Source organism: Ictalurus punctatus, chromosome 3 (genome assembly GCF_001660625.3).
Source record: "Ictalurus punctatus breed USDA103 chromosome 3, Coco_2.0, whole genome shotgun sequence".
NCBI classification, from domain to species: Eukaryota; Metazoa; Chordata; class Actinopteri; order Siluriformes; family Ictaluridae; genus Ictalurus; species Ictalurus punctatus.
This window is the reverse complement of record NC_030418.2, coordinates 27,677,922-27,735,380: the sequence shown is the minus strand read 5'-3', so window position 1 is coordinate 27,735,380 and position 57,459 is coordinate 27,677,922. Positions and strand designations below refer to the sequence as shown.

Genomic DNA, 57,459 nt, shown 5'->3' with positions numbered 1-57,459 from the left:
AAAATGTGGGAAAAGTGAAGCGCTGTGAATACTTTCCGGATGCACTGTACTGTACACATGTTTATTGTGTATATTGTGGTTGGTATACTTGTAATTTACACGGCAGAGCTGCAGAGAATACACCCAAGATTTTCAGCACCTGTACACTTGTGGTTATGGTGAAGTGACAATAAAGTGATTTGATTTGATTTGAATTGCGCCCTGGGCCAAGATCATGCAAACGGTCTGGTGGCCTCTTGTTAATGGTAACAGACTTATCACATTATTTGACAATGTGTCTGTAGCCTTTCAGGATTTCCCTGCAAGAAGGACCTGATGACTCCATATCCAGGATGTTGTACTCCATGTCTCATTCTAGAGTTACATTAAAAACATGCACACACCTATGAGATGTTCAAATGCTTACTTTTGGCCGTATAGTGTATATACACTGTATGTGCCAACACACACAAATGTGTGATTCATAAGCTCACACTACAATTTGATAAACCTTACAAGATTATTTGAACAAGGTTAAACAAGTAAGGTTAAACAAAGGTCAAAGTTTTAACCTGATTATTCCAAACCAGGGATAAGCATTTCCATAAAAGACTCCTCATTATACAAATCAAATACCTCATTGCACTCATCACTGTGAGACTTGAGATCTGCAAACGGGAATTCATCTCCACACACAACACATTTCTGAGGTGGTCCAATCAACTCGTCTCTGTTAGGAAGGCTTGTCTGGGAGAAAATATCAAATAATAATACATGTTTTCTATGAAAGTTAAAACATTCCCTGTTTGACAGTATGGAACCTATTGATTCAACGTCTAAGTTTCGTTGAAGTGGACGAATAAAAATTGACACATGACCAATTTGATTTTGAGGATCTTTCAAATACTTTACATGATATTCCTGTTGATGGGCTGATACTATAGTAAAAAAAAAAAGAGAGAGAGAAAGTAATAATTAGGCATTGCAATGTTACAGGTATTAGAGGTTGACTGATTAATCAGTTTGGTTGATAACTGTTTGCTGGATCTATCGGTTATTGGCCATAATCCCTACCAATAGTTTTTCCCAGTTACATCCGTTGTGGGAGCAGCTGAGAAGGGCCAACTGTCATTATACTGATGCCTTGTGCATATCCAGCAGTGCCATCAGCTCAGACCTGGCAGAAACCAGTGGGACGGTAGTACACCCGTCTACTGTCTGAAGAAGTCTGGTCAGAAGTGGCCTTCATGGAAGACTTGTGGCCAAAAAGCCATAACTCCGATGTGGAAACAGGGCCAAATGACTCAACTATGCATGAAAACACAGGAACTTGTGTGCAGAAAAATGGTAGCAGGTGCTCTGGACTGATGAGTCAAAATTTGACATATTTGGCTGTAGCAGAAGGCAGTTTGTTAAAGGGCTGGAGAGTGGTACAGGCAACGGTGAAGCATGGTGGAGGTTCCTTGCGAGTTTGGGGCTGCATTTCTGCAAAAGGAGTGGTGATTTGGTCAGAATTAATGGTGTCGTCATTGCTGAGAAGTACAGGCAGATACTTATCCATCACGCAATATCATCAAACATACAACGAAATTCATTAAGAACTTCATTATCTTCAGCAAAAAGAAGAACAAGGAGTCCTGGAGGTTATGGTAAGGCCCCCCACAGAGCCCTGATCTCATCATCATGTCTGTCTGGGATTACATGAAGACAGAAAAGCAACTGAGGCTGCGTAAATCCACAGAAGGACTGTGTTTTGTTATCCAAGATGTTTGGGCCAACCTACCTGCCGAGTTCCTTCAAAACTGTGTGCAAGTGTGCCTAGAAGAGCTGATGCTGTTTTGAAGGCAAAGGGTGGTCACACCAAATATTGATTTGATGTAGATTTTTCTACATGATTTGATGTAAATAAGGTATGAGAAGCGGTCTGAATATAGTCACAGCTAAAGGGTGCTATAAAAGCCTGGATTTTCTTAAAACTTTTCAACATGTAACAACATACTCACCCTCAATTTTTTTTCCTCTCCTCTTCTGTGACTTCTATACCAAATTGCATTAGCTACTTTATTAAGTGAGCTGTAGACATCTTCCCCAACTCCATCCTGAAGGCTCTTCCCAAAGCGGTTAGTATAACGGACGCCAGCCAGCCAGTCTGACACAAGTACTTTACACAGGCTTAAAGCAGGGGAACACACGAGTTAGCACAAAACAACAGAACATGGTATCGCTGTAAAAATAAGAATATATAACAGTCTCACGCATTTACCTGAGAAATGTGTGCTCCATAATAGTGTTCTGTCATAACACTTATTAAAGTGACAACAACCATAACGTTTTCATCAGCAATTCACCTTTTTCCACACTTCCGTGTTTCGTGTTTCCCGTGCTCAACACGGTGTAAATTTACTTGCGGTGACAACAACAGCCGAGCAAAATATTACATTACAACAAAAACGTTATTCAAATATCATTAACTTTATACATTAATATTTCTAAATAATGTCTGTCTTATTTTGCAGACAGGAGACATAAAGTGGTTAGAGTTTACATTTCTTACACACTTTGAGAAGATATATTTTTAACATTAAAAGCAATTTAATATAGTGTTTTGATGTTATCATGAGCTGACATACATACATTAAATTATTAAGTGTAAAAAACAAACATAAGTTAATCTAGTTCTATGGGCCTAAATGTAAAAAATTTTACAAAGGTACAAAGGTGGACGTTTCACATTGGAACCTAAAATGTTGTACCTTTATAACTCGTTATGGGTACATCATTTACCCCAAGGATCTATCGAGGACCGTTAAAGGTACATTTATATGTCTTGTTCCCGTAGGAACAAAATTGCACCTGCACATTTCCTTTTTTCTGACAGTGCAAGAGCATTAGTGAGGTCAGGCACTGATTTTGGGTGTGGAGGCCTGGGGTGCAGTCAGCATTCCAGTTCATCACAAAGGTGTTCAGTGACTTTGAAGTCAGGGCTTTGAGCATGCCACTAGCATTCTTCCACATCAAACTTGGCAAACCATGTTTTCAAGGATCTCGCTTTGGGCACAGGGGCTTCGTCTTGCTGGAACAGGTTTGGACTCCTTAGTTTCAATGAAGAGAAATTGTAAAGCTACAGCATACAAAGACATCATATACAATTGTGCGCTTCCAGCGTTGTGGTAACAGTTTGGGGAAGAACCACATACATGTGTGATGGTCAGCTGTCCACAGACTATATAGAAATACACAATAAGAAATTGTTTTCCATTTTGATGTAAATGGCACACTTTGTTCGAATTATTAATTGGTACAATGTTGCGAACATTACTTGTGGCTCTCCTGGATACCAGTACACAGTTACTACTTCCTCTAATTTTCTCATAATCACCTCCTACTTGCTTCTGGCCAGTAGGTGGATATTGGGTTCTCAGACAGTTCGATGTTGCATACCACCTCATTTACAAGCCACTTTGAATAATAGCATCTGCCAAATGGACTAATGTAAACATGAATGTGTCAGCAGTAGACAAACACACATAAAGAAGCTATTCTCTTTACAAATATATTTATATAAGAGATCTCATTAACTGTATTTCTACTCCTATGATGTGTGGATATTCGAGAACATTCTCCGTAGCAATTTAGATAAAACTTCAATAGTCTTAATGTGTATCTGAGTTAATTCTGAAATGAAGTGCTGTATGCTGAAAGCACAGAAGAGGACTTATTAGGTCACAGTATTTTTTTTTAAGCATAATTAAAAGCTTAAACCTTATGGGAAACCCCTTTTAAAAATAAAACACCTTAACACTTATCAAATATTTCACATTTTATTTGGTCATATTTTGTTCAAATCAAGTTCACAATCAGTGTATCAGCATTATTCACAGTAAATTGTTTAACCTGAGTTCCTTAAGGGTTTAACCCATCAGAATTATAAAAAAAAAATGGAATAATAAATAGCAAAGAAACAACTTTTACTTGCCTGGAATTAAAAATGACAGTGATACCTGATACAGTTACACAAAGATCATCACAGAGTTACACAGACTTACTAAAACAATAAAAATATATATAAAAAAAAAATAAACAAGTAAAACTACAATAAAAATTTAAGCACACCAAAAAAGATTATTATACAGCAGTTGATGCTAAAAACGACTATAACAACTTTTTTTTTTTTTTTTTTTACTAATAAAACAAGATAAGTTTTGTTTTCACAAAACTATTTGGTGATAATTCATAAAAGTCATGAGAAGAAACTATTATAAACATATCATGAACTTTCTATTTTGGTTTCACTACTGCATGTTGTGTATTTATGTGTTTCTTGAGGTGCGCTGACTGAGTAAAACGCTTACCACACTCTTTGCATTCAAATGGCTTCTCCCCAGTGTGGATACGCTTATGTCTCTTAAAATTACCCAAATCCACAAAGCCTTTCTCACAATGTGGGCAAACATAGCGTTTCTCACCCCTGTGTCCCTGCATGTGCATGTTCAACGCAACTCTATGCTTGAACGTCTTTCCACATTGATTACAAAAAAACGGTTTCTCCCCTGTATGCATGCGCATGTGAGTAGCCCGGTCGGCCTTGGCCAAGAACTTTTTGCCACAAACCTTACAGGGGAAAGGCCTATCTCCAGAGTGTATGAGTTTGTGTTTGGTCAGGGTAAACTGGTAAACAAAACTCCTGCCGCACTCCTCACACTTGTAACCTTTCTCCTCTGCATGGACTTTTACATGGCGGTTGAGGCCTCGTACACTAGGGAAGGCCTTACCACATTGGGAGCAGGTATATGGCCTCTCACCTCTATGAAGCCTCATGTGATTCTCCAGTGAAGATGCATTGCTAAGAATCCTGCCACATTCAGAGCACTCAGTCTTCTTTTCCAGCAATTTCCGTGCAGGTTTCTGTAAAATGGCTTGTGCAGGAGCACTTAATGCTGACTGGGCTAATACACTAGACATATCAGATGGGTCCCATACTTGGCAGGTTGTGTCACATCCCTCTTTCTGCTTATTAATGTCATTGTCCATCTGTAAATCCTTGACCATGTTCATTCTGAAGGTCTGTTGTTCTTTTGTAGAATCTGGTACTATAAAGTTTGGCCCAGGCTTGGAAAGAACTGTATAATGCTGTATTGGTCCAGGAATAACTGCAGACCTGCTACCTTCATTATTCTCTGCGAGGTCTTCGTTCTGCATTTCCACCGAGATGGATTCATTTTCACAGTTTGTTGATTCATGACTAGCAAGAGGGGGATATCTCTGCATATGTTCCTCAAAGTTATTAACTGTAGACATAGGGATCTCCATGTTAGGTCCTCTCTTGGATACACTTCCATGATTGGAGGCTGCCGCTTGCTGTTCCTTCAAGGTAAGAAGAGGTGCAAGCTGCAAAGGTTGCCCAGATGATTGGGAATGGATCATAGATGTGGTTTCCTGCTGGTTTAATACAACAGGTGAGTGGAAAGGCATGGGAGGCAAGGGCTGAAGCAAATCTGATGTGTTATCAGGTGATGGGAAAAACTGGTCTGAAGATGAACAAAGTGGATCAGACAGAATGTCATAGTGGGATGAGGCATGCTCTAGTGGAGATGGAATATTGTTCTGGGAAATGGAACTTGGAGGAACAGAAGGCTTCATTGACTGAAGTGGGATGAAGGATGGAGCAAATGATGCATGAGTCAAAGGATAAAATGGCTGGGTTGATGGGGTCAGATCATGATGACTCACAGAAGGAAGGTGGCCTTGCAGATTTAAACTTTGCGAGTTTGGTGGCAGCATGTCATTTGATTGAACAAGTACTTGAGATGGTGCATGGGTTGCTGGAATTGAAAGGTGGATGGGTGGATGAACAGGGACTTGGGTGGGCAGAACTGCGACCTGGTTTGGTGGAGGTGGCAGCTGACATACTGAAGTCGGAATCTGTCCTTGTGCAACAGTATGCTGGTCTGGAGGAAAAGGAGTCTGGATCCGAGGACCCGAGGACACCCGAGGAAAATGGCCTAGCTGTGACATGTTATGGGCAGGAGTCATCACAGTTTGAGGGTGACAGACTGAAGGCTTTGCGGCCTGAGTGGAAGACTCAGTTAATGATGTCACTGATTTGCTGACTGAGAATCTTTTGTCTGTGATTGTAACCAGGGTTTGTAATAACTGACCAGAGGAGCAAGATTCCGTAATTGGGTTCTGGTTTTGAGGTAGAGGGGGCGTAACCATTTTAGGGCCAAACTGTGCCACTGGAGCTGAATGCTGGATATTTTGAACCACTTGCTGGGATGGAGGTACACTAAGTTGGATGGTTGCCTGAAGGGACTCGTCCATTTGAACAGATGGCGCTGCTTGCTGGGTTCTAGGTGTTGACATCTGACCTAATCTGCTAGACAGGACTGTCGGGGCAGATACACTAACTGGAGTGAGTGTCTGGGTTGAATTAGCGTGTACTCCTGACAAAACTGACTTTTTAGCTGCTGCAGACATTTTTTGTCTTTCTGTATCATTCTGCAAAGATGAACATTCACTAACTCTAGACATACTTTCAGTCTGGGTGACACTGTTACTTGATGAGACCATTCTATAATTACAGGAAACAGTGTTCTCGGGTGATGACGCAATAGTGGATGGTATTTCTTTTTGGGTTCCATAGCTTCTGCTCATTGTTTGGATTGATGACGGGATCAAAACTGTGGACATGTAGAAAGATAAATGCAAAGCAGGGTCAGGTGGAAGAAATAGGAAAGACAGAAGCAGCAGTGGTAATGGCACAGAAAAGGTTTTTGTGAAACACTGTGCAGTTTAATAGTAACTACCCCACCTTTTTCCATTGTGTTTTTAAAGGGCTCTTTACGAACCAATATTGGCTCAGCACCCTCTTGCTTCAATAAAAAGTATCCTGGTGCATATTCATCACAGTCAGTCTCCTGGGGCTAAGAAATAAAATCAAATCACAAAAGTAAACCTCTAAAGTAATAACAGTGCCAGTTTTTAGGTACATCAAACCCTGTGTCCACACACATGTTGTCATTTCATCAGGTAAACATACAAGACAAATGCACATTGTAGTTATATAATTACTGACTATAGGTCTCCTGTTTTTTTAGACAATTATACTATTTTTAAAAGAGGGGGGAAATGGAGAAAAATGTCTCTAAAAATGTAGAAAAAGGTCCACCAAGTAAAAAAATGTAGTCATTGTTCATGTCATGTCACGGCAAACTAACGACTCCATTTCCCAGAACACACCACAAACAACAAACATGGCTGACGACTACAACTCCCAGTGGAACACGCAGACATTTCCCCTTCTCCTGAGGACTAATCATACACACCTGTTCCCAATCACACTGACAATCACACCACAATATATAAGAGACTGCTCATTCGCACTGTCTTTGTGTAGTATTACTCTCTGTTGCTATTGTCTCTGTCCTTAGCGTTACTTAGTGTTGAGATTCTGGTTTTGGCTTTGTTTATTCCATCAACCTTGATTCTCTGCCTTGCGGGTTTTGAACTGTTTGCCTGATCGTGTGACCCTTGCCTGTTTTGTGTTTCATTTTCTGCCTAAACCTTTGGATTTGTTTGCTGATTAAACTGCCATACTTGCAATTCCTTCTATCTAAACTCTCATTACATGACTTTTCATGTGATTGGAAAGAGTTAGGGTACTTTTCACACATATTGTGCACTGGAAAATGTTGTGCTGTCACATCTACCTCTACACAAATATATGGTAACCACAAGATCAGTAAATCTAATAAAAGGGGCCAGTAAGAACACTCCTACAAAAACCACATACTCTACCATGTCAAATTCACTGCTGTACACTGTAAGACATCTGAAGTTGGTTAAACATGGAAGCAAAAGTTTAGCACCTTAAAATGTGAGCAAACTCAACTAGAAGATCTTTGTTTCAACTCAAAAGTAGTCACAAATTGTCAAGACAATGACTTTAAGTTTCATTTGAAAAAACTTTTAAACTCGAGTTCAATATCCAAAACTTCTTATAACAATTGGAGTTAAAGAGAAGAAATAAGTTCACATAACTTAATGGGGCTATCGTGTTTGACAGTGTACTGAGAATGCGCTTTACCTAAATAATCTCTGGTCAGTGGTGGGACTTATGGTGGTCCCTTTTCTTTGAGCAAGGGAGTACAGTACTTGACAGTCACTGTATAGCAATCTATAGCTACATACTGAAAAGTGCACCTATTCTGTAGGTCACAGGTTCTCAACCTTGGTCCCTTTCCTGTAGTATTTTCACTTTCACACTTGAGTCAACTAATCAGCTAAACAGCCGTTCCTCAGTTAAAAGTGGGTAGACATGGAGGTGGAAAAAATGAGCAGGGAACTTTTTCTGGTAGGTGAAACTGATAATGTCACTGACCACTGAGTGCATTTAATGACACAGTTACAAATCAGACATTACAACCATAAATAGATCTTGACATGAAAAAGAATGCAGTGTAAATGTACATTTATCAAATAAAATCACTAATTATTGTTTATCTTATTTCTGACCTCTTTTTTAATGAGAAGCAAAGCAAGCTGCCTGTTTCCATCTTCTGAACTGCTGGAACAGAGATCTTCAAGACGTTCACTCGAGATGTGTCTGAGGTTTAGACGGTCACCAACTGGTGCTGGGCTGCAGCACCTTTCAACCATGGTGGGCTTTTCTGGGAAAGAAATGAACACTTGGATAACACTTTCAGCTGAATAATGGTGGTGCTGGATGGAGGGCGTGATGGGTTTTTACATGAAGATGTGATGAGTTTTTACGTAATTACACTTAATAATAAAAACCTGTTCTTCGAGGGTTTGTGAATAGTTACAAGTTGCATTTTTTTTAATGCTTTTGCTCCTCCCTGAAAAGCAAACCCTCTGTTGTGGTGTTCTGCGTTAAAAAATCTTTAAGAGATCGTGAATCGAGAAAGCAAAAATTGGCCATGCTCTTTGGGGTGGGAGGGATGATATAATTCATATTCCTTGTTGGCGACACTAGCCAAAATTGAGCATTTGTGAGCTGGTGTATGCAGATGAAGGAAGACTGTGCTTTCCTCTGAACATGTTTGCCCCTAATTTCTCTGGTTCAAGGTTGTCATGCAATAGGGGAGAGTTTGCTAGTGGGTGGGAATTGGATAGAAAATCCTTGGACATCCCTGAATGTACAAAAATTCATGGATCAAGACCCAGGTGGTGGTATGAATTTCCCCTGGCTTTTCAAACAAAGATTTAAGACCTTCCTTTCCCTTCACTAAACATGTAATTGAGCACTGATTTAAAAAGCATCTCACTAGCAGGGTTTTATTCTGATTTATTGATTCTCACCTACAAGACCTTGTCTGGAACAGCACCCTCCTACCTCAACTCTCTCCTGACGGCATACGTTCCCTCACACAATCTGCGATCGATGAGCGACCGACGTTTAGTACTTCCCACTCACCGTGGCGCAAGGTCCCTTTCTAGAACCTTCACACTAACTGTTCCTCAGTGGTGAAATGAACTTCCAACCTTGATCCGGACCGCAGAATCTCTCACCATCTTCAAAAAACAGCTAAAGACCCACTTCGTCCATGAACACCAACCAACTCATTAAAAAAAAAAAAAAATAATAAAAAAAAAAATTTGCATTCACCTCTACTCTGTGCACTTTGCTTCTTCTGGAACTCAATCAGTGGATCTTGTACGGTAGCCCTACTTGTACTGTTCTCTGCTTGATATATCGCTTTGCTTGTATTTTTCTCATTTGTAAGTCGCTTTGGATACAAGTGTCTGCTAAATAAATAAATGTAAATGTATTCTGAGAGCAGGACCTATAGAACAGGACTAGCCTGGGGATGTGTTGCGATCGAGATAAAGCACTCTATGAAGTTCCTCTAAATAAAGGAGCCTTCTAAATGCTCAAAATGTCTATGTGAAAATATTGCATTAGGCACATGCCGCTTTGTCCATTGCACATGCTTTTGTTTTGTTTTGTTTTCCACTTTGTATTACACTGTATGTCTTCTGTGGATGCTGTATGAAAATGTAGTGTCTCTTGTGGTGGATTGTTGTATGTGAATAAAGTCTGCATTGTTCTGTGAAGTCTTGTGGAGCAACATGGAAGTAAGAAAGTCATTTCAGTGACTTAACTTGTAACTTGTCAAAATGTAACTTGGTGGAAATTAAGTCATTAGTTGTGACTCCTGTGGTGGGCATTTTGTGTAAAAAATGACAGCTGTACAGAGTCAGGAAATGCCCTGTAATGTACTGACTATTTATGTGCCTTATGAGTCATTTATATTGTTACAGGAAGTGTTTAAAGCGTGCCATAGTTCGTAAGAGTGTTTATGCTGTAAACTCACCACATTGCACACCAACATCGCGTTTGGCACGGTCTGCTCTTGGACATCCATCTCCTGCTTCCTTTGTCTTGTAGTGAGGAGGGAAAACCCTGCTCTTTAAATCGATGTTCTCCTGCCTCAGGTGCATTAACTCTGCTCTCAGTTGGTGCAAAGTCTGCTCGAAAAGTTTCCTCGCCTCACCAACTGCTGCTCTCAGCACGTTCTGCATAACAGACGTGAACTGGGTTTCAAACCCAGCACCATACTCGTCCATTATGGCAGCCGGTGCATTTAAAACTGACTCACTAACGAACAGGTTTCTCTTTTACAGACAGGACGAAGTTTACAACTGACACATCAGAGGGTGACAGCAAAGGGGAGGGGGGGTGCGTTCAAGTTACGCAGACGTCAAGCAGTTTCTCTGATCTATAGCACATGCATGCAGACGTGCTTCCGGAAGTAATGAGGTGGAGATTTGCGAGGCTGCGCACATCTGTGCGAACCACCAGCAGCACTACCGCGCGATGAAATATCACTTCCGCACAGAGACAAGTGTTCAAATAAAACTGGTCTGAAGCGCAAACTTGTCCAGAATGACCTCAGAACCCGTTTGGGAACAAACTCCTTCATGTTTTTATGTTATGTTGTGTTGTGTTTAGTTGCCTGTTGGAGGAAATATGGGGGTATTTTCTTTAATGACAGTGTAACAAGCGACTTTATCGTTTAATCTGTAACAGTGTGGCTGTGTTGCAGTTCCGCAGACACTGGCTACATTGTTCTCCTTGTGGTCTTAAAGAGGAACTTGGGCCTTTAATACTGAAAGGAACATCTTTTTTTCTTTCTTTAAATATACAACAAAACGGGGAAGAGAACTGGTAAATGCTGATAGCAAAATGTAAACGGGAAATGGTGGAACTTGAAAGTAATTTATGTCAAAGACATAAAGTGTGAACGACCTGTATAGAGTCAAAACCCCCACATCACCCAGATACCCCCCACCCCACACCATACTCCACCCCCATCCCCCACCCCACACCCCATACTCCACCCCCCCCCCCCCCCCCCCACCCCACCCCACCCCACCCAACAACCAATGCAAACCAAATAGTGAGACACTGGCAGTCAGTCTGCTTTCTATATTTTATTATTAATAAAAGGATACAGATCTACTCCAAAACAGACAGTTACAAAGATTATTATAAAATAGGATAATCCTTTTATAAGATAATCCTTTATGGATCTGGTAAAACATTACAGTTACAGTGGTGAAAACATTTGTGATAATAATAATAATAATAACAACAATAACAAGCCACGAGTTGATGGCAAGCTATTAAATCATTATAGCCTATGGATACACCTGCTGTTTGAAAACTGAAGTCAGGTGGTTTATTTCCATCTCTAACCCTGACAGTCTGACCTGTCCTGTCAAAGTCCTCCAGCTTGAAGTGCTCACTGCACAGCACGGGGGAATCACCTGCAGAAACCCCTTCCCTTCTTACAGTTCCTTCCCTCTGCCTCCTCAACTGTCTCTCTTTAAGAAACCTTCCGTATGAGAAAAATTTAACTAGCCAACTAACTACAGTAAGATTCCCAATATGTCCATCGCTCAGCCAAAACGAGGAACTTGTCATAAAAGTTTGGAGAAAACCGGCAGTATAGATGAAAATCTCGATTATGGGCAATTTAGTTTATAAGATAAAGTATACTATAAGCTGAGATTTATTACTGTTGCCCGGACCAGTATGGCGGCGACTCTGACACAAGAGCCAGCTGCCAATGAGGCGTTTAGTTATGTTTAGTTATTAACCAAAAAGATAAAGTGTCTTGGAAACCAGAATATGGTCACCTTAGCTTTTGTGATGTAATGTTACCCACATCATGGACAGTGAACTTTTATTAATTAATTCATTAATTTTATTAAAACAAATCCAAACATTGAATATGTTTTTAAGCTCCAAAATAAGCTCTAAATAATAGTATTTTTGATAATATTGCTTTTCTGTTGACTTTATTTAGGCCTACAGATGTGACCTTGAAGGAATCCAAAAATAATCAGATTACATTACTTTCATATTGTGATACTTGGATTACCTTACTGATTAAGATTTTTAGGAAGTAATTTGTAACTGTAACCGAACAGGCTACATTTTTAAAGTAACCCTGCCGAAACTGTCTGTATGGATGTTAATTTAACATTAATGGAAGGAGTTTCAGTGGGCAGGGTGGCATAAGAGGTTAGCATGTTTGCCTCGCACCTCCAGTGTTGTGGGTTCGAACTCCACCTCCACCCTGTGTGCATGGAGTTCGCATGTTCTCCCTGTGCGTCAGGGGTCCCTCCTGGTACTCCAGCTTTCTCCCCAAATCCAAAGACATGTACCGTAAGCTGAATGACATTTCCAAATTGTCGATAAAGTGTGAATGTGTGGGCGGCTGTGCTCTGCGATCGGTTGGCACCCTGTCCAGGGTGCCCCCCCTGCCCCCCAAGATCCCTGGGATAGGTTCCAGGCTTCCTGCGAATATGGAAAATTGATGGATGGAACGAGTCTTCTGTGTCAGGAGAGTTTTCACGACTTTACGCTTTATGGGTTCTCAGTCACCTGACATGCTGAAGTTTTCTTTTTTTGGTCTTCCAGCGATGCTAGTAAGAGAGCAACTGTTTATAGCTGCTATAATATAAGCTATAACCAACTATCTTGTCTCTTGGATGTTCCATGACATTAGATTGTACCTATAACGGTGTTGTTCATTAATAAATTCCACTTTCACACCACCTCTTCAATTCTTCAAGCTTAGGTCATAGTACACAAACACGAAGCTCTACTAAGAGTGTTACTATTTACCATGCCTATTTTTGCGGTTTAATATGGATTAGTTCACTTGAACTAGGGCCCTAGGTAGTACAGATGCTTGTGTTGCATGTAAACACGCCCTGAACATTTCGGTGTTACACTATTTTAGTCCCCCTTCACACAGCCTAGCCTCGCAAATACTGCATTAGGACTAATTTTTATTTCTTCTCGCTGCATATACACCTTTATGCTTATTTGTGCATTATAATATAGAGAAAGCGCGGTAGAAATGATTCATTATTTATGAATTTACCTTTTAAGACAGTCAGTACTTACATTACAAGGCTTGTTATTTTGGCTAGCTGTCTGGTTTCTCCATGTTAACGTTAGCTAAACTAGCTACATATGCTACTAGCAGCTACCAGCTGCTTAATAACGTGTAATAAGATTATACAAATAAAATTACAGAAAAATAAAACTCGAAGCGTCAAAAAAATTCAGAACCAGGAGTTTTAACCTAACATTCAAATCGATGCTTTGAAACGCTTGACGGATAAACAATAAACAAACAGTAGCACGGCGGTGTCTTATTTATTTGCTTCAGCTCCAGCTACTCATTAAGCTCGAAGATGTCCGAAGTTATCCTCACGTTTCAGACCCAGCTCTCTGGAGTTATGGAGACAGTGTTTAAGGCTGCTATATTTGAGATCACCAGGCTGGTGGAGGACAGTTTCCTGGAGGAAGTGTCCCGGAGCCGTGAGCAGGTGGAGTCTCTGAAGAAGAAGCTGCAGTGGTCTGAGAGCAAAGGCAGGAGAAGATGTGCTGAGTGTGGGAACAACAAACCGTCCGGTGAAGAAAGGCGAGAGAAATCATCTCCAGCACAAACAGGTAGGTTTAGAGTGGGAATATCTTCGGGTATCAGGTGTGAGATCATGCATTCACCCTGATTTGTCTCAGGGCACACACACTCATTCACACACTAATTCAAGTGTTTTTGTTTTTATTGTCATTACTCTATATAACCTGTGAACAAAATCTTGTTTCCTCAGCGTCACTTAGCAATACACCCGCGCAGTACACAAGACTACGTGAGGTGCAGATACATGACCGTGTGAGACGAGTTCAAAGGATACAATAAAATACACAGGGCAGTGCGTGTCAACAGTGTTGAGCGGAAAATTGTCTGGAAACTATTGACTGTAATCGCAGCTATAGTAATGGTAAATGGTCTGCACTTATATAGCGCTTTTTTAACCTTAGCGGTTCCAAAACGCTTTACACTGGTTCTCATTCACCCATTCACACACACACGCCAATGGTAGCAGAGCTGCCATGCAAGGTGCTAACTTGCCACCGGGAGTAACTTGGGGTTCGCTGCCCAAGGACACTTCGGCATGTGGAGTTATGTAGGCCGGGAATCGAACCGCCAACCCTACGATTAGTGGACAACCCGCTCTACCACTTGAGCCACAGTTTCAAACTTGCCAGATGGCAGAAGACAGAAGGATGAATGGTCCATGAGAGGGCGGAAGGGTTGGAAGGGTCATTCACAATGCTGGTGGCTTTGCACATGCAGCGCTTGTTGAATGAGAACTCGATTGGACCTAGGGACAATTTAGAGTAGCAAATCCAGCTACCAGTATGCTTTTGGGATGTAGGAGGAACTGGAGAACCCAAAGGGACACCGAGAGAACATGTGAAACTCCACACAGAGAGTAATCAGAGCTCAGGAACAAGCCAGGGACCCTGGAGCTTAAAAACAAAAGAGCAAGAGCTTCCTCCAGCAATGTTCAATGTCATTAATGAAAAATCAACAATAGGGAGTGTTTCCCTATTAGAAAGAAAAAGAAAGAGAAGTGTTTTTTTTGTTTTTTAGAAGCTACTTGTCTAAAGGACCCTAACCCCTCTTTTTGTCTTTATGACCTGATTTACTATGATTGTTGTGAACTCTTTGCGTTTCAAACATCAACCCATAGGTGTGGAAAACGCTCGGATTCTTAAACAGGAGAGAAGTGCGGAGGAGAGCTGGAGAAGCTGTGGAGTTGACAAAGCAGTTGAACTTTCTGGAATGGTGGAATCTGAGCCCGTATCTAGTCCGGTTAACACTGCGCAGGTGAGCAGTATGCATGATTGTTCATTTGGGCCAAACATTAACCAAGAATCAGCTTTCGTGACCTGAAATCACTGTTTTTAAAATATGTGTTTGTAGTCATGGTTCTGGGAGATTTAAAAAAAAAAAAAAAAACAAAAAAAAAAAACAACAAAAACACACGAAAAAAAACCTTTTTTGTTATGGTGCTCTCTGTGCTTGTGCTCTGTACAGCATGCTGTTCAAGCGGAAGGAAAGATGGACTGCATGCTTAAATCTGAGTCTGCTCAGACTTCCACTGCTACTGAGCTACAAGATGAGTGGAAACTGAGTACTGAAGGTATGGATTAAGATATGCTTAGGCTTTTCCAAGAAAAAAATATTACATGCTGAAATTCTTAGCACTTAGTGACTACAAACCTTTTCCTATTGGTTTCACTGTAGTTACTGAACAATTCATAATAAGCACTGAATAATTCATAGTAGGTACTGAATCAGTTTGTAGTTACTGAATAATATGCTCTAAAACTACTAATCGGATAATAAGATGGAAGAATTAGGGGTTAACTTAAGCAAAAGTTTTGTTGTGACAATAAATAACTCGTGCTATAATAGCAGTGGGAGTGTTAAGATTCTATGAAATTCAGTTCTGATCCGTGTTCAGGACTCTTGTGTGTATTATTATAAACACTACCATCTTAACCGAGGTTATGTTGTCTGAGTATACCTCAAGCAGTGCTGTTTGCTGGTTAAACGCTTACAATATTAAATATTTCTTGATTATGCATTCAAATCATTCACAACATAAAAAAACGTATTTAATAGGTGATGGCGATCACACACATGCAATGATTATTTGCTGCCTAATTGGGGCACTATAATTCTAGCACTTCAGGGGGCTTCATCGATTGTAAAACCTCAATAATTTCACCATATTCATTTTAGTTATGTATGCTTTTCAGTAACAGAAGGCTCTGACAGGCCTGCTCCTAGTAAGACCTACAGTGAGCAGGAGCTGCAGCAGATTCAGAACGACTGGAGCTCTGGGTTGGATCAAGCCCCAGAACCTGAACCTGAGCAAGACATGGACCATATCCAGCGTCTGCTGTATAGAACTCGCTACAACATGGAGGACTTGGGAAGCTATAGCAACCAGGAGCTGGATATGGGAGGGATGAATGGCCTAACAGACCCTCCTCAGAGAACTGGAGAGGTTTTGGGATTTGGGGTGCTAGCAGGTTCTTTGCAGACTGACATGGGTACATCTGAGGAATGCAGAAGACAGCTCAAAAATAAACGAGCAAACAAAGGCTCACCGTCGTTACACAACACTTCAGATAGCAGTGGCATGGACTGTTTGCTTATTAATGAGGATGGCTACTTGCAGGATGTAAGCGGTCTCTCTCAGGCTCCAGGTTCACATGCCGGAGACTCACAAGGACACCCGATATACAATAGAGATACAGTTAATGATAGTACTGATTGCTTTTACAGTGGAAACGCATTCAACCAGCCACTAGAGCTGAATAATGGATCTGCAGGAATGTTGGGAGACAGAGAGGACAGGGATCATGCTTGCAATCAGTGTATGATCAGTTTCCCCGACCAGGTTTCCCTTAAAGCGCACTTGAATGGTCACCGTCATCGCAACGTCACCACTTCCTACGTCTGCAACCAGTGTGGGAAGAAGTTTCCTCAAGCCTGCAACCTGAAGGTCCATCAACGCGTGCACCAGAGGGAGGGTCTGCACCTGTGCAGCCACTGCGGGAAAGGCTACACGTCCTTCAGCGACCTGCGGCGGCACCGATGCAGCCAGGCTGGAGACAAGCCCTACAGCTGCTCACTGTGCGGGAACAAGTTCAGCCGCCTGTGGAACCTCAAGCTGCACCGGCGCATCCACACGCAGGAGAAACCACACCGGTGCAGCATGTGTGACAAGAGCTTCACCCGGGCGGACATCCTGAAGGTCCACCAGCGCACCCATACCGGAGAGAGACCATATTCCTGCAGGATCTGTGGACTCACCTTTAAACGCCTCGACCATCTCAGATCACACCAGCGCAAACACGGAGCCAATCTGAATAACCATCAGAACTAGCCATCAGTAGAATAATGACGTCTATACAGCATGACTTTTATTTTTTAATCGGTGACTAATATTCAGAATTGTAGTACATTTAGTCCAAACGCTGCATCTCAGTGACATTCGTAATGGAGGAAGGAGCAGGTTAGTGTATTAAAGGAGCAGGTTAGTGTATTAAAGGAGCAGGTTAGTGTATTAAACGAGGAGGTTAGTGTATTAAAGGAGCAGGTTAGTGTATGAATTGAGCAGGTTAGTCTATTAAAGAAGCAGCTTAGTGTATTAAGCGAGCAGGTTAGTGTATGAATTGAGCAGGTTAGTGTATTAAGCGAGCAGGTTAGTGTATGAATTGAGCAGGTTAGTGTATTAAGCGAGCAGGTTAGTGTATGAATTGAGCAGGTTAGAGTATGAATTGAGCAGGTTAGTGTATTAAGCGAGCAGGTTAGTGTATTAAGCGAGCATTTTAGTGTATTAAGCGAGCAGGTTAGTGTATGAATTGAGCAGGTTAGTGTATTAAGCGAGCAGGTTAGTGTATGAATTGAGCAGGTTAGTGTATTAAGCGAGCAGGTTAGTGTATGAATTGAGCAGGTTAGTGTATTAAGCGAGCAGGTTAGTGTATTAAGCGAGCAGGTTAGTGTATGAATTGAGCAGGTTAGTGTATGAAATGAGCAGACTGTTATAAAACAGATATGATGCACTATGGACTACACACAGCGGTCCTATGGTTTCTTTAGATCTTTAGTCTTATTTATTACAGTTGATATTGCAATTTTCATAGTTTTATTTGCTCCAAAAATATTTACTGCAGGTTTCACAGTGTTTTTAAAATGTATTGTGGTGTTTTATTTTGCTAGTCCTAAAGTTAGATATGACAAAAATAGTTTCCACTAGGCTTTTACGGGGCATAGAACAAGACAGCAAAATTAGTTTTAGAAACTGCCAGGGGTGGACAAATCACTCATTTATTTGCTCACTCTCTGGTCAAGTTGCCTGCAACCTAATGAACCTGCCCAAAGTGGTAGCGACCTTCATGTAACAATGTAGTTAGGTATCTAAAGTCCCTGTGATGTGCCTCGAAACACGCAGCGTTATTCGATGTGTTGACGTAATTTCAACTGAAACAGGAAGTCAGGGCGGGGCATATCATGTGGCTACTCCCGTCTTTTAAAATCTCTAATAGCTTTTAGGTGAGGTGATTTTTGTTGTGTTGGGGGTGGGACATTTCAGATTCTAGACAGCATTTGATTGGTGCTAGAGAGAGACTGTACATTTTGAATGCATGTAACTTCTAAATGCGAATTCAGTCAGTGTTTTGGAGCAAACTAGCTTATAGGTAACCTTAAGGCCAACATATTCATACTAAAAGCCACAAAACTTCAATTTTGATTTCATGTGGACTTTAAATGCATTAATACAGACAAAGGAAAACGATTGATTAGGCTATGTGATCATTATCCTCTTCTAACAAAGTTTCTGAGGTAACACTTCATCTTTGCAACATGTTGTTGGCCAGCTATGAACTTAATCCAGTTAGTAAAATTCGTCCTACCATCACCCAGGTTGTGCCTCTGGCAATATGAGTAGTGAAGTAGGAAGCAGTAGGATTGGGAAGTCATAGCTTGTGCTATAGTAACAGCATCAAGCTACAGAACATCACCGTGAAGCACATTAAGTTTAAACATGCACATCGAACAAAAACTTAAACGAAAAGCCCAGACGTAAATTCCTTTGTCCCAGGCAGACGTTCAAGCGATTTGTCCACCCCTGCTGTTTTTTGTTTTTTTTAACTGTATAGTAAGATGTTATATAAAATACAATGTTCTCATATCTTGTCTAGAACTGTTTCATTTTTTTGGTGTTCATTGGAATGTTGTAGATAGTGAAGTGTTTCGTATATATATCTTACTATAAAAACATACAAACACACTTCAAGAAAATACCTAAGGAGTTTTTCTTCGATTCTTATAAGAAATTCCAAAAGGCTCCTGTTGTATCTGTGATTTTTTCCAAGTATATCTAAACACACTATTTGCCTTTTGGATATTGGACATCTACTGTAAGTCAGTGCTTGTTTAAGCTATGCATATTTGTTCAGCAATGATGTGCTGCCAAAGTGTATTGAATGACACATAAATGGATCAAGAACTAATTTGTAATTCAAATGTAATATTTGAAACTATTACCGAGAATCCTAGAAATGAAGCTGAAACACAATTCAGTTTTCTAACTAAGTTTTGTGAGATATGCATAAATATTTATACGCAACTCATTCAGGAACCCGAGGACGTGACTTCCTTTTTTCTTTTTCTTTTTTTAAATTAGAGTTGTATACAGTCCTTTGCCCTGTAGAAACCTATGGGAGATCCTTTCTTACGTTATTCAACTTTAGAAGCACAAAACACCACTAAATAATTGTCATTTTCCTTCAGTGGCCTCTCGAATAATTAGGTAGTATGCAAGGTAGTTTGTGTCATGGTTTAAAGGAAGCGAGTGTTAGAAATTCCTGTAAGTACTGTTTAATACTGCAGTGCCTCTGTAATTACTTTGTTTTGCAAAATGAGACCTAGTCTCTTATTTAATACTATTTTAACAATGAATGTTTTACTGAGTCATGTTTACATATTTAGCTACTTTTATCAGATGTCTATTATTATTTCTATCAAATATATGCAGACTTTTGGTTTGTTAGGATGGTGTTTTTTTTGTTTTTTTTGTACTGGTCTCCACCAGACTTCACATTTTTTTACAAAATTAAAAAGACATGCCTGTAAGCTATGTGAAGCTGATCGACAGAGGAGTCACTGCGGCGAAACATGTGCATAAGCACTCTGAACTAAAACTTTTCAAGAGATTGGAAGGAAGCCCACAGACACTAGAGCTGCGCAGGGCTCTGATGTTAATGTTTGATAATGCGTGTCTAAAAAAGTGAATATATGAATGAATATTTAAACATAATATACATCTTTAATAATAATTTATCTGAAAATGACAAATTGATCCATGTTAATTAAAATACAAACCATTGTATACAGTGTTATGTTATAACTTGTCAGTTTATTAGGTACACCTACCTTGTGAATATGTACAGTCTATGAGACTGTAGCCTACCTGTTACTATACATAATAACTCACCCCTTTCTACTACAGCTATAGTTCAGTACAAATACACTTAACAGATCATTTTGGACTTAACAAATCATTTGTTCTGAACAGATACAAGAAGGATTTTTTTTAAAGAATGCTTGCCAGAAATGTTCACAGAGTATCTGGTTGATGTTAGTGTGCATTTATATGTACAGCATTTCGCGGACGACCTTATCCAGAGTAACTTTCAAATGTGCTTTATAATCCATCCATCCATCCATCCATCTTCTATACCGCTTATCCTTCCTTCAGGGTCACGGGGAAACCTGGAGCCTATCCCAGAGGGCATCGGGCACAAGGCGGGGTACACTCTGGACAGGGTATGTGCTTTATAGTCTCCATCAAAAACACATCCTCATGCTAGCTCACAAGGTCATTGACTAAGAATACCATCAGCCTGAAAATCCTGTTGGGGAGGTTAATAAAGTATGAAAACAAGACAAGAATTTTTTTTAAATGCAGATGAACAAATTTCTAATACAAGGGCTTGTTGCATTTAGTCAACATTTGAACCTACTGTACTGCCAGGGTGCCAGGACAGAGAAGAGTCTTGATGCAGGTCTTTCTTCTACCTTGAGAGGGATCATGGTACACAGCCGGGTGTGATGGGTGCCTTAAGGTAGATAGGCTTCAGTGGCTTAAATTTGATGTGTGCAGCTACAGGAAGCCAGTGGAGAGAGTGAAGCAATGGGGAGGTCCTGTATGGGGGAACTTGGGGAGGTTAAAAATAAGTCATGTAGCTACATTCTGTATCAGTTGCAGGAGCTGGATGACGTGTGCATCAACCAAAAAAGTCACATCAGCTGATGATTTGTGAGCAGTCAAACATGACATTTGCAGGAAAAGAAAACAATGTTCATTACAGTGATATGCATTTACGGCAATCATTCATTCATTCATCCTTAGTGACCGCCTGGTCAGGGTCACAGTGGTTTTAATTAGGCTACTGGTTTGTTTATATTTTGGGAAATAGAACCAGCTAAATTTGTTAGAAAATATTGTGGGCAGATACAAACAAAATTTATAACTGCAGGAGCAGGATTAATAAAAGAGTTCCATGCATATCTCTAGTTGAGACTAATTACAAGCTTAAGTTATGTCGCTGAGGATGAGCCAAAATTCATGGCATTTAGGCCACGCCTACTCCACGTTTAAATCTCAATACAGATATATGAAGCATTAAAAAAGATATAGATAGTGTGTATTACTCTCTAACTTGTCGATCAATGCTAAGGGACCACCATAAGGTCACTCACACCAATCTAACATCCAGAACCATTTTAGTTCAGTCACTGATTAACACTGATAAAATTGTGCATACCTTTACATTTACATTTATTTGGAATATGCTTGGGGGACACGATGGCTTGGGGGTTTAGCACGTTTGCCTAACACCTCCAGGGTTGGGGGCTTGAATCCCGCTGCCGCCCTGTGTACACAGAGTCTGCACTTTCTCCCTGTGCTGTGGGGGTTTCCTCCAGGTACTCTGGTTACCAAAGACATGCAGTGTAGGCTGATCAGCATTTCTAAATGATCTGTAGTGTGTGAATGTGTGTGCGATTGTACCCTGAGATGAGTTGGCACCCCATCCAGGGTGTCCCCTACTTTGTGCCCTGAGCTCCCTGGGATAGGCTCCAGGCTCCCTGTGACCCTGTGTAGGATAAGATAGATATATGGATGGATGAATGGATGAAAGAAAGAAGCTTTTATCTTAAGCAATTTAAAACGGAGTTGCTCAGATGAAGGCTCAAGGGTCAAACAGTGACAGCTTGATGATGCTGATATTTGAGCTCACATCCTTTAGACTGGTATCCCAAAGACTTGACAACACTGCAACAAATGGCCTAGAGTCATTCATTTTAAATAATAATAATAATATAGTAATAATAATAATAATAATAATAATAATAATAATAATAATAATAATAATTTTTTAAAAAGCGCATCTAAAATCCCAAAGTGGCCGCTTAGTGTATAGAAAGTTAATGGTATTTCCCGCAACGCGTTTCACATTAGTCCATGCGGGCCACTGTACAATGCGTGACGTCACGGAGAATAACAAGGTTTCCTCTTCACACCGTTGCATCCAACCATGTCTATTAGCTAATTAGTCCGCGTAAATTCAACCGCGTTTAGGGGTTATATGAGCTTTATTTCTTAAAAAAATAAAATAAAATAAAAAAAACACCAGGCAGAATCGACGCTGTAGTTCAGGAAGCTTGAGCAGCTTAGCCGAGTTAGCATGAGTACTGAGTTAGCTGTGAAAGCTAGCTATGCTAGAAGCTGATGAAACACGCAAGGTGTCAAAGCAAAAGATCTCAGCCGAGGATGTGATGCGAGATTCAGCGCCACACCAGATCAGTAAGAGCTGTCACTGAGCAGTACCAGGAGAGAGAGAGAGAGAGAGAGAGAGAGAGAGAGAGAGAGAGAGAGAGAGTGAGTTACATCCCGGGTGGGATTCAGCGTCTCCGGGTTTGTGGAGGTGTATGGGACGCAGCAGGATGTCGGATTCTCTCCTCCTGACGTTTCAGACTCAGCTCTCCGGGGTGATGGAGACCATCCTGAGATCAGCCCTGTGTGAAATCACCAGGCTGGTGGAGGGAAGCTTCTTAGAGGAGATCGGTCGCGGGAAACAAGACGCGGAAGTTTTGAGACGAAGATTGCAAATCTTGGAAAGTAAACTCGGCGAGAGAGAGAGAGTGAAGAGAGTAAGATGTACAGATTGCGGCAGAACCGGACTCTCCAAGAAGGACACGACTGCGAGAGACCCCAGGAGGCAAAGTGAAGGTCAGTGACCCCACCTGAGCTCCATGCTTCCTACAGTGTTGTATTCTCGAATCTGATTGGTCAGAAAGTGTTGATGAATTTCCTCTAACAGCAGCTCTTAACAGTAGTTCTGGTTGCAGTAGTTACTGTGATTACTGCAGCCGTTATTGTTTGTGTAGTAAACACTAATTCACAGGAACATGCATGCTGAGCTACGTATTCTAATAATGAACTGTTGTTTCGCCAAAGAAAAACATGTAAACATCTACATGGTGAAGTCTTCTGTAAGGAGATGTTTATTTAACATTTATGGAAGGAGTCTCCAGTGTCAGCCAAGGTACGTTCACACATACAGAGATTTTACGTTTACATTTGTGGCGTTTGGCAGACGCTCTTATGCAGAGCAATTTACACTTATCTCATTATGTTTATCTGAGCAGTTGAGGGTGGAAGGCCGTACTCAACGGCCCATCAGTGGCAGATTTGAACTCACGACCTTCTGACCTGAGGTACCACTGCCCTTGCATGATTTTTAACGCTGCCAGTCACCAGTTGCTATAGTAGGTGTTCCTACTATTGGTTGCCATAGTAACATGTATCGGCGGGTGGCACAATTAGCCCTTTTGTCAACATATCGGTTAATCGACGTGTGACAACACCGGTAGTACCGGTATCATGGGGGGCATTGGCACTTTCCCGTGTTTTCCCCTCGTTATTAAATCGTTACTGAATGCCTGTGCGGCAGTGCGCATTTCACAAGTTTACAGATTTACAGCCTCATTAATGTTTGCAGCTTCCCTAATAACATTGGGTTTACATCCAAAATATTGCCAAGTAGGTCCTTTTACATTTAGTTTTGAAACCAAATCAGAGTTCGTTTATCACTATCTCAAGTGATAAATGAACTTTGACTCCTGCTGATCTGTGCTGCGTCTCTGACTCATTCGGCTCATGCTGAATTTTTATTTGTAGCGTCTGTTCTCTAACTGAACGAAATGATTTTTATTACTATTAAAAAAATCAAAATGACATTGGGGGTGGTGCCGCGGTGGGCAAGTGATGTAATCGGTTTGAGGCCTAACACCGGGAACACAGAGTATCGCAGCAAGCCTACATTGCGGCGAAAGCGCAAGCGCCGGACTGTCTGGGTCCACGAAGCAATTCGGACTCGCAGGCAACATAGCGGATCGTGGATCACGTGAGCTCTACCGTCTTCACTCCCATTAGTAGTCGCTGTACCAAGTCACTCCAAACTTGCATAAAGTTAAACTTTTCTCAACTTTGTCGCATCACTGGTCACGCCCACATCTAGTCGCCATCGGTCGCTGTCAGACATGTCGCCAGAAGTCTCCAGCTCTCATTGTAAATGAATGGACTCCGGTCACTTTGTCGCTGCGAGTCACTGTACTGTATGTGTGAACGTAGCTTCAGTCAGTCAGTTGGGTTTCCACTATGGGAAAGTCTTCAGGATTTTGCGCTTTCCAGTTTCTCTGGAACATGACTTGTATGGGTTTTTTTGTGCGTGCGAGACGAGAGAGAGAGAGCACACTTTTTTACTTCTTTAACAGTAAGCAATAATAGGAACTAACTTGTTGAAGAAAACTGAATGTAACTATAAACTGTTAAAAAGTGAATCATGTTCATTAAAAAAATTAATTTGTCATCTTAGGCAAATTGCTGTGGTATTAAAAAGGAAGAAAACACTTCGGGTAGCCTGTAATAGGAAAACAATCACGTCAGGCCGCATTACAGCACCCAGCCGTGGATTATTTTCCTGTAACTGCGCACCTTGTTGTGTTTTACTCCTCACATATGACACAGTTAGTACTGATTCTACATGTGGAATGTACAGCTGAGTGATGTACAGCTCTGTATTGTCGCAGGTGTGGACTTGATTTCTGTTACAAAGGAGGAGGGTGTGTCTGAAGCAGGCAGGAGGATGTGTGAGAAGGGAAGTATGTCATCAGGTCAAGAGGCAACGTCAACCATCCCTGACCCTGAACTTAAGGTAGACGTGACTCCCAGTATAGTGGAACTGTATGTAAACTATGTTTTATAGTAAAAACTACTGTATAAATTGTGTAATTGCATACACAGCCACTTCCATTATTGCAGGTTATATTAATAATCACTGACATAACAGGTCATAATGAGGGGTCTTATGTGATTCCTCTGTGATTATATGTGGCAATATAGAAATGTGAAGTAGTTAACTTGAACGTTATTCGATACTGGTGCTGATAACAGTATGACAAAACATGTTTCTAGGTGCACTGGGTCTCTTGTGCCACAAAAAATTATCATGATGTACATTACTTTTTACAACATATATGTACACACTTACCAGGTAAAATGCGGAAACATTATTTCTTCATATTTTCAAGCTGCCAAAAAAAGAGAGATCTTTATGATGCAAGAGATTAAAACAATATACAGTATATTTATGCATATTAATCATTTTCTTTGCAAGAAATACTTGTCATCAGTTCTTTCATATACAGCTATAAAGCAATACAGTTCATACAGTGGCAAGAAAAAGTATGTGAACCTTTTGGAATTTCATGGTTTTCTGAATAAATTTGGCATAAAATGTGATCTGATCTTCATCTAAGTCAAGGGTATTGACAAATATAATGCGCCTAAAATAATAACACAATAAATTCTGATCCCTCATGTCTTTATTGAACACACTCATTCAACATTCAAAATGGCAGTGGAAAAAGTAAGTGAACCCTTACAATTAATAACTGGATGACCCCACCTTGGCAGCAATAGTCTCAACCAGGTGCTTCCTGTAGCTGTGGATCAGACCTGCACATGGTTCAGGAGGAATTTTAGCCCATTCTTCCTGGCAGAACTGCTTTAGCTCTGTCATATTCTTTGGACGTCTCATGTGTATGGCTTTCTTCAAGTCGTTCCATAGCATGTCTATTGGGTTGAGGTCTGGGCTCTGACTTGGCCACTCCAAAGGGCGGATTTTGTTTTTCTGAAGCTGTTGTGGACTTGCTCCGGTGTTTTGGGTCGTTGTCCTGTCGCATCACCAAACTTCTACACAGTTCCAGCTGATGTACAGACATTCTCACATTATCCTGAAGAATTGTCTAATATACTTGGGAATTCATCTTCCCCTCAATGATTGCAAGCTGGCCAGGCCCTGATGCAGCAAAGCAGGCCCATATCATGATGTTTCCTCCACCATAGTTTACGGTTGGGATGATGTTTTCATGATGATATGCCGTGCCCTTTCTACACCACACACCAGTGCTGTGTGGTTTTTCCAAATAGTTCAATCTTAGTTTCATCAGTCCACAAAACATTTTGCCAATACTGCTGTGGATTGTCCATGTGCTCTTTTGCAAACTTCAGGCGTGCAGCAATGTTCTTTTTAGTAAGCAGTGGCTTCCTTCGTGGTGTCCTGCCGTAGATACCCTGCTTGTTCAACGTTTTACTTATTGTACACTCATGAACAGAGATGTTAGCCAGTTCCAATGATGCCTTCAAATCTTTGGCTGTCATTCAGGGTTGTTTCTCTACCTCATTGATGAGTCTTCGATGTGCTCTTGGTGTCATTTTGACTGGGCGCCCACTACTTGGTAGAGTAGCAACCGTCCCAAAGTGTCTCCATTTGTAGAATGTTTGCCAAACTGTAGACTGGTGAATTTCTAAAGTCTTTGAAATCGCTTTGTAACCCTTGCCAGCTTTATGTAAATCAACAATTCTTGATCGTAGATCCTCTGAAAGCTCTTATTGGCGAGTCATGGCTCACATAAGCATGTGCTTCTTGTGCAGAGCAAACTCTAAAAGTTTGAGGGGTTTTTATCAGTCAAAATAGCTGTAGTCCACACCTTCAAACTCATTTTCTTAACGAGACTCCAATTAGCTTTTTTTGAGGTCATTAACTCAAGGGTTCACGTACTTTTTCCACAAGCACTATGAGGTTTTTTTGGTTGTTCTCAATAAAGACATGAGGGATCAGAATTTTTTTTGTGTTATTATTTTACACACATTATATTTGTCAATACCCTTGACATAGATGAAGATCAGATCACATTTTATGACCAATTTATTCAGAAAACCATGAAATTCCAAAAGGTTCACGTACTTGTTCTTGCCACTGTAAGTCCTGATGAGAAACCAAATAATTGAATACTTGCCATAAACTACTGTAATGCTGTGTCATTTAAAGTGCACCTATTATGGTTTTTCAGATATTACCTTTCATGTAGTGTGTTATAGAGCTGTTTGTGAATGTAAAAAGTCTGCAAAGTTTAAAAAAATCAAAGCGCGCGACAAACGGAGTTATTGACTCCCAAAAGAAGGAACCAATTCTGGACAGCTGAAACGAGTCGTTGGTAATTCCAGATTTACTTCCTGTACAAACCTACGTAGGTTTGTAACAGAAACCCCGCCTCTGGGCTTCATCGATTGCTCGTGAACAGACAGAGCTGAAACTCATTACGGTAGTGGGCGTTTCCTTTTTGAAACACGCTGACAGCGGTAGGCCAATCACAACAGACTGGGACATCTGACCAATCAGAGCAGAGTATGCTCTCTGGAAGGAGGAGTTTAGAATGAATAATTTAGAATGGATCTTTTAAGGAGTCAGTTGTGACACTGGGGGGAAAGAAAGGTAACGCTGCAGTTTAAATTAAGAGCACATTAAAGTGTTTTTTTGACCTTGGAGGCATGTAAATCTATTGTATGAGCCCTCTAAAACACAATTAGGCCCTTTTCAAAACCATAATAGGTGCGATTTAACGTCATCTTCTCTTAAAATGTGAAGCTGTCGGCAGATACTGTGATTTAGGAAAGCATTGCAGAACCTGCAGCACTGGTTTAGGTGGAAGCGATTAAAGAAGGTTTACAAACAAAACAATAATTAATTCGCCCTTTTACTGCAATGTTTTTACTGCAAATGTTTCATTCACCCATTCACACACTCACACACCAATGGTAGCAGAGCTGCCATGCAAGGCGCTAACTTGCCATCGGGAGCAACTTGAGGTTCAGTGTCTTGCCCAAGGACACTTCAGTATGTGGAGTCATGTGGGCCGGGAATCGAACCGCCAACCCTACGATTAGTGGACAACCCGCTGTACCACCTGAGCCACAGCCACCCGATGACGGATAATTTTGCACCATGGAACTCAAAACTTACTTAAAAAGTAAATACTCTCCTTATTCGGACTACAAAGACGTAGAACTATATATAAACCATATATTATTATGTGCTTCATCCCAATCAGTAGTATGTATTCATCCCAATCATTTTCTATAAAAGCAGCCTTTGGATGCAAAAACAGCGCTGACCTTTTAATGTATGTACAATATGTAATGTATGAGGATGTTATAATCATTGACACAAGACAGATCATGTACGTGAACACGCGCCACCATGCTTTGCACAACTTTGAATATGTACTGTAGTACAAGTTGTTTTTTTTTTCCTTTTTAAGTTTCCATAGCTTGATCGTTTGATGTTTGTGCTGCTGCTGCAGTGTTGTGTCATATAACATTCTCTTGAACATGAAAGTTGTCAGCAGATATTGTAACATACTGATCATGATCATGGGTTATACCGTTATAACAGTGTGGATTTGAAAGAATGGAATCTCACTTGTTTTTCAGACTCAAGTAGATGGAGCGAATGTTGGCGGGGCGGTGAAGGAAGAGGTAGCAGAGGCCTCGGGCGTGCAGATCTTCTCAACGGCACACTCTCACACCACAGCAGATCACAGAGTATCACAGAGCCACAGTGCTGGTGAGACATCAGGCGTCCACACATCTCAGCCTGAGCACTGGCTCCCTCAGAGAGACAAATTACCCAGCACCAGTGCTGGGAATCAGGAGTCAGTGAAACAGAAAGCACAATCAAAAAAGCCTGACTCTAAAACAGAGCACCTAGTGCATACATCTCACTCGCAGTCTGAGCTTACGGGGCCTGCGCCATCCTCAGTGTCCCCCACTGTGAGCACGCAGGCAGGCACTCCAGAATCAGTGGCCATTAAACAGGAAGTTGTAGTGGTACTTCCCCCAGAATGGGAAGAGTTGGACAGGGCAAGGACAGGGACCAGCAGGGTAAGTCAGGTACGGGAAGACCTTGAGCACAGAGATCCTCTCCCTACAGGAACGTCTGAGGAAAGACGTGCGGTCTATCCAGTACCGTGTGGTAAGGAATGCCTGTCGTCTCAGGTCACACAGCAACTCGGCATGCTGGGTAAAAAACAGCCCAAACCTGCTGAACACGCTAGTGTGCTGCCGTCAAGTTCTACCACTGTGAACGTGTCCAGGGGACATTCGCTCCACAAGAGTCCTCCTCTGCCTAAACCCTCTCAGGCACTTCCACAACTGCAGCGCGCCTACGCAGACGAGAGAGCCGTCAGTGCCTTGCAGTCTGGAAGAAATATCCCACAGGCGATCGGCGTTAGGACTCATGGCCACGTTGGGCACCATATGGTGAGGACACCGCACATCTGCTCGCAGTGTGGAAAGGGCTTCTCGCACCTCTGCCACCTGAGAGCTCACCAACAGATCCACACCGGAGAGAGGCAGTTCTGCTGCGGACTGTGCGGCCGCAGTTTCACCAAACTCAGCAACCTGAAAGCACATCGCAGGGTCCACACGGGAGAAAGACCCTACATCTGCATGGACTGTGGAAAACGGTTCACGCAGAAATGCAATTTAAAAAGACACCAGAGGATTCATTCTGCTCACCTGTGACAACTGGTTTAGTGAAGATCATCTGCCTGACTGTGCTTGCTAAAGCGTAAAGAGGTTTTGTGGTTATAGTGTGTAACTATTCTATTGTGCAGCTGTCTCTTGTTTTCTATATGGGTGTGTGGATAATTGGGCTGGGCGATATGGCAAAAATATCATCACGATATTTTTCTTCATATTATTCGATACCGGTATTTATCACGATACATGTTCACATTTGTACATTGCCCATTTTTTTCTAGAATTTCCAAGTTGCCAGCCATAGTACTTTGAAAAGAAAGAAATAGAAATCCTAAACAGTCAGAACAGTATCTTTAAAACTGCATTGTGGGCCAAGAGACAGACAAAGCAAAAGGTTAAAATATTTTATAGAGTTCATCAATTCGAGTGCCGTTGGATATGAATATTAAAAGATATGATGATCATTTTTAAAGCTTCATAAGAGCAGTCTGGTATTTGAATATGTTTTCAGATATATGTATATTTATATATCTAAGAAGGAGGCCTTGTGACCTTGTGAGGAACGATACTGTATTAAGGTCCAGGGGAGAGAAAATGTAGAAAAGCTTGAGTGGACCATTGTTATATTTTCCTTAAAGTGAGAAAGACACGACTGTCTATTACTATAGTCATTTTACTTGTCTTCACTTGTCATCCATGACATGTCTGAATAATGTTCAAGTTAGAAGGGAGAAACGTTATGGTATAAAGGCACTCTGGAACCACGTTAACTTGTGCAGCATATCATGTCCAGTCACGTGTTGGGAAAATAGGCAACATGGGCTTATATGCAATCTGAGGGGGCCTCCGACCAATCGTCTGCTCGCAGAAGAACTGCTCAGTGCGCTTCCCTTTATAAGATGTAATAAACGAGAAGGCGGTGCAACCGCAGAAGCAGTCCATCTGGCGCATGCTGACGCAGAAGAAAGGTTCCGCTGATGTTAGTCTAAAGGTAGGATATAGTCTAAATATCCATACTTCCTCAAAAGCTTATCATCGATATAGTGGATTTTTTTTGTCATGATAAATATCAAGATCGTTTTAGCGCCCAGCCCTAGTGAATAACTTCTCCATGTCTTTTCCATATATGTAAGCAATATTGTGCTCAAGACCATGCATAGTGTAGTCTTTTTCCCTAAGTCATACAATGTCATGAAGTGGCACCACTATGAATTATGAATAAAGGACCTTTTTTCATAGTTTATTTATCTTTGTGAGTTTTGAGATTCAGTATTAGTAACCAGGAACTACAGCAAGCAGGGTTAACGAGTGGACACTAAAGAGTATTCTTTAAAAGCTCAAAACTTGTTTTGAATTTATTCAAATGAAGAATTTTCTTCTGATTTACATTCTGTGCTTTCCCAGGAGAATATTTTACTCATTGCTGGATTGCAAAACAGTCCCTCAACCAAAAATATCCGACCAACGGCAATCTTGTAGTCAGAAACCTGCGAGGTCGACCAACTTTGTATTGTGTGCTAGTGAGTTCAAATCCTGTAAGACTGACATAGGGTCATGGTTTTACCTTCAGCTGCTGTGCTTTAAGCTTGGACTGCACTGTGAGGCCCAGGTAGCAGTAGTGCAGACATTCTGGAGCTGAAAGCCTCTAAGTACTGCCCCTAAGCCTAGTTCATACTACACAAGTCGTTCTGCAAATCGATCTGTCTGGCGTCGTCAACTGTCGATTGCTCGCCAAGTTGCCTCCGATCAAAGGGTTTTTGTTGGCGAGCAATCGGCGCTCGCCAATCGGCAGTCGATCATTATGTGTGAACTACTCATTGACGCATCAAAGAGTCTCGCCGAGGCATCAGCGATGCCAGACAGATATTTGGCATGCTAAACATCTGGAGCTGTCGGGCGACTCCACACCCTGTAATGTGAAAAGTGTCGTCACTGCCAGTGATTGCAGCAGCGAGCTACAGCCAATGAGAGAGCAAGGCATGGGGTGAGGTCACCGTGAGGAAGGGAAACCCACAAAACCTTTTTAGTCACCTCCAACTCTCTCTGTAGCACACCCAATCCCTGCTGCCCGTGTGCGCTAATCCAGTGGTTTTCAAAGTGGGGGCCGCCCGGGGGGCCTCAGCAATTTGGTGTGCCCAGCCCTCCCACTAGTATGTTTTCTCTTTCACATTCTCAGACAACCACACACACACACAATCAATTCCTAATGTAATGTAAAGATGTAAGATGTAATTTTTTTTTTTTTTTAAAGGGGGGGATATATTCAGAAGTCTGTATTTTTTATGTGTTTTAAAGACATCTTGCAAAAGGGGGGCCTCGGTCAAATGTTAATGCCATTTGGGGGTCCTTGCCCTGGAAAAGTTTGGGAACCCCTGGGCTAATCCATTCTTTCACCCACTTTCTTTGACTTTTCCGTTTTGGGGTTTCTTCAGCACAAATCATCGTACAAACAGCTCGCACCGCTCGTTTCTGTCCTACAACCATCTTCAAATATACAACTCCTGTTTCGCGCATGTTTTTTTTCGTGTCATATATCCATGTGGCTTCTTGCGTGTGTTTTTCATGACAAAACGTAGATTGGACACCAGATAGAGTCATTCGGTGACAGTCGTTGTCAGTTGGTGTAGCGTGTGACCCCCCTGTCGCCGAGCAATCACGTAGGGTGAACACCACAACGACTTCATGACTCCCGATTTACAAGAGAGCAAGTCGTGCAGTGTGAACAACACGGGGATCTGCCAATGTTGAAAGTCGTGTAGCGTGAACTAGGCTTGAACAGGTCATGCTCCTCATAGAGTGGCATGTAATGGAAATTGCCAGGTGGCCAGCCCACCTGTAGACTGAGGTGATCATGTTTACCACCCAGGGGGCTAGCCTCTGTTCACATATTTTCTTGTGTCTTCACCCCATGACAGATAGACAATTGGTCTGATGATCACGTCACCACCGTCCTTTCCAAATCCTACCATAGGTTTAGACTGGGCATAGCATGGAATGCTCTGCAGGTTCTGCAGATCTCCCATTCTACCACATCACAAATGTGTTCTGTTGGATTCAGATCCCATGACTGGGATGGCCAATGAAGAAAACCGAAATCACTGTCATGTTCATGAAACCAGTTTGGGTCAACTTTTGCTTTGTGACATCATGGTGCATTAACATGCTGGAAGTATCCATTAGGAGATGGGTAAATTGTGCCCATGATGGGATGCACATGCTCAAATGTGTGCTAAGAAAACATTCCCCACACCTTTACACCACCTCCACCAGCCTGGACTGTTGACACCACTTGCGTTGGGTCCATGGATTCATGCTGTTGGTGCCAAATTCTGACCCTACCATCTGTATGCCTCAGCAGAAATTGAGCTTCATCCGATCAAGGTACATTTTTCAAATCTTTTTGAGTTTTGGTGAGTCTGGGTCCACTGCACAACGTTTCTGTCCACAGAACTGACATTCGCTAGAAGTTTTTTTCTTTCTTACACCATTCTGAGTAAACTCTACAGCAGGGGTATCCAATGTTATCCAGAAATGGGTGGTATGGATGCAGGTTTTCATTCCAACTAAGCAGAAGCCAGAAGCAGAGTCTATTGAAAGCCAAGCTAAACTAATTAAACAGGTTGAATCAGGTGTGGCTCCTACTTATTGTGAATGAATCCTCACCCACACTCGCCCTTTTGCAGATAAAGCCGGGTGATTTTTAATAGTCCTTTGCAACCGTTGCTTGTCAATCTGTATGAACATGATCCCCGCTGTAAGCCATGTCACACTGTAGAATCTCAGTCGTCTTTAATGCCAGACTGTACGACAGTCAAGACGCGAAAAACGGACGCATGTAAGAAAACTCATACGGAGTAGGAGAAGCCACACTACTGTACATTACTGTGCCTCAAATCTTCTGACACTCAGAATTTAATCAGAGGAAAAATTTGATCGCAACGGCCATTAATCGGGGAACACGTCAACCTAGCGATCGAAGTCTACAGATTTTGGCCTAGGATTATAGGAATCTTTTAGGATTCCCAAAATTTGTCTCAGACGACCAAACCATGGCCAGAATCACACAGTGTGAACCCGGTTCAAAATTGGAAACCCCTGCTCTAGAGACTGTAGTGTTTGAAAATCCCAGCAGTTTCTAAAATACTCAGATCAGCCCGTCTGGCACCAACAACCATGTCGAAATCACTGACATCACATTTTTTCCCCATTCTGATGGTCAATGTGAAAACCACCCAAAGCCGCTGCCATGTATCTGCATGCTCCTAAGCCTTGCGCTGCTGCCACCCAACAATTACATAAATGTGTATGTGTTCCTTCTAAAGTGTTCGGTGAGGTGTGTTTTTTTTTTTTTTTTTTTTTTTTTTTTTTTTTTTTAATATAATGATTTATTTTTTTTAGAAAAAATTTGTACACCCTTGATGTGTATGTTTATTGATTCTCCACACCAGCAGATGTCAGTACAAGGACAATATTCAACACCTTCAATAAAAGACCTGCAGTTCACCGTCTGAGTGCTGGATCATCTCTCTATGCATGTTGTAAGTTAAATGAACGGTTGAGTAATTCATTCGCGGTTTCTGTTTTTCTTTCGTGAGCTTAACGCACACTGAGTTGATTAGCATGAAGGTAAACGACTCGTAACGCGGATATACGGACAGCGAACGCTCGAAGCTAAGCTGCTAACTTGTTGGCTAACGTTAGCATTCTTGAACGCGCTGTGTTTATAGAGAGAACACTAGCAGGGCTCGGTGTAATAACGCTGTTATGATAATACATGAACACTATGGTGGACTCATGACTGCGTGCAACACCACAGACGTCTGAAATAAGTAGTTGTTCAAAATGGAGAGCTGTTTTGTTTTAAGTGCCGCACCGAGACGATATGTTTTTATTTATTAATATCTTACTAACGTACAAGTTCAGGTAGTTATTTAGCTCAGTGTTTTTACAAGGTGGCGTCCAGAGAAGAAATAATTCAAGCGTGTACAAGGTTAAATCATTGGAAGGAAAACCTCTTATGACTGTAGAGTCGAATGAAACTGAAACGTTGCAAAAATATTTTTCACACAGCCATTTATTTAACAGCGATGAGACCAACACACTGACACTTTACTCCCGAGATCCTTTGCGCTGTTGATGGGGAAAATGGCGGCTGAGTTTACCCCTCAGTATAGGTCATGTTCAAGTACGAAGTACATTAACATTACAGTTTGTAAGAGTTAGTGCTGAAAAAAAAAAATAACGAACAAACTCTGATACAAGTTTCATGTTTTTATGTCGACCTCTGGTAACATAAAGGCAATAGCTTGTGCATTTGAGTTCGTTTGCATTTGTAAATGAGCCTACTTTACAAAATCAGTCCAAGTGAATAGAAACTACTTCTTAACCCTGTTCATGATTTAACCTCAGAGACTTGTTCATTTCCGAGATTTTCTGACCGGAAAGAAGATCTACTGCATCCCATTTCGCCTCCTTATGCTATGTACTAAAACGACAGTATGTACTCTTTTTGTGAAGGAGCAAGTACATACTTTGAGTGTGTAGTAAAAGAGTATGGAAGTACTGGGACACTTGCGAGTTACGCCCTCTAAGTACGTTTAGATGGACAACAATACTCTTATATTAACCTGATTAAGACAATACTGTGATTAAGAAACTACAGTGTAAACAGCGATTATTGATGACCTTAATCCGACTAAAGTCATACTCTAAGTAAACACAAATTGAATTAAGACATGTGGAGTATTCCTGTTTTAGTCGCATTATGGAAGTGTATTACAGACATGTACACACCTTAATCACGCTAGTAACGTCGTGTGAGAGTTTTCACCGCATTTATGTGACAGAACACAATCACACACGGCAGTGCTCAACCGTTTGTTGGCAAACGAGAGCACGACTGCATCCGAAACCGCGTACTTGCCTACTATATAGTAGGTGAAATACACGTATCTTGGCTACTTTATAGTAGGTAAGTATGCGGTTTCGGACACAGCATGTAGCTTCAATCATTCGTCTATTTGCACGTACAGCATGAAAAATAATTAACTGCACTCGAAGCTTTTGTAAAATTAAAAATGAAACACCCAAAACTGTATACGATGCGAAAACGAAGACGAACTGTATATCGATACGTGAAATTCTGGAGGGAACGTCAGATGGCGTAGCGCGGTGATGTAATGACGTGTAACGTTAATCGATCTATGTTCTATAACGTGTAAAACGGGAACATGACAGGAGTATTCTAAAAGCAACTCATGTAAACACCTTAATCACAATATTGTCTTATTCAGAATAAGGTCAATAATTAGATTACCGCTGTCCATGTAAACATAGTCAATGTCACCGTAAACAAACTCCTTGTTGCATTTCAGCTTTTCTTCATTTATTATCCCTTAGATCATTTCATTTACCATTCCCTTGGTGTATTTTTCCACATTTCATTTACACCTCTCTAAAATAAAGAATCAGGGACATTACGCTCGTTTCACATGTTTTCAGGTTGAATTCGGCGAAGCAAACCGTCACAAAACTCCTCCACCGCCGCGCAAGGGGTTGTGGGCAGTATTAGCTGGAAAAGTGTCCATGCATCCACACACTGAAAATCTCCCAGAAATAGTAGATCATACGCAAAACTTTTGGTACTCATTTCAATATATTATGATTTGGGACACACTAACTCTAATCTCGGGTGCTATTAAGGGAGGATAGTAGGTGAATTGGAACGCAGCAGTCATCTTCAGTTTCGAAGCATTATTAGTGCACTTGGTATGACGGTTCATTTCAGGGGAAAGTAGCTAAAGCATTCTCAAAAAGTAGCCAGGTGATATCATAGACTAATTTGCATATTCATTGAATCATTATTGTCATTTTTTTTTTACCAATATGTGTTTATATGAAACATTTCTTAAGACAAAATAATTCAAACCATGAAATGCAAATGAAGCTGTGATAATGAGTAATTGGGACATAGACACAAGGAAACCATTATGGATGGTATAACTCGCTTTTATTACATGTAAATATAACCAAGAATAGAGTTTAAAGGAAGAAAAAAGCAGTGTTGGTGGGACAAACAACGTGGTCAATGATTGGTTGTTGGAAACATTCGTGATGATTAGTAATTTGTCATTGGGAGCAATGATGATGGATGATTGGACTTTGGGAACGGCTCTGATCAGTAATTGGTCACTGTGAACATTTCCTAAATAGTAATTCGCTTTGGATAAAAGCATCTGCTAAATGAATAAATGTATAAATGTAAATGTGAACAATGCTGATCAGTGATTGGTCATTGTTAACATTGGTGATGGGTGATTGGCCATTGGGAACAGCTGTGATCAGTAATTGGTCAATGGGAACGATAGTGATTGGTTATTGGGAACAGTCATGATGAGTAATTATATCTTGGCAACAATGGGGAACACTGATTGGTCATTGGGAATACTTGGGATCAGTAATTGGTCAATGGGAACAATGGTGATAAGTGCTCGGTCACTGGGAACATAGGCTTGTGCAAGCACAACTCAGTGAGGCTGAGCACGTTAGTGGTCAGTCAGTTGAACCTGCTCTCTCAGCTGTGACTGTTGCTTTCAGCCTCTACAGAGGAGTGTGTGCAGTGTGTAGTCTTTGTGCAGTGTGTAGTCTTTGTGCAGTGTGTAGTCTTTGTGCAGTGTGTAGTCTTTGTAGGGAGTAAGCTGCTTTATAGTGGTCACACTGTGTGGGTACAGCGCTATGCACAGACTCGCTTCACACGTTCGTGTACTCCTGGGGGAAATGTATAGAAGTGAATCAAAGTACACACACTTATTTAATCACGCATTACAGATAATTAGATAATTGACTGGAAGGTAGTTTGTCAGGAAAGATACTGATGAACTTTGATTTAAACCTCAGACTCTGTTAGTGATAGCTGTTGGTCAGACCCAACTAGGTGTCATACATTATTGTTCAGAAATATATTGTTAGGGTTGTTTTTTTGTTTTGTTTTTTTAAATCTAAAATATACATTATAAACAAACAAGCTGTTTTTGATTATTATTTTTTATTTTATTTTTGGGGGAAAATGAAACAGTTTGTTAATAAACTTTTCGTGCTGACAATATTGAAGCTAATGTGCTTAATGTTTAAATAGTAACTAATCACTCCTATGTTTTTCTCAGGTCTTGTGAGTTGAATGCAGAATCTCCAGCCGGTTTCTGCTGAAGGTGTAGCACAGCAACAAGACGGAAAGATGTCTGACGCCCTCGTCGTCACCTTCCAATCCCAGCTCTCTATCGTCATGGAGACAATTCTCAAGTCAGCCATGATTGAGATCACCAGGCTGGTGGAAGACAGCTTCATAGAGGAAGTGGCACGTGGCAAGCAGGAGGTGGAACTGCTTCTGCGCAGGCTGCAGTTTTCTGAGAGCAAACTGAAGGAGAAGGAGACGAGGGTACGATGTACAGACTGTGGAAGAGCCACAGCCAGTGGAGAGAGGACTACAGAGAAACCAGCAGAGACACTCACAGGTTAGGAGTATTCTAATGCCCCTTTTTATTAAAACAGGGTCATATTCAGAGTTCAAGAATTAGGTTATCATCACATTTATAAGTTTAGAAGATATGTCAGTAGAATGTTGGGAAAGTTTTCCGTATCCAAATAAAATTTTCTGGCCGGCCCGTTCTCATTATCGAAATTGCCTATGTGCAATATTTTCAATTCTGTCTTGGGAAAGAGACGGCTAACATGCTTCCTCTGAGACACAAAATCATGGATAATTTATATGATTATTAAGTTCATAATGTCTTATTTAATGGTTTTTGTTTAGTATCACCCTGAAAAAGCATTCCATTTGCTTGAAACATACATTTCAGGCTGAAATATTGTGCACACAACAACTGCTTTAATATCACACAAGGGAAAAAAAAAAGTTCAAAGTGTGAAGTCTGTAGATAATTCTGAGGTCTTAATGATGATATCATCACTGATGATCTATTTACAATCAATAGCTTCATGAAACATTCTCATTTGCTCTGTGACAGAGATCGATATTTTTTTTTTTTTTCCTCTTCTAGGTGAAGATGCTCTATGCTTCAGGCTTAGCTTGAGGGAGCAGTCTGAAAAAAGGCCTCAGTTCAGTGAAGTCTGGAGGTCTACAGAGAGTCTGGACTCCTACAGAACTAGAGAAACACACAGTGATAAAGAGAAGAACATAAACGTGCTTGAAAAAAGAGGGAAGCAGGAATCCACATCTACTCCAGAAGTGCAACATCCTCAGTGCATCAATGCACCGGTCACAAGGACCCTCGAGGCCTGTAGCAACCCCAAACCCAGAGAAAGTCACTGCAAGACACCTGTCATGGACTTCACTCCAAGTAAAGACATCGACTTGGCCCAGTCTCGAACCGTTCCAAGTGCTACAGAGGAAGACGGGGCACGCGAGTTGGCACCGTCTCCATCGTATCCCACTGTGAAATCTGAGCGCCATCCCGATCCGGTCGCTATTAAAGAAGAAGAAGAGATGTTCCCAGTGTGGGATTGCGGAGATGACTGCGCTCCTGCAGAAACAGACCAGAATCTCGCCGGATCCTGGAGTCGAGATGAAACACAGGTAGATAACTTTCCAAATCTAACTGCTCTCAACATGCCAGATGCATCATCACATTTAATGTGCTATTCAGTGAATTGTAACACAGAGGTATCACAAGGCATCAAGGCTGAGCCTAGTGAGTCAGTCACCACAGAGCTGGTTCACCTTGCTTTGGCTCCCATGCCTGAGGGATCCAGTTCATTTGACCATAATGAAAATGGACACTTGTTTGGTCCAGAAAGTCTTTTGAGTCATCCAGAGCTTTGTCTAGGTGAGAAACTTTTCCTCCCTTTCCCCCAAAGCGAACACCTTCCAATTCCCACTGAAAAGCCACACTATGGAAAAGCGTTTGCTCAAGTGGCTCAGCTGAAGGTTCACATGCTAACACACCAAGCGAGCAAACCCCTGAAGTGTCCCCAATGTGCCAAAACATTCGCTCGTGATTTTGAGCTGAAGGACCACCAGAAGCAGCACTCCAAAGAAAGGCCTCACATCTGCCCAGACTGCGGCAAAGGCTTCACGCGCTTCAGCAACTTCAAGCAGCATCAAAACATCCACACGCGCGAGAAACTCTTCAACTGCACCCACTGCGGCATGAGGTTCAAAAGATCCACTCACTTGAGAATCCACCTCAGGAGACACAGCCGAGTGGGGAAGAGTTGTCCTTGCCGTCAGTGCGGGAAGACGTTTGTGTGCCTCAAGCAGCTGAAGGGCCATCTGCTGAAAGTGCACGGGACGGAAATGAACTGAATCGCACCTTCCAGTCCACAGATCTCCACATGCATGACCTGAACAGTCCCTTCAGTCTGTCTGTCAGAGCTTGCCCTTGCTTCAGTTTTATGTCTCAAAATGAGCAATTACAGAAAACACAGAGTAGGTACAGAATTCTGATGTAATAATAATAATAATAATAAAAAAAAGGTTTATGGTTTAACACTTCCTTTCTGAATAAATAAAAATAGTTTCACTAAACACGCTAATGATAAACACATGAAAAGCCTGATGTTATTTGTATTTCTGAAGAATTTCACTTTGAGTTTCACACCTGGTTTGTCTTACTTCTTGTGAGCGGGGACTTTTTCTCCAGAAAGTACACTCTTACAATTAGAAGAGCCAGAAGTGGTTCTTTAGCTATTTTTGCATCCAGGAAAAAATCCCTCTGCACAATTTTTTAAAAATGTATACAATAGTTTATTAATTCATCTTCAGTAAGCTTCGGATCCAAACCCTGTCCTGAAAACATGAGGCAGGAATACACCCTGGATGGGACACCAGTCCATCACAGCGTGCACACACACACACTCATTCTCACACACGGTGGCAATTTAGAGTTGTCACTCCACCTACTGGCATGTTTTTGGCAGGTGAGAAGAAACCGAAGGAAACCCAGACGTACACGTGGAGAACGTGTGAGACTTCACACAGACAGTAACTTGAGCTCCATCAGCCGAGGAGCCTGGCTGTGAGAGATGGCAACCCAGTGTGTGCAATGATATTTGACTCTATTGGAAGTATAAAGCTTTTTCTTTATTCACTAAAATATTCAAAATATTTTTATTTATAGACTTTCTTTTTTGAGTGGTTATTAAGGTGTGGATTAAACCCACTGAATTCATGTGACCAGACTAATATCTTTAAATCGATAATAATATAGAGCTTTTTATAATGGTAAGTTGTGATTTTCTCAGCTGTAACCCAAGTGTAAAAAGTCATGGCTCCACTGACTATGGACTTTCCCCAGACCCCACGTTGATACCCATGGCTTTAAAGTAACGGACCAGAAAAGAACCTTTTTATTTAATTAAAGACCGTTTTGGTCCACAAGTCTTTAGATCAGTGGTCACCAACCCTGTTGTTGATCTACCTTCCTGCAGGTTTCATCTCCAAACAAAATCTAACACCTCTATTTTAGCTGATCAAATACTTCTTACAGCAGTGATTAGATGGTCAGGTGGGCACGATTACGGTTGGAGCTAAATGAATGTCTTCATGAAGGTAGATTTCCAGGAACAATGTTGTTGAACACTGCTTTAGACATTTGTTGCTACAGTAAACTAAATAATCGTTTTTCCGCCACAGATTTCATTTTTCATAATGCTAGCATTTCAGATGGGATTTCTTCTCCCATCCATTTCCCATGGCACCAACCGAAATGGTTCTTCTACGGCATTGCTCTAAAGAGCCTTTCCCAACATCTTTATTTCTAATACTGTATCAGGTGTGAAATTGTTCTACACATCGATCTCTATTCTGTTGAAAGATGCTTTTTAACCAAAGCAACTTTCTGAGGCAGAAATGCTGTGATATAGGTTTCCACCATCGAACAGAAACAAATGTGCGGGAGACGTACCGCAGAAGAACCGAGAGCATCACAGCTAATTACACCCACAGACACAGGACTCCTGCGTAGACATAAATCAGAGGCAGATTAGAGCTCAGGGTGTTCACAAGTGCTCTCAGAAGATAATAATATAATTATTATTAATATCAATTGTCTGGAAGGTTGCATGGGAATCTGCAGAGTGAAGATCATGATGAACTGTGTTGTGTTCCAGACACTTTACTGCAGAAACCCTTTTAACTGTTCATGTAATGTGTTTGTTTGTTGGTTTTTTTGAGGTGGGTTTTCATATCAATCTGAAGATTGAGCTAAATCCAGAGCTGCACAATTAATGACCACAATTTTTGGCTTTTTCAATAAAATATAATCAACTGCTGAGCTTTGCTTAAAAAAAAAAAAGATCTCACTGGTTAACATTAGTTAAGTCATAATATCAGGTTGTTTATTTATTTATTTATTTTTTTGTATAAAGATAATGTGTTTTCACTTCCTGTTTGGTTGCATGCTGTGCTGGCATATTAATGTATTCATTCATTTTGAGGCTGACTGTTTCTGCTTTGCGTTTATTTTTAAAAGAACAGTCTTCTTTTGAATTTAGGGATGTGACGGAAGATAAGATTGTACAGTGTACAGAATGACCATTTTTGTTGTTGTTGTTGATTTAAATGAGAAACGAATCAATTGTAATAAAGCTATTTTGTTCCTAAATTGGCTGAATAACTGTGATAAATAAGCAGGATTTCAACCTGGAGTACAAGAACTGATTACGTTTTGTAATGTAGTCGTTATCTTGCGGCCCCTAGCGAACTCCATTAAGCACCGATGGCGTGTTTTGTGGAACTATACCACAAGTAAACCGATTAAAAGGAACTTGGACGAACAGCAAACTGCTGATGTTTGTTTACAGCCGTTAGGTTGGTAATGCTGCGGAATTAAAAGGCATCTCTGCTCATTTTAGTTTAAGACTAAGTGTAATTGAAACGAGGCTAACATTCTTCTCCCAAAAAAAATCTGCTGTAGAATCTATACAAACGGGGTTAAGTCAAGATTACGTATCCTAAAATATTTTAATACAGGCAAATGAATATACTTGTACTTTTACTGGATATTTGACCTTGCTTTTTATTTATTTATTTTTACAGTGATACTCTTTCCACATCTATTTGTGAAAAGATGTTTTTGTTTTATGCATATTTAATGTCGTGCGATGTTTTTAAGCTCACCGGAGATACTCCTTTCACCAAACAGAAAGCAGAGTGAAAGATCGTTGTAATAGTCTGTGCTTTGCACCTCAGCAACAGCAGGAGACACTAATGCTCTTCAGACTTTCTAAACTCCATTCATTCGATTCCTGCGGTCTGTCGTTTATCTGTGAGCTTTGCCTCCTCTCCTGTGTTCACCGTCTCACCAAGTGGCTGACCTTCATGTGAATAGAAATGGAAAAAAAATAAAAGTTTTTTCATCCTATTGTTTGCCTCAGCTTCCTGCCTGGTCCATCGTCTTCAAGGCATGAAAGCACGTTTTCTGAAGGATAATTAAATTTTTTCAGATTCAGTCACGACTCATGAGCAGGCTTTGAAGCATCATTTAAGTAGCACAACTTTTTGAAGTTGATCAAAAGTGCCTGGATGTTCCAGAATGTTCCAGAATCGAATACTGACTCAGTTTTGTGCATGTGTGTGTGTGTGTGTGTGTGTGTGTGTGTGTGTGTTGTAGATGACCCAAATGCATCCTGAAACTTCTCCGACAGACTTGGTCAAAATGTGCACCATAAACAGACAGAGAACATTCAGTGTAAGTGCTCGTTTCCATTACATTGCAATTATTTTTGGTGTTTATATGAATAATAATCAAATTATCTTTCTCCTGTAAGCAGGTGGTGGCCAGAGAGATCCTGACCCAGTTCCAGGTTTGGCAGCGGGCCTGCTACAGTAGAAACATTGAATGGGGCCCAATTACAGCAAAGGTTATACCTGTTATGTTTTCCATTGAATATAATACAATGTTGTGCATAAGTTTTCACCCCCTGAACATTTTCTGTATTTTGTCACGTTATAGCCTCAAACCGAAATGGACTTTGTTGAGATTATATGTAACAAATTAAGTGGTTGATTAATTGTATAAGTATTGCTGCGAACCCCCTAAACCAGTTGCCATTAGAAGTCAAATGATTCGCTGAATGGAGTCTAACTATGCTTTATGTAAGTCATTAGCTATCCAGTTTCAGTGAGCCTGTGCCCACAGTAGAGTCAACCCCCCCCCCCCCCCAATTGTTTACATCATGTATGATGTAAACAAGCTCTTGAGACCTGTACAGTCATGGGAAAAAGAAAACACACCCTCTTTCAATTCGATACTTTTATTTATCAGAGCCTAAATAACAGTTGTGCGGATAACAAATAAACAACCTCGTGTCACCAAAAAAACAGCCCAGACTGCTAAAAGTTCTGTTTTCTTAGAAGTAGTCACACTTCTTGATAATTAACTGATCTTGTGCATTTCATTAGTAACACCTGGCTGCTAATTACTCTTGTAATGATTGTGGAAATAGGAAGGGTGTTTTTATTTCTTCTCACCTTTTTTCTGAATGTTGGTTTACTTTGTGGGGGAAAACAAATGACTACATATTGAAATCTGTCGTGTGTTTTTTTTTTTTTTCTTGTCGCCTGAGGTTATTTATTTGTTTATAGAAGTTGATGAGGACCATATAATTGTTATATAGGCCCTGATAAATAAAAATATAGTATTGAAGGAGGATGTTCTTTCTTTTTTCCCCTTGACTGCATCTGTATTATTTTGTGCATTGTGATGCTGCCAGGCAATGGCTGATTGGAAAACTGGATGAATGAGCATGCATAAAGTTGTGTGTCTGTATGCTTTCAGATCATTTCTGCTTTACCGTATTTGTCTGGGAGGGAGACGGAGGTGATTGTGCGCTGTACTAAAATGCTACATAATCGCAGGGATTACCTCCGTAGGAGAGCAAAGGTAATGCACAAATATATTTGCAATCAAAATTATTCAACCCCCATTGCAAATCAGGTTTATTATCAAAATAAACTGGAGGAATCGTTATAAAGTGCATTTTCAGTTGAATTTGGGGAAACCACTTGACGCATTCGTTGTGTTGAACTATTTCGATTGCTTGTGTTTGATTTGTTCATTGTAAACAGCTGAAAGTCTGTACATTTTGGCAATGAACCTGATTTGCAGTGTGGGTTGAATCATTTTGATTGCCACTGTAAACATAAGTACATTTCTCTTAATGCACAGTGGTTTTACTTTATAGAAGACACAATTCTAGCTGCACTGAGTAAAAGTACATGTTGCTTATTGTATATGCATAATTTCATACACCGATCAGCTATAACATTAAACCCACTGACTGGTGACGTGAAGAACATTGATTATCTCGTTACAGTGACACCTGTTAAGGGGTGGGATATATTACGCAGCATCAGAGTTGATGTGTTGGAAGCAGGAAAAATGGGTAAGCGTAAGGAGCTGAGTGACTTTGATAAGGCCCGAATTGTGACGGCTGGACGGCTGGGTCAGAGCATCTCCAAAACAGCAGGTGTTGTGGCGTGTTCCCAGTATGCAGTGGTTAGTACCTACCAAAAGTGGTCCAAATAAGGATAACCGGTGAACCGGCGACAGGGTCATGGCTCACTGAAGCGCATGAGGAGAGATTAGCCCATCTGGTCCAATCCCACAGAAGAGCTACTGTAGCACAAATTACTGAAAACTTTAATGTTGGCTATGACAGAAAAGTGTCAGAACACACAGTGTGGGATGTTCTGGACAAACAAGTCAGATCCATGGAGACCCCACCTCACAACTTGCAGGACTTGAAGGAGCTGCTGCTAACGTCTTGGTGCCAGATACCACAGCACACCTTCAGAGGTCTTGTGGAGTCCATGCCTCGACGGGTCAGAGCTGTTTTGGCGGCACAAGTGGGACGTACACGATATTAGGCAGGTGGTTTTAATGTTATGGCTGATCAGTGTATATTCATGATATTTGTATTTCAGCTCAAAAGATGAATATGAGGCAAGAAAATGTGCTGTGCTTCAGCCTCTGTTCTTCTGATATAAATACTCATATAATGAATATCGACCAAAGATAATCTGGTCATTGCATATTATATAAATACATCGTATAAATTCCCCCATATAAGCACTTCAGACAGAGAGGAGTCGCACTTAAGCTCAGTAGAAGCAGAAACAGTGGAAACAGGTTGTGGCATCTGTCTGGCTGGAATAAAAACGCACAACCCCTCTGGCCCTTTGTAGATAAGATTGAAGACTTAATCCATGTGACCTTTGATGATATAATTATCAGTTTCCTCGCGGGGAAGGAAAGGATGACGGGGATCTTTCTTTCCATCTTCATTATTCAACACACCAGCTCATCAGGTGTCTTCACAGTTCCAAATGTTCTCAACAAACCTGTGTGTGCAGTAGATTTAAAACGATTCAGTGCCAGATGTACTAAATACCGGCATCTGCTTTCCTAGTCTTGTCATGGTAGTATTTGTAGTATTGTCATGCTGCAGGCTGTGACTGAGAATGATCTAAGCCATCACTACAACAATAAAATCTGATTACAAGGGGGTAAAAACAAACGACACTGTTTATTTTTATCCACAGGACGCAACTCTGGAGAGAAACAGTTTACCTATGGGACAGAGATATCTTCTTCAGCTTCACAGTGGAGACGTTATACAACATGTCTAACTGTAAAGAAGATGCTCTTTTTACTCGTGTTCAACTATTTATAATCTGTTACTGTATGTTGTATTTATTGTCATTTATTTACTTTGCTTTTTGTTTTGTTTTTTGTACATTGAAGTGAAATGTCTTCCCATTTTTAATTTATATTTGTCTTCTATAACAAATTTAGAAGACCAAAAAAAAAAAAAAAAAGAAACGTCCTTTGACTTTTTGGTTTCTTTTATTATTTATGTGTAATTTAGTACATTTCACTACTATACATACAACTTCATGAGCAAAAGAATAAAACTCAGACACACATGAACATGTAGTGATTTCATACTTCACTTTTTCCTCCATTTCTAATGTTGATTTAATGTTGGAAAACCGTCCAAGAGCAACGATGAGTTCAGACGTCAGTTGAGTAGAATCTGAATTGCAGTTTTAGTTTGGAATGTGCTCTGAAATAGCTAAATGGTCGGTTTACATATGACGGAAGGAAATTACACTGTATTGACAAATAAACAGGGCGTGACTACCACAGGGAAGGCCAACCGCTTCAATCATAAGTGGGCATACTGATGAGAAAAGCTCAGCTGAAAGCAAGAGTTTCTATATATGTGTGGCAGCCTTTGAAAACCATTCAGATGTCACTGTGCCTGAAAAAGTGAAAAATCGGGCCAAAGCTTTCTGACAGTACTCTCTCACCTCAAATTAATAACCAAGAATATAAAGTGGAAATGATTGAATTGACTTTTTAAATCTCGCCTAGGTGAGATTTAAGGTTTTTATATTAAGGTTTTTTATAGCAACACATATTACATCAACACATCACAATTGTTTACCTGGGAGTCATTATTACATGATAATACATCATATACATGCATACATATCGACAGATAGATAGATATTAAATACAAAATAAATATATAAATCTAAAAAAAAAACAAGTAATTTTAGTTACTTTAACAATTGCACCAACTATTCTTAGCAGAAATTTCCATTAAGAAGACTCCAAATTGTGTCTGTCTCTACACACAATATTCAAACAATAATGTTTAAAATTGTGTTGCTATTAAATCATAAGAAAGGATATGATCCTATTGGTTATTCTCTATAAGCTATCCAAAGCAGATGTAGCACAATGTCCAGTGGTAATCAGGGGAAGGTTTGGAAGTTTAGGTCAGGAAAGGATCCTCCTGGGAAGAACTAAAGTCAGCAGATTGAGTTCCTTAGCTCCTTCCTGTGAGTGTGTGGATGTGTGAAGTGTTATTAGAATAATGGTCACCAGGGGGAGCCCTCACCGCTGCTCAAGATCAAAAACTATGAAGTACTGCTGGGATTATTCTTTACACTGAGTCAGATCACTTGACTCGGGTCACTAATAAGAGTCTTTTGGGTCTCAAATGGCATGGGAAATGTTTGCAACATTTTAACCAGTGATTGTTCTTATGGCTGAAATTATTTCATTAAAGCTTAGGCTAACTTTGAATAAACAGAATAACATTGATTTGTAATGCATTTGATAAAATATTTGAATAATAGGCCTTAATACACCTGACTTCATGCAATACACCATGCCTCATACAAGCACCATGTTACAGAACAGCTCAAATGTTGGGTGCGTCTCAATCAGCTCCATAGTTCTGCAGTCAGGGCACTGATCAGGGAGTCGTCCATTTTAAGGGCTGTCTCAATCGCAAAATCCTTCCAGTGCACTGGAACGTGTGCTCCCGAAAAAATCCCACAATGCACCGCAAAAACCATGCTCACATGCTTTACTGGAAATGACGTTATATTTTCTGAAGCCTCTCAGCTTGAGAAAAAAAAAAGGCAAATGAACTATCAGCCAGCATCGTCTGCAAATATAAGCAGCATTATTGTTGTTGTAGCTCTCAAATGATAATTTACATTAGCTATTTTTAACTTCATTTGACGTAAGTTTGAGTGTACCGACTTTCAAGTGTTTAATGATTTTAAAAATTCCACTAGCTTGCCTACGATCCTGCTTGAAATGTCATGTCGGAAACATAATGGTCCTGAATGTTGTTGATTAATGCCAGTGGTGATGTTTAACAACGCGAGCACCTAGTCATGTCGCAGGAAACTGACTCATCACTGTCCCAATGTGTAGTGAGACATCATACCAGTGCCCGAACTAGTGTACACGATATACTGATTCACGACCTAGGGAGCTAGAGAGCGAATTGAGACGCACCCATATTCCTGAAAGAATTTTGATCCAACTAACCTCCATTGTCTATATAAACAAAAAAGTGGAAAACTGACCAACAATCTATGTTCACCCGCAAGAGCCGACTCAAGAGCTGACTTGTACGCAAAAAAAGACGCATCACACGGCAGGTCTCTGAATGTTCTGGAACTTTCTGAAGGAACGGTGCTTGATAAGCTTGGAGACTTCGGTAATATCCTTTTACTACATCTTATACAAGAAATAAAATGATAACCAGCTCTGCTTTTATAGCAAAGTTACAAAGTTCGTTATTTTCCTAAAACAGCACATCCTACACAAGTGTTTTTATTCCTCTTACACCACAACAATTTGCCAGTGATTACATTTTTATCTATAACACCAGCATTTCCATTAAGCTGGAGATGCTGATAAAACTGCAGACTTCAGCAAATGCTTCAGTAAATAATGTAGGTCATTACAGTGCAACATGCGACATCAGCAGATTCCACCACGGATAAAGCAACGGGAAAATGTTAGGATAACACAACCCCAGGAAAGCACATTAGTAGTCATTTTCATAAATTTACAGTTCTTTAAATTGTGTTTGTACACGGGTTGTCTAAACTGCTTCATTATAAATACTTTGTTTTGACCATTTAAAGCACTGAGATTTGAACTCAAATTGAATAAATTTAGAGGCTATGTGTGTAATTCCTGCTTTTAAGCTGATATCTAGTACAACATAAAGAAACACTTTACTTAACTGATGTTTTCATAATGATGAATTAATACATGAAATAATACTTACTACATCAGGGTGTACATTAATAGCCCATGAGTCTATATATAAGCATTAATATAATATATATATATATATATATATATATATATATATATATATATATATATATATATATATATATATATATATATACACACATATACATATAAAAGCATTAATATTGTGTTAACTTGCAGTACTATTGAGGGCACAGGCACAACCAAACTGGACAGTTGAAGATTAGAGAGGAAAAAAAAAACACCTGGTCTTTTTCCAGTCTCCGTCTGTCCAGTTTGAGTGAGTCTGTGCCCAGGATAGCATCAGATTCTTGTTCATGGCTGACAGGAGTGGAATCAGATGTGGTCTTCTGTTGTTCTAGCTCATCCACCTCAAGCTTTGATGTGTTGTGCATTCTGAGATGCTTTTCTGCTCAACATGCTTGTAAAGAGTGCTTATTTGAGTGACTATAGACTTCCTGTCAGCTCAGAGCAGTCTGGCCATTCTCCTCTGATCTCTCACATCAACAAGGTGTTTCCACCCACAGAACTGTCACTCAATGTTTTTTTGTGTTTTTTCACTCAGTTTCCTTGCACCATTCTGTGTAAACTCTAGACACTGTTGTGTGTGAAAATCTCAGGAGCTCATCAGTTTATGAAATACTCAAACCAGACCATCTGGCACCAACAAACATTCCACGGTTAACGTCATAGAGCGCCCATGTTTTCTTCATTCTGATGTTTGATGTGAGCATTAACTGAAACTCTTGAGCTGTATCTTCATGAGTTTATGCATTGTGCTGCTGCTACGTGATTGGATGATTAGATAACTGCACGTTTTCTGTCATGTGATCATATATATCATATATATATATATATATATATATATATATATATATATATATATATATATATATACATTGGAAGTGTGTATCTACCAGAGTGTACATCTACCGGAGACAGATGTTGCACCTCAGTATCCTATGGGAAGATGGCTTTCTTCCTTCGATCACCCCTGACAGCCATCTGGCTCTTTTGCATTCTCCATAGGCAAGAGAACATTTGTTGTATTATCACTGCAAAAAAAAAGGAAAGCAGGCAATTAATCACCCTGCTGACATGCCATAACTTGCTGCATCATCATTCTGCTCATGATATCAGAGACAGAGCTGAGCTGTGTGGATGCTTCGTTCCATATGCAGTTTGGTGCACTGCTTGCAAGCAATTTCTGTACACCGTTCACATGAAGTGCCAGGACATTGACTGGAACACTACAATGCAAGAAACATGTGACCTGCTTTATGGTGAAGTAGTCACATGTTGAGGTGAGAGTCCCAGTTCAATGTGCAATGTAGAGGAAGGAAATGAATCAGCTCTCCTGATCTTGCCTGTCATTTTGAATATCCACTAATGTTATAATCCTGAAAAAAAAAAAAAAAGATTACAAAAAAGACAAAACATTTGCGCAGACTAGATTTTCATGATTATAACAAGTCCAGTCAGCTTCACTTACTATAATAGACTTGCAAATGACAGCGAAGGTATTCTTAAACATTTTCCCACCACGGAGCGCTTTATAACATAAAACATGCCACGGACCTTATCGTCGCAGCACAGAGTCATTTTATGAAGCTAGTATAACTATTTGAATATATAGCACATTGAACATTTTGTTGTTGAGGTGTTAGAGCTATACACTTTAATAGGAACACCTGTGCATCTGCTCATTTATGCAGTTATCCAATCAACCAATCATGTGGCAGCAGCACAATGCATAAAATCCTGCAATTACAGGTCAAGAGCTTCGATTAATGCCCACATCAAACATCAGAAAGGGGAAAAAGTGTGATCTCTGTGACTTTAACCGTGGCATGGTTGCCACTGCTAGATGGGTTTCAGAAACTGCTGATCTCCTGGGATTTTCACACACAACAGTCTCTTCTTTATACATAATGGTGAGGGAAAAAACATCCTGTGAGCGGAGGATCTGCAGGCTGAAACACCTTGTTGATGAGAGAGATCAGAGGAGAATGACCAGAGTGATTTGAGCTGACAGGAAGTCTATAGTAACTCACATAAGCACTCTTTACAACCGTGGTGAACAATAAAGTCACAGAGATCGCACGTAAACAGATGATAGAACATTAACTTAACTTAATGTTTATTATTATTATTATTATTATTATGAGTGTGTGTATGTGTGTCTTATTATTTCAGACATCATAGACTTATTATGTATATTAAACATTTTATACACATTTTAGAAATGTTTGAAGGATTTTTACACGACACCCTTTCTCTCATCAGATGGCACCCGGCTTGGGAAACACTGCTCTAGTCCACTTTCAACAATGAATTGTGAAAAACAGCTACTTAAAGAAATTGTGCTTAAAGAAAGCGATGGTCTCTTTACTGTATTGCTTGACACGAGGAGAGAAGCAAAAAAAACAACAACAAAAAACCACTCACCATAGCTTCACAGCAGGAGACTGACAGTTAGAGGAGACCTTTCAATTTCTCAGTGAATAAAGAAATCACAAACAATGTTTTTCGTAAAATCAAGCCTCTGTAAAACTCTAGAGGAACAAAAAAAAAGAAGAAGAAGAAGTTCAGACTGTTTGGAATGTATAATTTGTGTCCTTGGTTTTACACCTTAAATTGAAAGCAGTCATTTTAAGCAGATGTCTCGGTCATACAAGATGTACTGCCAGGGGAAAATGGGCACTACAGAAGGTGCTCGATGTGATGCCAAGTCAGGTTCAATACACTAAATCAACCAGCCGTTATACAAATACTGCCAGGTTTGGTGTGATGCGTATTGTGTTTTATTCTTCATACCTCATCAGTGTGATCTACATACTTCAGTCCATCACCAATCAAAAAGCATACAAACCCTTTTTTATGGCAATTTACATGTTAATTTGTCCGCGTGTTCCTTGTTATAACATATTACTAAACACACATTAACATGCACAAATGAAATATTTGCCTCAGTTCTAGCCACGACAGAATATGACAGAATGTACTTTGTATTTTGATCTTGAGACAGATTGCAGTGTACTGCAATGACAGTAGGGGGTTCACTGAAAAAAAAAAAAAAACATTTTAGTCCTTCTGTTAATGAGTATGTGTTTAGACATAGACACTCAGTCTAAAAATGTTCACATCAGGTCATGCTGCATTGACATTCCACTTAATTAGTCTATGTCTGTGATCTGAGATCTTAATACTAAATAAAAATCTTAAATCTTACTATGTAAAAAAACTATTTCATCAAAAGCCATTTTATTTTATTTTAATTGAAAATATCTTGAATATAATTTATCTATTGTATCAATTTGATCTAATATTGTCTATTATTTTCACATGCTTACGTAATGGAGTTGAGGACGGATGCCAATGCAGATAAGAGTTTTTATTAAAGGAGATATAGGCAGACAAATCCAAATCGGTAATCCAAAGCGTGGTCCAAAAACATGCAAAAGGTCAGGCGATCGACAAAAAGGCATAAATAAGGCGAGGCTAGAGTCAGAGTCGAGAAAACGAGAAACGAGGTCAGTGAACATGAAACGAAACGAGAACAAAGAACAACCGCTTGGTAATGAGTTAAGCTCAATACTACACAAAGTGCACAGAGACACGAGGGGTTTAAATGAGACACGTAATCATGGGTTAAACACAGACAGCTGAAAACAATGATGACACACATTCGGAAAACAATCAATGACTAAACGGGGCGGAGGCAGAATATAACCATAATAAAAGCACATGTCCAGCATAAACAAAGTCACTGTCATTGAAGATCGAAAAGTGTGCGTTCACTAAGCGCTCGCACATCTGGCTCATGCACGAGCATGCGCTTCAGTTTTCCGAGCACACTGCAATACTGCAGCGCTGACTCAAGGGGAAATCGTGACAATTATGACAATATAATAAACCAGATATAACATTTATTATATATATATATATATATATATATATATATATATATATATATATATATATATATATATATATATATATATATATATATCTATATAAACATATTTCTAGACATTTTTACTCATTTCAAGCTTTACATTTTCTTATTTCACTGATAGGTAACAAAAAAGAGCTTCAAATGATTAAAACTGTCTAGAAATAAGTTCAATAATCTTCTATTTGGTTTCTTCTAATCTTATAAAAGGAAATACTAGATCAATCTGACTATATTCAAGATATTTTTACTTGCTAAGACATCATTTTTTGCAGTCAACTGAAATGTAATCTTCTACTACAGGTATTCTTCTGGAAAAAAATATATATATATTAGGTATTGGAAAGTGTCTAGTTCTGAGCTATGTAGTAATCCTCAAGCACTATTTAGTATTTAGACTTAAAGACACTGTGCCTTTAACCAGCGTTTTGTAATGCACTTGCGTGGTCATAAAACACGTCTTTATCCATAACCTACAGCTTGTTTTCACAAAGACCACCCACTAATCATAAATATTCATAAGCTGACCTCGAGACATCTATTCATATTTATTAGCGCACTAAGTTCATAGGATATGTACCATGTGATGCGTAAACAAGAACTTAATTGTAGGACTTGCGAATTTCAGTCAGAACTCTGAATTCATCCTCAGCGATTGCTTTATTATTTATTTATTGTGGTGGATCCAGAGGCTGTCCCAGGAACAGTGGATGCAAGGTGGGAGGATACACTCTGGATGGGATGCCAGTCCATCACAGGGCACTATGCACACATATATTCACAAGCATTCACACCTAAGGACAATTTAGCATAGCCTATTTACCTCCTATCATGTTTTTGAGAGATAGGAAGAAACCAGAGAACCCAGAAGAGACCCATGTGGACATGGGGAAAACACATAGTAACCCAAGATCAGGATCAAACTTGGAACCCTGGAGCTGTGAGGCAACCAGGGAGATATGTACTAATCATTGTTTAATATATAATGTAATAATAGCACAAATTACATGCAATGGTACTGACTCGTGTCTTTACTTAATACTATCTTGAGAAAAATGAACTTAAAAGAGTTATAAGATGAGTTAGAAGATTTGCCAAAAAAAAACAAGAACAACAACACAAATTTAGCCAAAGGTTATGGAGAGTATTGTCATTAAAGAACAAATAATGCGATTTATTTTTGCACAGTTATCCTAATGTTAGCACACTACAAAGTGTTGAGTATGTTCCAGATTACATAGTCATACCATCCATTTTCCATACCACTTATCCTGCACTGGGTCACGTCCAGGGGAACCTGGACCCTATCCCAGGGAACTCGAGGCAAAAGGCAAGGGACACCATGGACGGGGTGCCGACTCATAACAGGACACAACTGCACACACATTCACACGCTACAGACAATTTGGAAATACCAATCAGCCTACAGAGTAAGACTTTGGACTGGGGGAGGAAAACATCATACCCAGAGGAAACCCCTGAAGCACAGGGAGAACTTGCAAACTCACACACGCACACATGGTGGAGGTGGGATTTGAATCCTGGAGGTGTGAGGCTAACATGCTAACCACTAAGCCACTGTGCCTCCCAAATGATATAGTACCATGCTAAATAAATGGCTTAGTAGAGTAGTTTTAAAATGATAATATCCAGTTTGGAATGTAGCCCATATCTTGCTTCCTACTGCATGTTAATTTTAGCCAGGGGTTAATCATCGTGAGTTATTCAGATGCTACTCTAGCATGATGTAGATGAAATCTCTGATTTAAAATTTTAATTTAAGTTTTTGTTTCTCCCATAAAAAAATATGGTCTCTTATCTATAAGCCTGCTGGAACTTATACAGTATTATCTGATAAATTGAGCATTTTTCACAGAGCTGTGAAAACATATCTGCTCCATCCTGAATTCTTCTGTTTTTGTGTATCTCTCATACTAAATGGTTTTAGATCTTCAAATGAAATACAACATAAAACAAAGGCAACCTGAATAAACACACAATATAGTTTTTATTTATTTATTCATTCATTTTATTGAAGCAAAACAACTTATTCAACACCCATCACCAATGTGAAAAACTAATTGCCCCCTTAAACTTAAAATCTGTTTGTGCCACCTTTAGCAGCAATAACTGCAACCAAACACTTCCAATAACTGGAGATCAGTCTTTCACTTACTTCTAGGACTAGGATTTACTCCTATGCTTTGGATCATTGTCTTGCTGCATGATCCAGTTGTGCTTGAGTTTCAACTTACGGACTGAAGACCAGACATTCTCCTTCAGGATTTTCTGCTAGAGAGCAGAATTCATGTTTCCCTCGATTATTTCAAGTTGCCCGGGTCCTGAAGCAGCAGAGCATCCCCACATCATCACACTTCCACCACCATGCTTGACCATAGGTATAATGTTCTTTTTGTGGAATGCTGTATTTGGTTTACACCAGATGTAACGGGACTCCTGTCTTCCAAACAGTTCCACTTTTGACTCATCAATCCACAGAACATTCTCCCAAAAGGTTTGAAGATCATCAAGATGTGTTTTGGCAAAATTCAGATGAGCCTTAATGTTCTTCTGGGTTAGCAGTGGATTTCACCTCGCCTCTCTTCCATGGATGCTATTTTTGCCCAGAGTCTTTCTGATAGTGGAGTCATGAACAGTGACCTTTATTGATGCAAGAGAGGCCTGTAGTTCTCTTGATGTTGTCCTAAGCTCTTTTGTGACTTCTATTGGGAGTATTGTGGAAAGTTGGCCACTTCTGGGAAGGTTCACTACTGTGCAGAGTTTTTCCATTTGGAGATAATGGCTCTCACTGTGGTTCTTTGGCATCCCAGAGCCTTTGAAATAGCTTTGTAACCCTTCCCAGACTGCTGTATTTCAATCACCTTCTTCCTCATCATTTCTGGAATTGGTATGGTGTGTTCCTGTAAAACCTTAGGTAAAACCTTTTAACCAACTTCATGCTGTTGATAAAGTTCTATTTAAGTGTTGATGTGATGGAACAGGGTTTGCAGTAATCAGGTCTGGTTGCGTCTAGTCCAGCTGAACTCCATTATAAATGCAGTTTCATAGATTTGGGGAAATTAGTAACTATCTGGACAAATACATTTTCACACAGACACAGCTGATATTCAATAACTTTTTTGCTTCAATAAATTACATTATCCTTTATAAACTGTATTTTGTGTTTACTCAGGTTGCCTTTGTTTTATCTTAGTTTTTTTAATCTTAGATTTCGTATGAGATATACACAAAAACAGAAGAAATCAGGATGGAGTAAATACTGTTTCACAGCACTGTAGTAAAGCAAAACTAATACAGTTTAGACCAAAAAGTTATGACCAAAGTTAGACCAAAGTTGACTTAGCCCCCTCAACTGTAGTCATCATGACTAACTGTCTGACTGAACTGATATTGTGTTCCCATAGCTGTCTATGCACTTTAAATCTTGTTCTTGAAGATATGCATTATAAACCATTTTTCATGGTGTTTTATTATATTCTCAGGCTATGGTTAAACTACAGGTTTCACAAAATATAATATAAACTAACTATACTGGTGCTGAGTTATTAGCTGTGTCATAAATCACCTACAAATATTTCAACCGCAGGTAAAACTCTTCACTGGAAATTTTTCTCAGCCTAAAACTGGTGGCTTCACCGAAACACGCACTCCGTGTCTGGAAACAAAAATAAGATCATTTAATGTGACATCAAGTCATGCTTTATTAACATTCCTTCTTGTGACTATATCGAGCCTTGAGCTTTATAAGCATTTGAAAATTTCTTCATGACCTAAACTTACAAAAATTCACCCTCGTACTGCTTTTCCTTTCAAAAGAAAATTACAGCATCTAATGTATTAGAAAGGGTCTAGTTCTGAATTTCATGATCAGAAGTCATATTAATCTTCAAGCTGTATAATTTGACTTGATAATGGAAACCTGTGTATAGACCTTGTGGATCCAGTATTATCTGGTAAAGTAATGGAGGTGTACTTTTGCAGATATTAATGCAAAACCAAAAGCGGCAGTACAATTTAATGGCT

At 40.2% G+C, this 57,459-nt stretch overlaps 4 protein-coding genes across 13 annotated transcripts; 3 read left to right on the top strand and 1 right to left on the bottom strand.

The window, feature by feature from the left end:
• Positions 1-3,787: 3,787 nt before the first annotated feature.
• LOC108262773 (uncharacterized) lies at positions 3,788-10,695 on the bottom strand. Its single transcript, XM_017463092.3, has 4 exons — positions 10,317-10,695; positions 8,494-8,648; positions 6,791-6,902; positions 3,788-6,659 (listed from the first exon to the last, which is right to left on the bottom strand). Exons 1-4 carry the CDS (start codon positions 10,567-10,569, stop codon positions 4,258-4,260), a joined length of 2,922 nt encoding a protein of 973 aa, XP_017318581.1. The 5' UTR covers positions 10,570-10,695; the 3' UTR covers positions 3,788-4,257.
• Positions 10,696-13,233: 2,538 nt separating this feature from the next.
• si:ch73-109d9.2 (C2H2-type zinc finger protein) lies at positions 13,234-19,083 on the top strand. 5 transcript variants are annotated; one of them, XR_008396321.1, is made up of 5 exons: positions 13,234-13,975; positions 15,064-15,200; positions 15,411-15,516; positions 16,139-17,508; positions 17,551-19,083. XR_008396321.1 is itself a non-coding variant. In XM_017463112.3 (4 exons), the coding sequence occupies exons 1-4, from the start codon at positions 13,717-13,719 to the stop codon at positions 17,272-17,274; spliced, it is 1,638 nt and encodes a 545-aa protein (XP_017318601.1). In that variant the 5' UTR covers positions 13,234-13,716; the 3' UTR covers positions 17,275-19,083. The 5 variants fall into 5 exon arrangements, 1 of the variants encoding a protein (XP_017318601.1); XR_008396324.1 differs by having other exon boundaries at positions 16,139-17,613; positions 17,740-19,083; XR_008396323.1 differs by having other exon boundaries at positions 16,139-17,676; positions 17,740-19,083.
• A 3,366-nt stretch (positions 19,084-22,449) lies between these two features.
• si:ch73-109d9.3 (zinc finger protein 764) lies at positions 22,450-31,082 on the top strand. Its single transcript, XM_017463149.3, has 3 exons — positions 22,450-23,187; positions 25,050-25,174; positions 28,795-31,082. The coding sequence occupies exons 1-3, from the start codon at positions 22,887-22,889 to the stop codon at positions 29,884-29,886; spliced, it is 1,518 nt and encodes a 505-aa protein (XP_017318638.1). The 5' UTR covers positions 22,450-22,886; the 3' UTR covers positions 29,887-31,082.
• A 3,196-nt stretch (positions 31,083-34,278) lies between these two features.
• On the top strand, positions 34,279-46,793 carry si:ch73-109d9.1 (uncharacterized). 6 transcript variants are annotated; one of them, XM_017463151.3, is made up of 7 exons: positions 34,279-34,382; positions 38,007-38,354; positions 38,901-39,436; positions 43,473-43,550; positions 43,633-43,722; positions 44,640-44,744; positions 46,406-46,793. In XM_017463151.3, exons 2-7 carry the CDS (start codon positions 38,021-38,023, stop codon positions 46,490-46,492), a joined length of 1,230 nt encoding a protein of 409 aa, XP_017318640.1. In that variant the 5' UTR covers positions 34,279-34,382; positions 38,007-38,020; the 3' UTR covers positions 46,493-46,793. The 6 variants fall into 6 exon arrangements, 3 of the variants coding, with proteins under 3 accessions (XP_017318640.1, XP_017318639.1, XP_053535816.1); XM_017463150.3 differs by having other exon boundaries at positions 43,630-43,722; XM_053679841.1 differs by lacking the exon at positions 46,406-46,793 and adding an exon at positions 45,178-46,399 and having other exon boundaries at positions 43,630-43,722.
• Positions 46,794-57,459: the final 10,666 nt, after the last annotated feature.

Excerpts from the sequence above, each read along its gene's own strand:
- LOC108262773 (XM_017463092.3), bottom strand. The coding sequence starts at position 10,569 with ATGGACGAGTATGGTGCTGGGTTTGAAACCCAGTTCACGTCTGTTATG. Across the intron at positions 6,903-8,493 it reads TGCTTCTCATTAAAAAAGAG|CCCCAGGAGACTGACTGTGA; the intron begins GTCAGAAATAAG and ends TTTATTTCTTAG. Across the intron at positions 6,660-6,790 it reads TAAAAACACAATGGAAAAAG|TTTTGATCCCGTCATCAATC; the intron begins GTGGGGTAGTTA and ends ACATGTCCACAG.
- si:ch73-109d9.2 (XM_017463112.3), top strand. The coding sequence starts at position 13,717 with ATGTCCGAAGTTATCCTCACGTTTCAGACCCAGCTCTCTGGAGTTATG. Across the intron at positions 15,201-15,410 it reads GTCCGGTTAACACTGCGCAG|CATGCTGTTCAAGCGGAAGG; the intron begins GTGAGCAGTATG and ends TGCTCTGTACAG. Across the intron at positions 15,517-16,138 it reads GTGGAAACTGAGTACTGAAG|TAACAGAAGGCTCTGACAGG; the intron begins GTATGGATTAAG and ends TATGCTTTTCAG.
- si:ch73-109d9.3 (XM_017463149.3), top strand. The coding sequence starts at position 22,887 with ATGGGACGCAGCAGGATGTCGGATTCTCTCCTCCTGACGTTTCAGACT. Across the intron at positions 23,188-25,049 it reads CCCCAGGAGGCAAAGTGAAG|GTGTGGACTTGATTTCTGTT; the intron begins GTCAGTGACCCC and ends GTATTGTCGCAG. Across the intron at positions 25,175-28,794 it reads TCCCTGACCCTGAACTTAAG|ACTCAAGTAGATGGAGCGAA; the intron begins GTAGACGTGACT and ends CTTGTTTTTCAG.
- si:ch73-109d9.1 (XM_017463150.3), top strand. The coding sequence starts at position 38,021 with ATGCAGAATCTCCAGCCGGTTTCTGCTGAAGGTGTAGCACAGCAACAA. Across the intron at positions 38,355-38,900 it reads ACCAGCAGAGACACTCACAG|GTGAAGATGCTCTATGCTTC; the intron begins GTTAGGAGTATT and ends TTCCTCTTCTAG. Across the intron at positions 44,745-46,405 it reads ACCTCCGTAGGAGAGCAAAG|GACGCAACTCTGGAGAGAAA; the intron begins GTAATGCACAAA and ends TTTTATCCACAG.